The sequence below is a fragment of the Pogona vitticeps genome, chromosome 15 (genome assembly GCF_051106095.1).
Source record: "Pogona vitticeps strain Pit_001003342236 chromosome 15, PviZW2.1, whole genome shotgun sequence".
In the NCBI taxonomy this organism is placed as follows: Eukaryota; Metazoa; Chordata; class Lepidosauria; order Squamata; family Agamidae; genus Pogona; species Pogona vitticeps.
The window spans coordinates 13,040,910-13,109,776 of record NC_135797.1 but is presented as its reverse complement, the minus strand read 5'-3'; the positions used below and the strand labels follow the sequence as shown (position 1 = coordinate 13,109,776).

The 68,867-nt window shown below is 46.8% G+C and overlaps 4 protein-coding genes and 2 long non-coding RNA genes across 10 annotated transcripts in view; 3 read left to right on the top strand and 3 right to left on the bottom strand.

The window, feature by feature from the left end:
• Nucleotides 1–2,086, top strand: part of LOC110088114 (intelectin-1) — an 11,031-nt gene extending 8,945 nt beyond the window's left edge. Inside the window, exons 5-8 of the mRNA XM_020810228.3 lie at nucleotides 1–54; nucleotides 320–440; nucleotides 919–1,022; nucleotides 1,788–2,086. The exon at nucleotides 1–54 is cut by the window's left edge and continues 105 nt beyond it. Of these exons, the coding sequence (XP_020665887.3) occupies nucleotides 1–54; nucleotides 320–440; nucleotides 919–1,022; nucleotides 1,788–1,940 (432 nt within the window). The 3' untranslated portion in view covers nucleotides 1,941–2,086. The remainder of the gene's footprint in view (nucleotides 55–319; nucleotides 441–918; nucleotides 1,023–1,787) is intronic.
• Nucleotides 1–25,023, bottom strand: part of LOC144584948 (uncharacterized) — a 94,144-nt gene extending 69,121 nt beyond the window's left edge. The window contains exon 1 of the long non-coding RNA XR_013539445.1: nucleotides 22,782–25,023. This is a non-coding gene — a long non-coding RNA (uncharacterized LOC144584948). The remainder of the gene's footprint in view (nucleotides 1–22,781) is intronic.
• LOC110088113 (intelectin-like protein) lies at nucleotides 3,949–13,661 on the top strand. 3 transcript variants are annotated; one of them, XM_020810223.3, is made up of 8 exons: nucleotides 3,949–4,060; nucleotides 5,571–5,635; nucleotides 6,808–6,972; nucleotides 8,267–8,514; nucleotides 9,737–9,895; nucleotides 11,794–11,914; nucleotides 13,111–13,214; nucleotides 13,305–13,661. In XM_020810223.3, the coding sequence occupies exons 2-8, from the start codon at nucleotides 5,575–5,577 to the stop codon at nucleotides 13,455–13,457; spliced, it is 1,011 nt and encodes a 336-aa protein (XP_020665882.3). In that variant the 5' UTR covers nucleotides 3,949–4,060; nucleotides 5,571–5,574; the 3' UTR covers nucleotides 13,458–13,661. The 3 variants fall into 3 exon arrangements, with proteins under 3 accessions (XP_020665882.3, XP_020665883.3, XP_072839952.2); XM_020810224.3 differs by lacking the exon at nucleotides 3,949–4,060 and having other exon boundaries at nucleotides 5,464–5,635; XM_072983851.2 differs by lacking the exon at nucleotides 3,949–4,060 and having other exon boundaries at nucleotides 5,497–5,635; nucleotides 8,245–8,514.
• Nucleotides 25,024–26,237: 1,214 nt separating the features above from the next.
• TXNIP (thioredoxin interacting protein) lies at nucleotides 26,238–32,410 on the top strand. Its single transcript, XM_020810237.3, has 8 exons — nucleotides 26,238–26,840; nucleotides 28,118–28,190; nucleotides 28,294–28,441; nucleotides 28,900–29,002; nucleotides 29,309–29,565; nucleotides 29,944–30,103; nucleotides 30,218–30,369; nucleotides 30,581–32,410. The coding sequence occupies exons 1-8, from the start codon at nucleotides 26,591–26,593 to the stop codon at nucleotides 30,617–30,619; spliced, it is 1,182 nt and encodes a 393-aa protein (XP_020665896.2). The 5' UTR covers nucleotides 26,238–26,590; the 3' UTR covers nucleotides 30,620–32,410.
• Nucleotides 32,411–53,700: 21,290 nt separating this feature from the next.
• Nucleotides 53,701–60,905, bottom strand: LOC140702864 (uncharacterized). Of its 2 annotated transcripts, XR_012082132.2 has the most exons (4): nucleotides 60,305–60,905; nucleotides 55,894–58,277; nucleotides 55,643–55,751; nucleotides 53,701–54,613 (listed from the first exon to the last, which is right to left on the bottom strand). It is a non-coding gene; the product is annotated as an uncharacterized LOC140702864 (long non-coding RNA). The 2 variants fall into 2 exon arrangements; XR_013539284.1 differs by lacking the exon at nucleotides 53,701–54,613 and having other exon boundaries at nucleotides 54,721–55,751.
• Nucleotides 60,906–62,248: 1,343 nt separating this feature from the next.
• On the bottom strand, nucleotides 62,249–68,597 carry POLR3GL (RNA polymerase III subunit GL). 2 transcript variants are annotated; one of them, XM_020810245.3, is made up of 8 exons: nucleotides 68,505–68,597; nucleotides 67,271–67,460; nucleotides 66,925–67,054; nucleotides 66,499–66,567; nucleotides 66,183–66,239; nucleotides 65,254–65,327; nucleotides 64,681–64,794; nucleotides 62,249–64,093 (listed from the first exon to the last, which is right to left on the bottom strand). In XM_020810245.3, the coding sequence occupies exons 2-8, from the start codon at nucleotides 67,394–67,396 to the stop codon at nucleotides 64,007–64,009; spliced, it is 657 nt and encodes a 218-aa protein (XP_020665904.1). In that variant the 5' UTR covers nucleotides 67,397–67,460; nucleotides 68,505–68,597; the 3' UTR covers nucleotides 62,249–64,006. The 2 variants fall into 2 exon arrangements, with proteins under 2 accessions (XP_020665904.1, XP_020665905.1); XM_020810246.3 differs by lacking the exon at nucleotides 68,505–68,597 and adding an exon at nucleotides 67,669–67,787.
• Nucleotides 68,598–68,867: the final 270 nt, after the last annotated feature.

Here is a 68,867-nt window from a genome sequence, read left to right as displayed (position 1 = left end):
ACGGAAACAGGATTCCTAATGGCAGAAGGTGGCAACCTGCTCCGGCTCTATGAGGTAATGGTGGCTGCCTGGTGAGTCGCTGTTTCTTCTAGGCTGCTGACTCAGTGTTTGGTGACAGTGACACCAGCAGAACATAGTGCTCCAATCAGCGGGAATGTGATCACACGATGCCTCACATTGCTTCACACTGGGCCCTGATTAAATAATAATTACAGAAAAATGCAATATTCTTTCCTAGATGGTCTGACTTTTGTGGTGGTGGTGGTGGGGGTTGGGATGCCACAAAACCAAACGAATTGTGGCTTGCTTCTCTTTTCAGAAATACCCAGTGAAATATGGTATTGGCAGCTGCCCAGCGGACAACGGGCCAGTGATACCCATCGTCTTTGATGCTGGTAATGCCCAGAAGGTAGCGGCGTATCATGCTCCAAACGGACAGCGTAAGTCTTTCTTCTTGTCCTTCAGTCCTGGAGCTCCTGATCTGGCAACATTCAGTGTCACCAGGATTGTGACCAGGATGCAGGTCCTAAGAGAAGGGGCACTAGCAGGGCTCAAGGGTGAGTCGAGAGAGTCCTGCCAATTACAGGACATCCTCTGCCAGTCTAAATCCTGCTTGCCCCCTCATTTGCCCTGTTATCATCATCGGTCATTCATACTCTGTTTTGTATTTCTGAAACTCAGTAGTTCAAGCTACACCCTGCCTGCTCTTGGTCCTCTCTTAGGGATGCCATGTAGATGGAAAGGGGACAGGAAGAAACCTTGCAGGACAGCACGGATCAAAAGCAAAGGATGCTAGAATAAACAGACAGCCTTTTCTTCTTAGGGGTGCACTACTTCTAGATACAGCATCAGCATCCTGTCTAAAGATTCTATTCCCCCCAATATTTTTTTTTACGGTTTTGTCCTTGCTCTTTCCAGGAGAGTCTGTCCCTGGTTTTGTTCAGTTTCGAGTGTTTAATTACGAGAAAGCCGCTGTGGCCCTGTGCTCTGGAATTAAAGCCACAGGATGTCACACAGAACACGTGAGTCTCCTGCTGTTCCCTTGAACTCATTGCTGTCAGCTGTCCTTCCTGGCCTGCTTTTTTGTTTATTTCTCCCTCCCCGTGTTTCTGAAAGAGTTTTACCCTTGGCATGCACATGCTTGCATTTAACTTCTCAAAAAAATCTTTCGCATATTCCCTGGCCTTTCCTTCACCCTCCCAACATTTCTCATGCTTGGCTCTTCTCTGTAAAATCCCTGAGTGGCTAGCACCTCTCCACAGAGGCATAGTGGGATTCGAACTCCCAGCTCCTGTCTCTGCAGACAGGTGCTCCAAACCATTAACCTTTGCCAAGCTGTTGATTATATACAATTCTCCATATATCTGTGAAGATTCTCAGTCATCCAGGTTATCTGGAAGATGAGTCATGGCAACTGGACTTCTTTCTTGTTAGGTCGAAATGTTTCGCTACTTGTCCAAGTACCTACTTCAGTCTGAAGACTGAAGAAGCTACTTGGACGAGTAGCAGAACAAAGTCCAGTTGCCAAGACTCAACTTCCAGATAATTCTCCATATAATTTTACAGTTATAGACCCGCTACAGTGCTTGATCTTTTCATTCTTGTCTTTATATGTTTGTATTTTTCTTTTCTACCAGATCGATAAACATTCACATCAGTCTTTCCTCAATTTCTGTGATGTTCAATTCTGTAATTTGCCAAGAACATCTCATTCTGTAGGTTTGGCTTGTTGGTTCCTCCGCATTTCTATCATATATTTCCCCCTTTTCTCCTTTTTCTCCCCCTAGTACTGCATTGGTGGAGGAGGGTTTTTCCCAGAAGGAAATCCTCGGCAGTGTGGTGACTTCACTGGCTTCGACTGGAGCGGTTATGGGACCCACCAAGGCTGGAGTGCTTCCAGAGAACTAACTGAGTCCGCAGTCCTGATTTTTTACCAGTGATCAGAACAGAGGCCGTTTGCAGAAGCAGAAGCATCAGGACTCCAAATTGTTTACAGGTTTTTAAAATTAAATAGGGATATTAAACTTTTCCTTGAGATGCACAAACTTGTGATGGTCATGTAAATAAAAACAGTGAGCGAGCACTATGGTCTGTGTGGAGTTGCTTCTTCTTTATATGATAACAGAGTGACTGTTGGACTGCTCTGGGCTGACATGAGGTTTTGTTTACTGCACACTGCCTCTGTGTCCTGGTTGAACCAGCAGTCATTCATGTTGAAATGTTTAATTATCTGAAAGTGTCTAAATGAGACAGCCAAATTGGCAATATTTTCTCCTTGTGTCACAGAGCCCACCTGTCCCCCTCTGCCCTTTCACTGCTGCTGATTCATCCGCTGTCAGCCATCACAGCAGGCAGGAAATCTGGGCACATGAATTAATCCCAATGTTTGGTAGCACATAGAAAATTGTTAGGCACACACTCATGTCACACAAAATGCTTGACCCTATGAATAGCAATCTACATTTCTAGCAATGGTTTCTTGTTAAGGGAGGACAGATAAATTAGGTCAGACAGGGGATTAGTTTGCAAATCTAATTGTTCTGGCACATATTTCTCAGGAGATCTTGGTGTGGGATGGAAAACAAGCTAATTGGCAGAAATCCATTTTCCTCTTAATGTCTAGTTTGACCCTAAAGAACAGGAGATTCCAGATTCCCTTAGGACACTGGGGTTTTGTTATGCTTGTTTGCTTGGATCCTTTTGTGACTGCCCACTGGTGCTAGTATGTCCCACTCTGGCACTATGGTTTGGTGGGATTGCAGTCAATGAGATGCCAGAACCAATGGGCACCATTTATTTGACACCATTTTTGTCTGAGTGAATAATTATAGCTGACGGGGGCGGGGTGTATGATGGCGGGGGTGGTGGTCTGGATTGCAACTGGGGAAGAAAGGAAGAAAAGAGAGAGAGAATAGTGATAAGAAAGTGTGCAGAAAGGATGGATGTGTGGAATTATTTATGTGTGGAAGCTCTTATATCCAACCATTAGGGTTGCCCAGTCTGCCTTTACTCCTGGAAAATTTCAAGGACACAACTAGAGGAGAGGACGGCAGGGAGCTGTCATGTTATGGAGTGGAACCTGATGTGCAGACACCAGGGATGTTGGCAAGTGTTTGGGTCCAAATCCTGATGCTGAGTCCCCTTCTTTAGTACCAAGTCCTGAGTCCCAAGTCCCTAGGAAAAATAAGCTTTTATCACCGGGGGTGGGTGGGTTCTGAGTCACAAGTCCAGTCTGAATCATTGAAAAAAAAAACTGAATCGAGTGCTTGGTGAAACTTAAGTCTTGGTATGACTCGAGTCCCCAGACCTGTCCTATACAACCTCTTAAACAAATCCTACACATGCAGCACATTGGCAGATACATTTGTGCACTGAGCCCCAGAGCCTGTTAGAGGTAGGGGGAAGAGGGGTGCACAGGCATTAACACCACTGCAACCAACATTTCTCTTTCTTCTGTGCCACTTGCTCTGAAATCTATATCTCCTTACCTGGAGCCCTGGGGACGCCTAGTTGCTCTAAGAACTTCAGCCCAGAATCTCAGATCTGACTACTCTTCCTGCCTTTCCTCTCATGAGCTAAATGGATCTTGGCCCCACCAACTTTATCTGCAGAACCCTCAGAAGTAGGCATGTATATATGGAACACAGAAAAAAAGAGAGATGAGGAGAGCTGTAGCTTCTCCCATTTTTTACACCTGACCAGCATGCTGCCCTAGATTTCATTCAGAGGTATCTGGTGCTCAGGGGAGAATATTTTCCTACCACTGGTGTAAATACTGGTTTTCTATCCCACCTGGACAATCATATACAGTATCAGAAGTGTGTGTGTGCAATCATGAATGCGCTCTTCAGCCTGCCATGTCAATGTGTCTCAGTAGCCCCTGGACAGTGCAGTGATCTCATGCTGGCTTGCTCTGTTACCCATCACCCCACAGCCCCAAGGTCAGTTTAACCATTAATGAAGGGAAAAGATCCAAGACCAGTTGACCAAGGCTTTCTTCCTGCTGGTTCTGTTACCATTTCTAGTTGAGACCAAGAGTAAGGTGCGCTGTGAAGAGCAGGTAAGTTGTGAAATCTTGTATCTTTCCCTCAGCCATCTGTGCTGCATGAAGTAAGATGGCTGTCTTGGGTTGACTAGACTTGGGATTCCAGAGTAGAGGACCATCTCCCAAGCTCTGAACGAGGAGCGCCAAGAGGTTCCTTGCTCCACAATATCTAGCGAAAACAGCAAAAATCTGCAAGTCCTGCTGAATGGATGGCACATGTCATGGAAGCTCGCCATCTTTCTTGCAGCTTCTCAAATTCTAACCTTTCGATCTGGGCCAGTTCCTGCTTAGTGGGAATGCTGGGCAAAAAAGTGGCAAGACGCTTTTCTCCTTCATGGGATGCAGTTTACCTATTGGTCCCGTTGTCATACTTCTGTAACTTATTAAGTTTTTCCTGAGGTTCAAGTCAAAATCTGGCTTCCTGTTATTATGTGTCCTGTACTCTGTGAAGATTGAGAACAAATCTTGCCCCTTCTCTGTATGACAACCTTTCAGTGTTTGAAAAGTGCTATCGTATCTCCCCTCATTCTTCTCTTCTCAAAGCTGAACATGGCCAGTTCTGACTCTTGAACAGGAGGAACTACAAAGAGATGTTATTGTTTTAATCAATCAACGCAATGATTGATAAACCAAACAATAAAACTAGAGTTATCCTCCAATGCACATGGATCTACTCATAGTCATTATGAAGGTGACTCCATGTCAACTTGATTCTTTCTAACCAAAGAGACCAAGAGCAGGTGTACTTTGGAAAACATGGAAGAACAAAGTGAGCCTCAGCAGTAACCAATAGAAGAACAAAGTGAGAAAACAGGGGAAATGGACAAGAAGAGAGAAAATAGCTAGATCCACCTGTCTGTCTATCACACACACCCCACTTGAGCCAAGGTAGCTGTTAACATGCACTGGTTCAATTTTCAACAGCAAAAGCAAAGACTTTTGACTGAAGAATGAAATGGATGGCTCCCTGGGGCCACACACTGGAGTATTTTGGTAGTGCTATTCGGATGCTTTCTTCTTGTGCTAATTTCAGTTTCTCTCCTCTATTTGCTGCAACAGATTAACACAGTAACCCCTTAATATGATCGTTCAGGTATACTTTCTGATTCTGAGGCACATACAGTATTTTAAAAATGGTTTTAGAGATAGCCCTCCTTCACAGAATTTTGCCAAGGTGCGGGTGGCAGGTTTCCAAGAGAGGTTTCCATTTCAGCTGGATGACACAATCAGAATAAGGCCCGCTGTCCGTTGTCTAACAACACAGCCCCTTGCCTATCTGTTCTTACATTTAATGCCACTTTCGCCAAACTGAAGTGTGTACAGGATTGCCATGGAACTGTCTCATTCTCTAGGATTTACAAATGACTCAATCTTGGCCAAAGTCCATTTCAGATGCATTTCAGTACACAGAGGATGAAAACTTCGCCCTTTGCTACAGCTTGCTTCACAGGCATCTCTCAGTCTGAGTGGCTGGATGAGTTCTGGACTGTGATTGATATAACAGCACTTTCGTCTTTCATCTTAGCACAATGAAGAAGTTCCTAATCTTCCTGCTGTGGGTCTCTGTGTTTCCAAAAGGCCAGAAAAGTGGTAAGTGTCAACGTTCTTGGCAAAAATAACTACTATGACTCTTGCACTCAGAGTAGAGTAACAGGCTGAATGAGGCCAGTTCACCAAAATCAAGGCCTGCCAATTAGATTTTACCACCTCAGATGAAGCACAAGGTTGTACTGTTGTTATAGGTCACAAAGATCTTTGTAACAATCCTATGAATTCATCGCTTCCAAGAGGTGCGATTGATTAACAGCCCTGCTCAGTTCTTGCATACTCAAGGCCATGGTTCCTTTCTGGAATTCATCCATTGTGTATTCTGCCTTACTCTTTTCCTACTGCCTTCAACCTTTCTTAGCAGTACTGCCTTTTCCAGTGAGTTGTGTCTTTTCATGATATGTCCAAAGTATGATAGCCTCCGTTTAGTTATTTTACCTTGCAGTGGGAGTTCAGGTTTGCTCTGGACTCAAGAAATGGATTTGTCTTTCTGCCAGTCCTTAATATCTGTAGAGCTTTCCTCCTTTTACATATTATCTTTTTCATTGCCCAGATTTCATATGCATAGACAACAATCAGGAATGTGATTGTTGTATGAATGGTCTTGGCCTGAGTCTACAGTAACACACACTTAGACTTGAATATCTTTTCTAATTCCTTCATAATAACCATTACAAGTTTCAGTCTTCTTCTGATAGCTTGGCTGAAGTGTGTGTTTAGATTGAACGAAGGTGGAGAAAATATTTTGATTCTTGTTCCTCAGTGTTAAAGCTATGTAGCTCTTCGGTTGTCTTAATTTTTTGCTTTCTTAATGTTCAGCTCTAACCCTTCTTTTGCACTGTCTTCTTTCCCTGTTGTTTTTTTGCCACTCATCTGATACAATCTGCATATCTTAAATTATTGCTGTTAAAATTATTGCTGCCTGTTTTAAATCTGCACGAGGCAGCAGCTCCAGCTGGCACTTAAACTATGTGATATTCCTCCTCCGCTGTTTAGTGAGGTGACATCCCTGCACCTACAAAAATAGCTAAAATGCTAGAGTTGTGTTGCAAAAGAAGTGATGTTTGCTCTCATCAAATTACAATTGTTGTGTAACTCAGTTGTACAGTAGTTATTGCAAAAGAAAGAAAAAAGGAATGGATTATCAGTAATTTATAATTTGTAACTAGACCCAATAAGCAAGAGTAAACCCTCAATAAATTTCTTCTGTGCAGACAGCGATTACTGTGTCACTTCCCTGAAGCAAGATATTCTCAACTTGATGGTCAAATGGGAAGATAATGCCTGCCTTAAGAATCAGCAAGGCTTGCCCTCAAACCTTCTCCAAACATTGCCCCGAAGTTGCAAGGAAATCAAAACAGCACTGGAAGGAGCATCGGGTGAGTAGCAGAGAAAAAGAATGTGTTCAGTCCAGTACTTTTTAGAACAGCAGGCAAGAAGACACAAGGGCCTGAATGCAGTGGCCACATCACAAGGATGAGCTTTTTTATCTAGCACAAGGACTCCATTGGATTTTGAACTCATTTAATAGAGCTGAGCTTTTAAACCAGCACTTAGCAGGTCTCAAAAGCAGCAGGCAGACTGTTTCATGGATTCAGAGGCATGCAGTAAAACTCAGCAAGCACCGTGTGGTGCAGGAAAGACCCGTCTCTGGCAAACTGCAAGCCAAAACCAGCACTAAATAAAAACAGATGCATAGATTTTAAAGGCGATGGGGACACATTCAGGGGACACCAGATTACAATTTGCAGCTTTTGCAACCATTCTAATATTGATTATTGCTTCCCCAAGCATCCAAATGTCACTTCTACGAGCGCTATGTTTAATTTTTATGACCACTGTGACTGGTGCTGGAAGTTGACATGTCTATGCCATCCAGTACAGCACCATGAGAAAAGAGTCGGGGGGGGGGGAGAGAGAAGAAACAAAACAGTGGAGGTTTGAGGTGAGTAACCAGCAAATATGCTAAGGAGAGGAGGTGTAAGGGAGAAGTGAGGAGACAGAAGAAGTCATAGGGGAGCAACTGGCAAGAGGATAAAAGATAGAAGGTGTGAGAGAGAAAGGAGACAACAGCAGACAACAATTATATGGGAGATTTTGGGTTGTTTTTTTTTCAACTGGGAAGAGTAGCCCACGACCAGAGTTCCACTTTTAACAACACTTACTCTCTGGGATCCACTCTCTGAGCTTCTGAATGAAGGGACACATAGTAGAGGGCTTCCACAGATGCCCTTAAATCAGAGTCCAGAAATCTTCCATTATCCACAAAAATCCTAAGAACATCAGGATTCTAAAATTTTCTGTATCATGAGTGCGTGTGGAGGAAGGGGTTAGAGCACTGCTCTGGACTCTTAAGACATACAGATTTTCCTTCCCACTGAGGTGTTAAGCTCGCTGGATAAACACGGGCAAATCACACACACAGACACACAGAAGCTGTTCTACCTGACATGGCTGTTCTGAGGATAAAGTGGGGAAGAAGGTGCTGGGTGTGCCATTCTGGGCTCACAGGAGGAAAGGTGGGATATCAGTGCAACTAAAATGCAAATAATAAATGGATATTTAACCTTACGATTGACACACAAACCAAGACAAGCCACCGTTTTGCTGGTTTGTGTTCATCTCTACACAAGAGTTTTGATTCTACACAGCCTTCTGGGCTTCTCTCCAAAGATGGATTGTACTACCTGGCCACCGAAGATGGTGAAATATACCAAACCTTCTGTGACATGACCACCAACGGAGGTGGCTGGACTTTGGTGGCTAGCATCCATGAGAACAACATTTATGGGAAATGCACCCAGGGAGACCGCTGGTCCAGCCAACAGGGTGGTGAGAAAAACTACCCCAGGGGAGATGGCAACTGGTCCAACAACGCCACCTTCGGATCAGCCATAGCCTCAACAAGCGATGATTACAAGGTGCGGTCTTCCTTTCCATAATATATAAGAAGGACTTTCCTGACTGGGAAATATGCTTATCATAGACTATATGCGGCTCCTACAGCCAGGGCCAGCCCTTCACATGGATGAGGCAGTCACCTCAGGCTGCAGAGCAGTGAACTCTGCAAATTCATCAGACCCTAGAAAGGGGCTCTTGGGGTTCTCCCATAGCTTCTGTGTGCAAAAAAGAAATGGACTAACTCAGTGAATGAACCAAGCCCTTTGCACAGGGGGAACTCTACAACTCACTACGGGAGGCATATCTGTTGGTCAGCTGCATGAGCTGTTTGTTCACTCCATGTAAAATAAAGGGTGGTCATGAAACAAGATGTTGGGAGGGCATGCTCCACTCCTGGCCTCAGGCAGCAAAGTTTGTGGTTGCTCTGCTAACAGACCATGCTCACAGGATGGTGGGAACTGTAGACCAGCACAACTGGAAGGCAGCGAGCGGATTGGGGAAGGCCACTCTAAAATCATAGTTTAATACAAGCCTTGCAGTTTTGTTTTCCTCTTTAGTGAGATTAGAATGACTCCCTTCCATTTGTCCCCACTAACCATTTCTGTTGTTTATCTAAAACGGAATGAACGGCAATAAACTTAAACTATGGTTTATCTGACAAGTCAGCTTCGAACCATGGTTTCTGATCCTGACTCTTTTTGATAATCTATATTTAGGACAAACTTTAATTTCAATTTTGGATCAAATAACAAAAATTTGGTTTGTTCAAAATGAAAGCAGATGTTCCCAACCTTTTCCCCCCCCAGCTGTAATGAAGGAAAAGATTATACTGTAGTGGGAGCAGATTTGACTGAATAACACTGAAGTAGGATTAACACTGCATCTGAACTAGGCTGTCTATTCACCACTTTTGATCAAATATCTAATGAATCCTCATTGCTCTTATTAAACGAGACACACAGCAAAGTATTTCTTGCTTGCTGTAACAAGTACTGTATATACATAAATTCCACCTTTCCTCAAATGTGTGTGGCCTACAACCCAAAACAAAGCCACATGGCAACAAAGTAAAGTCACATGGCAACAAAGTAAAACCACATTATAATTAGAAACAATTGCAAAAACAGGTTACAAATGCAGTAACAAAACCAACTGACACAAAGAATCATCATGAAAAGTGAAAGCAATAGAAACACTGCCTAGGAGCAGCAGACGTTTTCTTCAGATGCCCTTGTTTTGCAGAACCCTGGCTATTACGACCTTGAAGCCCAGGATCTGGCAATATGGCATGTTCCCAACGACACCCCCATGAAAGAGTGGGTGGCCACTGCCTTCCTGAGGTATCACACGGAAACGGGATTCTTGGCTGAGGAAGGGGGCAACCTCCTGAGACTCTTCCAGGTAAACAGGGCTGACTGCAATTCCATACAGTATTTCTGCATGAAGACTCCAGAGCTTGGCAGAGCTTGGATGTAACTAGTTATCAACAACATTGTTAGCTGCACTGAATTACAGTAGGACCTCTCTATCTGCAGGATCAGTATCTGTAAATTAGTTTATTAACTGACTGAAAATACTAAATAAAAAGCTCAGATATACATATTCATATGTATTTCCAGGGTATATTTAGCAGAACTGGCACTAAAAGGAGCCAGAAACCACGCAATGTACAGCGTCTGCTATTTCTGCATTTTTCGGCATCCGTGGGGGAATTTGGAACCAATCCCCCATGGATTGGGGGGGGGATCCTACTGTATCATCTTTTCATTTTGTGTTGAGCGCTTAATGAAGTTCAGTTTCAAGAGAAACAAAATTACTTTATCAATATAATGAACAATATTTCTACCTTTGCACAATAATTTAAAAAGACATGCTGTACATTGTTAGAGGCATTTTGACAGGAATTTTTCAATTTTTAGGCCATTTCTATATCAATTATCAGCATTTTTAAAAAAGAGGAAGAGTAATGGAAAATAAACCATCTATGCAACAAGTTATTTTTTTAAAAACCCCTGTTATAAAGAACAACACAATGCTTTTTTAAAAACTCTATGATGAGCCATGGGACAGGATTAGCTTGAGAAAATAACTTTCTCAGCTTTGCTATGAAGGCTGTGACCTGTTGGGAGCATCTGTGCCGTTGGCTGAGTGTTGAGGAACAAGGACATTCGGTACGAAAAACAAAGCCATGAATATAAGATGATTTCGAGCCATCTCTATGAAAATTGGAGCAAATTCCATCCTGATATCATCGGGGAGAAACAAGAGATATAAAGTTAGGGGAAAGCCTTCAAGGGCTGCAGTGGTTAGCAGCAGCTTTACAAGAAGGGTAGCTTTAGTAGAAGAAACACTTTTTTCAAGCTAATCACTAGGTCCAAGTGAGATACGAGACAGGAGATACAGGTAAGGTTTCCCAAATCTCCCCCCCCCCTTAAAGTAATTACAGAGTGATGATGCTGGGGAGTGGTGTGGGGTGATGCTCTCATGTTCTGATCTAAATTAAGTCTCCCTCCTAAGCAGAGGGAGGAACCACAGAAGGAAAAGTACAGGCATCTGTATGGTATTTGTGATTTTCCCCTCCTGCAAGGAAATTTTACATTTTGAGATCTCTGTCTGTTTGTGTACGTCCGTGCTTATGGGTAAAACAGCATATTGCATAATCCTGCACAATTCTGACTGATCTCAAAGAACTGCTGTAGGGATGAAGTGGGAGGTGCAAATCTTTGAAGGAACAAAAAACAAAAAAGAAAATAAGTATATGAATGAATGAATGAAGCAAGACTGACAGTGCAGTGTTCCCACTTCAATATATTTTTTATAAAGGCAAACCCTTGTGATTGCATTTAATTTTAAATTTTTTTCTTAACCCTAACTTTAATGATCGAAGTACTAGTCAGCTTCTGTACAGCAACATCAGCTTGCCGGTGAGAAACGGTACCATAAAAAATTTATAATGATTATCCTACAAGATTTCTGTTTTTAAGAGTTAATCATACACAGTGTATGTATTTAATTTGTATTTAATAACTCCTATTAGTATGCGGTTTTGTCACTAATTTTGATCTGATCTGTTGTGAGTAATGAAGGAACCAATCAATGCTTTATTTTCTTTCTTGGAAGCAAGGGATCAGATAATCATATCAAGTTTGTCTTGAGAAAAAATAAAGGTTGAATTCTGTAACTAATATTCCTTGGCTTCTAATTCTCCAGAGTACATTTACAGCAGTTACTTCCTGAAGCTTTAATAGCTGCTCTTGATCTCTTTTTCTCTGTTCTTCTCATGCTTGTCTTTACCAAAGAAATACCCGGTGGAGTTTGGAATCGGGAGCTGCCCAGATGACAACGGCCCAGTGGTACCAATCATCTATGATGCTGGGAATGAGGAGAAGACAGCTTTCCTGTTTGCACCAGAGTCTAAAGGTATATTCTTAGTTCGCGTGGCCAAATTTTCTGTGTCATGGCAAAATTCTCTGGATTGCTTAAGCAGCATTGATGGAATATGTTTATGAACCAAAGTAAAATTCTTGCAGGGAGCCCATAAGGAGAAACTCATGGCTAAAAAGCTTTGAATGACAGGTGACAGTGTATCTGTTGCTGCTAAATGCAAGTGACCCACTTTCCAGTTTTTCGTTGAATAATTAAATACTGATGGCAATTGATTGTGGATAGATGGAAGCGAAGAAAGGGAGATTTTTAAGGCCAATAAGGAGTGACAGGTTAGTACACGTAATGTATAGCATAGAGGAAGCAGTAGAATATGTTGTCATCTACTAAAGCCTGACAGTGGGAGAGTCAGGATTTTTTCAAAAGTTTTTCTCACAGTGAACCTAGCTAAACTATTATGAATGAGAAGGATCTTGGAGTTTTTGTAGCTCACAAACTGAATATGAGCCAACAGCACAACGTAGCTGCAAAAAAGGCCAATGTGATTTTAGAATGCATTAACAGAAGTACCATGAGGCACTAATCCCCCTCTGTTCAGCACTAGCTGGGCCTCATCTAGAGTCCTGTGTCCAGTTCTGGACACTGCAGTTGAAGGATGCCAACAAACAGAAACAAGTCCAGGGGAGGGCAACTAGGGGGCTGGAAACCAAGCCCTACAAGGAAAGACTGAAAGAACTGGGCATGGTTAGACTTGAGAAAAGAAGACTGAGGGGAGATCAGATAACAGTCCCCAAATACTTGAAAGGTAGTCATACCAAGATGGGGCAGGATCTGTTCTTGATCATCCCTGAGTGCAAGACACATAATAATGGACTCAAGCTACAGGAAGCCAGATTTAGGCTGAATATCAGGAAGAATTTCTTAACAGTTAAAGCAATAGAACAATGGAACCCTTGACCCTGGGAGGTGACGAGAGCTCCAGTGCTGAAGGCAATCAAGAGGAAATTGGACAGCCATCTGTCAGATCTGCTTTGATTTGACTTCCTGCATTGAGCAGGAGGTTGGACCTGATGGCCTTATAGGCCCCTTCCAACTCAATTATTCTATGATTTCATGAATTGAAATCAAATTGAATGACGAGGTGTAGTGATGGAATCACTAGGTTCTTTGTGATAATGTCATGCTTTCCTTCCCCCCTCCCGCCCTCCCTTCCTGTCTGTTTAATTCTCCAGATCAGATTGAACCTGGCTTCATTCAGTTCCGGGTGTTTAATAACGAGAAAGCTGCCATGGCTCTCTGTGCAGGGGTTAAAGTCACTGGTTGTGACACAGAACACGTGAGTAGCTAGCCCAAAGGCCTGGTGCTAAGATGTCCCTGCGGATTCTGCATTCCAAAACTCAATTAATAACTCGTTACTTTCCCCTAGGTCTGTGTTGGTGGAGGAGGGCACTTCCCAGAACAAACCCCACGGCAGTGTGGGGACTATACTGCCTTTGACTGGAATGGTTACGGGACACACAGCGGCCGGAGTGTTGCCAAACAGTTATTGGAGTCGGCAATGCTGCTTTTTTATCACTGAATGTTCAGCTACCATTAACTGAACCCTGGAAACCCAGAATAATTTTTGATCCTGTTTCAGAAGCTCACAGTGTGAATGAAAGAATATCAATGTTGATCTATTTCAGCACTATTTATTTTATTTAACATTTATAAGCATTCAGCAGTACACTTCCAAAAACAGCATATAGAATTAATTAAATTTGTTTTAATGGCCCTTTTAAAATCGATTTCTTTTTCAAACCACCTACAAAACAAAGTTTTAAGGGCCGTGTCTGGTCTTTTAAAAACATGAAATGCACCAGTAGTAAAATGAAAGGATTAATGAAGAAACAAACGTAAAACCAAGAGACCAATGTTTTCATGTTTACATTATAGTACACAAATGAAAACTTTAAAAAATATCCCTGCAAAATTAGAAAGCACTCTGGAAAAAATACGAAGGACAGTGGACAAGTTAAACAAGATGGGGAGGGAAGAGAGAGTAAAGGGGGCAGAGACTGGGCAGAGATGGGCAAAAGGGGAGATCAATATATACTGGGAATGAAATGTTTCAGTGCCCTTTACGACTTCTTTGCTACAATTAACCCACCAGGACCAGCTTTCAGACTTATTTCTGCTATGTAGATAGAGGACAGCCTTCTCAACAGAACTTTATGCAGTACCATAAGTGATTAAATTTCTTTCCAGGACATCAAAATATGGATCTGAAAGAACAGTGGGATTTCTTCCCAGTCGCACTCAAAACAAACCCAGTTCCTGAGCTGTGCTGTTTTAGATCATCCCTGAGTGCAGGACATGCAACAATGGGCTCTAGTTATGGGAAGCAAGAATTTGGTTGAACATCAGGGAAAAGTTCCTAACTGTTAGATCAGTACAACAATGGAACCAATGACCTCGGGCGGTGGGGAGTCTTCCAACACTGAAGGCATTCAAGAGAAATTTAGACAACCACCATTTAGATCTGCTTTGATTCGGATTCCTGCATTGAGCAGAGGGTTGAACTTGATGGCCTTATAGAACCCTTCCAAGTTCATGATTTTATTAATCAATGAATCTGGGAGTCTGATTCTCTGCTGAACCTTTTTGACAGGGGATAGACTCAATGATCCATAGGAACCCTTCCAGCTGTGCAGTTCCAAGATGACTGTGATGTTTTTCACTTCCCATGTGACAATGGAATCATATTCCCCATCACCCACTGCTGAACCACATTCCTAGGTTTGCACAGCCTGTGATTTATTTTCTCACAGAACTTCAGCATCATCTCACTAGCTCTGTGGCAGTGACGAATGCCAGCCATTAGACAAATTCAAAAATTGGCAGCTTAGCATTTTGGATATGTCAAAATATGTCCCCATGTTTGAAAGACAAATCAGACCTTCTCCCCCGCAATGTGTGGGAAGAAGACGCTCCCAGAAAGCAACTAGGCAACACAGAGAAATGGGAAAGGTAATGGAGGTGACAGAAATGTGGAGAGTTTTAAACATATTGGGGTTTCCCCTGTAAATGTGTTATGAGTGATTAATTTTTCTACTATGCCCAGCACTCCCTTACACTCAGGAATTAATCCAGGATAGCTAACGACTAAAATGAAAGACACTGGAGCTTACGTTTACAGACTTGAAGGACACTGCACTCTTATTCTGCGTAGGTCCTTGTTCCCCCCAGTAGAGTGGCTATGATTATTCAAGAATACACTGGTTGTGATTATTTAGCAATGGGGGTGGAGCATTCTCTGCATGCTCAGAAAGCCTTTAAAAAAATCAAAGGCTCAGCAATACCTTTTTTTTTTTTTGGCAGTTATTTCCCAGGCAGCAAAACTAAGCTGTAGCCTCAGGAGAATGTCCCACAGCTACACGGTGAGAGGTATGGGCCCAAATTACCTATGTATTAGCCTGTCTACCATGTCAACTCAAATGCCTTCAAGATGAAATGTCCTGTAAATGTCCCAATTCTGCCATGCACTCCTCTCTGCATTTCGGTGGTACACAAGTCTCCCAAGGTCTCCAGAAGTACACATTATAGTCACTTAGGTAAAGGTTCTACTTGACATTTAATCCAGTCGTGTCCAACTCTAGGGCATGGTGCTCATCCCCGTCTCCAAGCCGTAGAGCCAGCATTTGTCTGTCAACAGTTTCTGTGATCACATGGCGGCCAGTGCGACTAGACACGGAACACCGTTACCTTGCCACCGTGGTGGTACCTATTTATCTACTTGCATTTATGTGCTTTTAAACTGCTAGGTTGGCAAGAGCTGGGACAAGTGACAGGAGCTCACTATGTCACGTGGATTCAATCTTACAACTGCTAGTCTTCTGACCTTGCAGCACAGAGGCTTCTGCGGTTTAACCGGCAGCACCACCATGTCCCTGTCACTTACAAACAAACAAACAATCCGCCTGGCCCTTTCACCGGCAATTTTTAAGACATCACTAAAAATCTTGTTGTTCCGGCAGGCTTTTCCAATTATTTTAACTGTGGAGACTGCTGCACCTATTAGCCTCTAAGCTGATCTAACTACTGCTTACATTTAAATGTCCATATGTATTTTAAAATGCACCGTCAATTTTGTGCTTATTTTGAATTTTGGGTTATGTTGTGTTATAATTCTTACTGTTATTTTCATGTTGTAAACCACCCAGAGTTGCCTATCGCCAGACTGGTGGGATAAAAATCAAATCAAATGAATGAATGAATGAGTAAGAAAGAATACTTAACAGCCAGAGAAGTGTTGGCGTACATACATTACAGTATCTTTATAGGTAGCCCGTGATCAGGCAAAACTATGGACAAGGACCACTAGAGGGCAGGCGCCATCAATAAAAGTCCTATGCCCTGTTGTGACTTGGCAGAATGTGATGTGACTTAAAAATGAGAATGGTGGCTTTGGGAGGGTCTTTGTTTTCCCTCTAGAGAGAAGCAGAGGGTGAATTAAGCCCACATATTAGCAGCAATGACAGAGGTGGGAGTTCATTCAGTGCATCAGCTTAACTATAAATACTTCTGAGAAATAGAAATCAAAGAAATTAGCAAAGCTAACTCTAGCCCATTCAAAAGCTTTCTCGGTATGGTTTCCTGTCAGTTGCAGATCTTATATGCTGCTTTCAGTCATGCAGGCCTCCAAAACGTATTCACCTTTCAGACCTATTGGAACAAATTTGCTCTCAGGTTCTTCAGGAGTGTAGACATTGAGCACCCAGCCCGGAACAAACCTGTCCTTGACACGTGCCCATGCAAAAACTTCAGGTGTGCCACAGCGTGCTTTGTGGCAAGGCTTCCCTCTGTCCCAGCGGGTGTCACAAGACGGCACTGCCAGAGATTTTTGCTTTCAGCAAGGGGAGTTGGACTTGATGGCCTCCGAGGTCCCTTCCAACTCAAATCATTCTATGATTCTATGATCCCACTAATGGCACTAGTATTGCTTCTAGTTTTTACACAGATGCTTGTTTAACCTACAAACAAACCTATTTGTTTTTTGTTTTGTTTTATATGCCGCCTTTCCCCCAATAAGGGGACTCCAGGCAGCTAATTTATTTATTTGCTATAATACTGGAGGTGGATAAATTGGAAGGTGCTATGCCAGAGGGTCCACAGCCAGCACTGACAATATCCTGCACATCCTGCATCAAAGAAAGAACAGCATCTCCATTTCCACTCTCTGTGGTGCTCTTCCGCCTTTGAATCTAAAGCAATCATCAGTGCCATTATCATCGAAGAAAAGAAATAGTTTTTCCTTGTGTAAGAACATAAGAATCTTTTCTCACCGTGTCTATTCTATGTGGTAGAAAGCAAGCTTTTCACACACACACCTTACCAGTATGATAGAAATCTGCAAAAGATCCCTAATTCATATGCAAAATAAATTCATCCCAACCGAGCTGGGTACTCAATTTACCACCTTTGGAAGAATGAAAGGCTGAGTCAATCTTCAGCCAGCTACCTGAACCCATCAGGATCGAAAACAGGCCGTGAGCAGAGGCTTGACTGCAGGACTGCAGTTTGACCACTGTGCCACGGGACTCATCTATTGGGATACACCATCTTACCAGAACGTTAAGCTAGCAATTTGAACATGTTTTGTTGCTCATCAGTCTGGAATATATTTGGAGATGATAGAGGAAGTGCACAATGTAATATAGTTCTCCCACGTTCAAGTCACATGGTCATACTGAATTGCTAACCATCACCGCTAGAAGGCAGACTCTCTCTATAAAATCGTTTTTGCCAGTGAAATACAGAATTGACCTGAGCTATTTTTAACACTGATCACAGCATATGGAAGTGTGCATTCAAGCCTATCAAACTGTCATGGATGAATCATGAGGAGGTGGAAGAAACTTGAAAGGCCATCCAGATCAATCCCTCTGCACACAGAAAATTAATATCTAAAGCATCCCAAATGACAAGTGGTCATTTCAGCTCCATTAAACACCCTTCATCATGGCACATTTCACCAGCTCCAATAATCAGCAAGGCAGATGTGGTTCTCACCAGACCAACAGAAACTGTGCCCTCTCAAATGACATGAACGGATCAGAACTGTAAAAATTTATAGAAGTGTGACCCAGTGTAGCCATTGAAGTGGATTCAACATGAAATCACAACGCTTTCTGCCTCCCTACAAACCTGAGGGGGCACGACGTTTTAGGAATAGCTTTCTAGAAAGCCAGTCACATGCCATGTGGGGAGCAAATACTGGAAACACACATGAATTCTGGTAATTTTAAAATACAAGAGCTAAACATGAGACATCAAGCCACTAACACAGATAGTGTTAAAAAGCAATATACTTTTTGATCTTCCACTATCTATTCCATAATCTCTTTTCTGGCTAGCTGGAGGCAAAAAATCCAGAGTTTTGCTTCCAAAATTAATGAAGCTACAGGCCTGAGCAAGTGGGGTTAGTACCTACATACAACCACCGGTTGTTAAATGGTGCCAATGCTAACTGGATCATTTCTCAGCACCCCACCCCCTAGATCCATTAGTGAAATGTCCTGAACTTTTACCAGGAAATGCCACTTCATTTCATAGAGCCCTAACATAAGTTTGTGTATAGAATGATGTTACTAGTTCAGCAATCAAAAGAAAGAATGAAAAAGGTAAATATAAACAACTGTTTGCAAGTGATAGATTAAAATGTAGCACTTGTAAGCTGCAACAAATAAACTGAATTAAATCTGTATCTGATCAGGTAAAACTAAGAGAGCAGAAGAAGCCCCCGTGTCTTCTTTCTGCTTGGCAGAGACAACCAGATTCCCAACCTGTTAGCGTGATCACCGGTCTGGACGAAGTTATTACTTAGCAAACCAGCAACTGGGTTCACCTGACCTTCATCCAGGAAGGTGTCAGGAGCAGAAACCCAACACACTCCAAGTGCTGTTGGACTCCAGCTCCCATAAGCCACCAGGCAGCATGCCCAATGGCCATCCCTGATGGGACAGGTTTGCTCACAAGATCTAGAGATCTATAGGCTCCTCATCCCTTCTGCGAGGAATTGAGGGAAAGAATCACAACAATGAAGATTTTTGGGGGGGGGGGGAATCATGGATCCCTATATATAAAAAGAGAGGTTTGAAGATGCTCTGTGGTTAATGACAGAAAGGCAAGGAGAACCAGGGATGGTGGCAAGTCTTTGGTAACAAGTCCCAATTCCAAGTCTTTGGTAACAAGTCCCTAGTTCTAAGCCCCAAATCTGAATCCCTATTAAAAATAAGATTCCCCCCCCCACAAAAAAAGGCAGGGGGTAGATTGATTCTGAGTCACAAGTCAAGTCCAAGTCATAGAGGAAAAAGAAAACTCCAGTCTGATTCGAGTCACCAGAACAATTTAAGTCCCACTTGACAGTGAGTCCCACCACTAGAGTCCCCATCCCTGCTGAGAACATGCTTTTGGCTACTTTAGAGGTTTTAGGGAAGAAAAAAGGGCAAAAATCTTTGCCTTCTACTATGCCCTTTTGAAAAACTGAGAGCAACTAGAAATCTAACCTCAAAAGACAAGATGTAATTCTCCGACTGACGAGTTGCCTACACCCTATCCCCGATTAGTGGGGAAAGTTCAGCGTAAGAGGCAGGCCAAGCCCTTCCTTTGACAGGTCCAATGGGAGTGGTTTAGCATGTGAAGGAGAAAACCTTATAGGGCTATAAATCCATATCTTGTGTAAACAGACCGGACGGGTGTTTGTTAGCAGGAGGAAAACAGCAGCAGTAACAATGAACTTCATTGGTTGTCTCTGTCCAGCAGCCAAGAGTGGGAGCATGGAAAAACAACCAAGGTACAAGAAGTGCTAGGGAGGAGCGAGTACTGTATTGACTTCCCTGCCTTCTGAGAAGCCCTAGATTGTTGTTCAAGCATCATGGGAAAGCTGTGTTCCTCTGGGTAACATGTACAGTACACACACACACACCAGCTTTACTACCCTTGCTTTTATGACCCCTCCAATGTTACCTCCACTAGCAGATAAAAATCCAGATTTCTTTGGCCTTTATGATTGGTAGAGGAGAATGGGAGAAGAAAGGCAAGGGCAGAGAAAGAGACCAAGTTGACGGAGCATGAGAAGAGAAGTGGATGGAACTGATGCTTGAGAATTGCCCGTTTTAAGGTTGACCCTCAAAGGGAAAGTACGGTAGGACTCCCTTATCCATGAGATCAGTATCCACGGACTCACTTATGTACTGACTGACCATATTAAGTTTAAAAAACAAAACAGAAATACATATTTATACATACAGTATGACCCCCATCTCCATGAGGAATCTGTTCCAAGCCCTCCCGCGGATGCTGAAAAACATGGATTATAGTGAATGCTATTTGAATAGTGAATGCTATACGTACATAGCATGGTCTCTGGCTTCCTCTAGTGGCCAGTTCTGGTAACTTCATATTTAGAAAGATTTATTTCTAGGATTTTTTCTTTTAATATCTTCAGACTGTAGATAAGTGAATCAGTGGATACTGATCCCACAGATACAAGGATCCTCATCCTACTGTATTTCCATGGAGCATTTACCAGAGGTGGTCACTAGAGGGAGACCATGCTATGTATAATATTGGCTCTTTCCATGTTTTTCTGCATTCATGGGGAGAGGCTTGGACCCAGTCCCCAATAGATACTGTAGCCAAGTTAATTATGTGGTCATAGCCCTGATTATACTAAGATAAAATACATAAAATAAATACATAGTATAGTATAAAATCTTGCTTTAGCGTTTTGCGAATAACTGTGTTATTATTTGAATCTCTCCAGACAACAGAAACTTCAGACAGCCTGTGGGAGGTAGACCAGTACATGTACTCATGATTGAACTGAGATATCAATCTAATGGAGGAAAGGTTTATTCCTTCTTTAGCCGCCACCCCCGGCCATACAGGAACATCTAATCTACCAGTGTGGGCAGAAGCAGATAAAAACTTTAATTTATCACCTAATACCATCCAGAAAATCGCCAGCCTCACTTATGAAGAGCCCCTTTCCTGTGTCTCTCCGACAATCCTTGCCCATCTGTCAGGACTCAATTAAAATGAATGTGGCCCTACTGACTCAAACCCCCACAGATGAAATCACCTCAAATACTCTCAAAAGAAATACCAGCGAGGAACTGGCAAAGCCCAAAATAAAAAAAGGACACCAAAGTTCCAAATAATCAAAGGACAAATAACTCTGCAAAATTCACAACACAATCAAACAGCAAGTTCAACAAGACAAAAGGCAAGAAGGGTTCCAAACACCCCACCAAAAAAGGTTGGGAAATGCAGTTTAAACCTAAATGTTAGGTGCCTTGCAACATGACCTACCAAATGGAAACAATCAAGTCATTCAGCAGCAAGGAAAAGGAAAGACAGATGAAGCGTTTGCAGAAGAAGGAAACCAACCACATACTCTGGAAAAAGGGACGGAAGACAAAATGCCAGTAACAGAGAAGGGGGAAGCTTCTGCACCCAAAAAAGAGTCAAGTTATTGAACAGTCCTCAAAGATGCCATTGTCATATATACACCCTTCATTTAATAGTCACATGGAGTCGTCGTCAGGAAAGATGGTCAACAATGTAGTAGCAGATGACATTGGAAGGCAAATCCCAGTGCTGATACGAAATAGATATACAATAGCCAGGAAGGGAAGGAGAACACATAGATCTTCACAATGCAAACCATTATGTCAATATCCGAGCAAATGTGAAGTCAGACCGGCATCCTGTGGAGTTTAACCAGTCTAAGTACAAAGACCCAAACCAAACCCGCTCGGACTATAGAAGCACCGAGGACAGATGTACAGTACCTGGAACTTCACCTACTGACCAAACAGACGCTTTGTAGAGCCCGCAAGCAATTCAAATCCCCACCTCATAAAACCTAGCTGGACATCCGAGCCAACCCACTTGCTCGGTGCTGCAGTTTCACATCTACAGGCTACATCAGGGACACAAAAGACAGCCCCAACCTCAAGGGACGGTTACTGCAGTCCTACTGCACTGTTCAACTCATGATGGGTCACCGTACAACCATAATGGGGGAACCTATGGGCCAAAATCCTATTGCTGAGCGTAGTAAATCGCACTAGAGGCCACTGGGATGTGGTGTTTCAGCTCTTCCATAAGTCCCGTTCATTCAAATGGGTCTACTCTAACTGGGACTTATTTTAAAACAGCAAGTCACAATGACAGTAGGCCTATTTGAATCCATGAAACCTATGGAGGAGCTGACTCACTAAATTCCTGTTGAATCAATGGGCCTACCCGAGAGCAATTTACAACACTAAGTAAGAGGAGCTTGGCCATTAAGTCACAAGTGCATTCTTTCTGGAAACCATATTCACATGAGTATTCACATCAAGTTGCCTGTTGCATGAGTCACAGTTATAAGTGTTTGGACACTAAATAACTGCATACACAGATATTTTCAAGCTTCTTTTTTGCTTCTTTTTCAGATAAGCTGACAGAATCTTTGGGCACAAACCTCAGTAGTGAATCGCCACAAATTAAGAAGTCAGCATGGTCATTTGCTATTACGCATCGGCCATGTGATTCAACACACAACTGCAAATATCTACACTGACTCCTGAACTTTTCAGTGGGGTTCCAGCCATTGTCTTTTACCAAACTCTTCATCACACTTCATCAGAGCTATTTGCATATAAGGAAGGTCTTCTCCACCTACTGCACTGATGCTCTGTATTCAATGATACTATTCTTTAATAAGCGATACTGATTGTGGATAAAGAAGGAACGGTTGCAGTTATTTTATCGACCATGATTCAGATAGAAACCATGCCAAACCAGTTTACAAGTCACATCAAAACACATGAATGAACTCTTCAAAAATATATATTTGCACATCAAAACTTACCAGGTGGTGACAGGTGGTCCAGGAGGAAGAGGGAGGGGAGTTTAGCTTGGCTCCCAGAGTTTGCACTTCTAGAGTTGTCCAAATGTTCTGCCTCCAGGGACCTCTTGTGGCGATCAGTGCTGAAGGCCTGCATCATCAGCCTTGCCAAAAATGGATGCATAGCAGCCCATTCTCGAGGCTAGGCCTCTCCTGTCACCGCCACATGTGAAGCATGCGTAGGAAATGCTCCTGCAAAGGAGCTTTGTGGCATGACGGCCTTTTCTTCCCCAGGGAAAAATATCTGCTATTTCTGATTGCTACTGTTTCCACGTGAATTCTGACGTTCCCCATCACACCGTTCTAAAACCTATGCTCCTGATTAATTCACATGATGCACTAAAGGTGCATTAGGTATCCACCTTGCAAGGGCATGCATGCTATTGTCCTTTCCTTGCTCTGTAGCCAAATTGGGGCCAAAGAGAGTCAAAGGTTAAAAGCCTCCTGGCAGAAAACAGAGTACTTGAGATGGATACCGTCTCTGGAACGTGTCTTGGACTGCAAAATACCGCTGGCGGCAGGCCAGCCTGTGCCCGGCGAAAACTTCTTTGACATTTGCAGAATGCAGTTTGACGTCTGGAAGGAAGAGGAGCAAAAAGCAGCAATTGGGGATGTGGAACGAGCCAGCTGAGACCAGCCGGGGTTTGACTCACTGGAAGTCAAGATGGCACAACACCTTTCAATTCCGGAGGAAATGGGAAGCTTCCTTTTGTTTATTTGTTGGTTTGTTTTGTAAAGGCTGGGCATTATAAAATTATAAAAGAAAAAAATGGTCAGAGACTTCTGGCGGAGGAAAGAGCCATTCTTCATTCAAAGGAAGTGAATCAAGCATATGGAATAATAATAATAATAATGGAATGGTTCTAATTATTTCTGTATCTTTATTCTGTTGGCATGAACACTGAATGCCATCTCAACCTGTTTCCCCAGTTCTAATGGACTTTTAAAAAATTTCATAGAATCACAGAATAACGGAGTTGGAAGGGGCCTCGAAGGCCATCCAGTCCAACCCCCCCTGGCTCCAGGCAGGAATCCAAGTCAAAGCAGAGCTGACAGATGGCTGTCCAATTTTCTCTTGAATGCCTCCAGCATTGGAGCCCTCACCACCTCCTGAGGTCCTCAGTTCCATTGTCGTAGTGATCTAACAGTTAAGAAGTTTTTCCTGATCTTCAGCCTAAATCCGGCTTCATGTAGCTTGAGCTCATTATTACGTGTCCAGTACTCTGGGGATGATCAAGAACAGATCCCAACATGTACAGGGAAGTTGACAAAAATGCTGCATTATCTCTGATGTATACTTTCTCTAGAAGCCATGCAATTGACAATAATTCTTCTGGCCTCGCCGCTCACATGTTTTTCTTTTTTCGATACCAGATTTATCTAATAACCTCTGATTTATAGCTTATGCTGTAATAGATTTCTCCAGTCTTTCTCGGTGCCTCAGAACTTTTAGTTGCTCTTTTTCGTGTCTGATTGCAAACACCTTGACTTCCAAAAACTGGAAGGGCAGAAGGCGGAATAAAAAGGAGAGACAAAATACAGTCATTTTAGCAACAACCCACGCCTCAATTAAGGTGCTTCACGGTTTTTGTGGTGAACACCAACCCTGTGTGTTTTAAGACACAAGGATGTGTTTGTGCATCATCCTTATCACACACATACCATTCATGGGTTTTCAAAGGCATGTTACAAATATAATCATCTTTTAAGGAGCAGTAAGCAAGGATTTAATATCCAAGGAATTAAAAACAGCTTTTAATAAGAGATGGTGCACAGCATGTTGATGTAATAAGCAACCTATCTATTTTATTAACTCGTCTTCTACTCCTCTGCGACTCTCTTTTAGCTGGATTTTCACTCCTGAGGCACGTTAAAAATTGGTTATAATCGGATGTACGTTAGTGCTGACTCTGGCTTATAGACTTCCAAGCTGTGTGCACCATGCTTTTTTTCTTCTTATGTCTTTTATCCGGATGTTTTTACAGGTTTTTCACTTAACACGTGTGAATAATGTCCATGGCTTCCAAAGTCGTTGTGAAACACATTAGAGAGGAAGCCTTCTTGAAATATACATTTCGAAGAGAGGAGGAAGGGGGGGGGAAAGACTGACTTTCCTCGCATCAAATTTGCCTTTTTCCCCCCTCATTATTTTGGGCTTTGACGTGGGTTTGTTGCTATCCGAGCCACGGTTTGTGCGGACTCTTGAGGAAAGAGGAACTGCCCCTGGGACCGCACCAGACCATCGTGCCTACACCCAGAAGGAGCCAAAGACCATCTGCCGGCCATTAAGAGCCTCGTGGCGCAGTGGCTAAAACGCTGTACTGCAGCTAAAACTGTGCTCACGACCTGGGGTTCAAATCCCAGGTAGCCGGCTCAAGGTTGACTCAGCCTTCCATCCTTCCGAGGTCGGTAAAATGAGTACCCAGCTTGCTGGGGGGGGCAATGTGTACCCTTTATAATTAAAATTGTAAACCGCCCGGAGAGTGCTTGTAGCGCTATGGGGCGGTATATAAATCCAATAAATAAATAAAATAAATAAAGCCCCGACGCATCCCCCGAGAATTTCCAATTACTGTATTGCCTTTAATGCAGATATTTAGGGAGGGCAAAAAGTTATACCAACGACTCCCTTTCCTGTTTTTTTGAGGCGTTTTGTACACTTCTCGCCTCAGCCCCGGTTTTGAACATTTTGAGGTTTAGTTCACACGCCATTTTAACATTCTTTTTAAAGCAGCAGTGACTCTTTTTTTTTCTTTTAGAACGTAGGGAAGAAGAACTCTGAGGTAAATTTTCTTTTTTTTCTCTCTCCTCAGGGCTTCAGGGGAACTTTAACACACGGTCCTCAAACTTCACCAAACTAAATAGGGACAAATAGAGATGCGTGTCTCATCAGCAAGGAGTTCCCCTCATGTAATCTGACAGGCCAGAAAGGCAATATATATATATATATTTATGGATATATGAGCAGTAAGCCAGCGTCAGCCAAAAAATATTCCCCAACTGTTTACCTGGCTGGATTCCCCTCAGCGCGCTCTCATCTTTGAAATCCCGCCCTCCGCGCCCCATTGGTTTGCGTGTCTCACAGCTCTCCCGTCTCCGCCTTCCTATTGGTGGATTTTCCCGTCACTCCTCGCGGCTGCCACCACAGCCGCTTTCCCCCCCCTCCCCCCACACACACTCTTTCAAGCTCTCTCAGAGCCGGCATACCCGCGACATCCCCTGTCCACGCGCCGCCGGCTGGCTCCGGATTGGCCGCCGGGATTGTAAACACGGCGAGCGGGCCAATGGGAGCGCTGTTCACGAGGGCAGCACGAGGGGACACGAGCCGGCCGCCTGGAGCAGGCTGAGATCAACAGCGGAGGGGAGGGGGGGAAGCGGGCGCGGGCCGGTATAAAAAGGGCGCATCCGGGTGGAGACCGCATTCGCCAAGCGGCCACCGAGAGAGAAGGAGGTGGATTCTGACGCTCTGGCATTGCTTATTACCGTTAACGCTTGACTGGTTTTGGACAGGGCTTGTCAGGAGAGCTGTCTCCAAAAAAAAAAAAAAAAAAAGGGAAATTTAGGGATTTTTGTATTTTTTTAAAAAATCCTAAATAGAGCTTAAAAATCATAATTCGCTCAATTGAGGTTGGCAGGAAGGATTGTCATCCTTTGAGGGACCTCCTCGGACCTTCCATTTTGGGGCGACTTCCTTGACCCGCTTGGGTTTTGTTTTTTTGGTTCAAAATTTACCCAGCACACCCACCTCAGCACACCTTTCCCACGAGGCCACCATGGTGGTGTTCAAGAAGATCAAGACCTTGGAGTTGGTCTTCAGCGAGGAGGGCAAAATCTACGGCAGCGGCGAGAAAGTGGCCGGCCGGGTGGTGGTGGAGGTGGCCGAGGTCACTCGCATCACCCAGGTCAGCATCTTGGCCCGCGGGGTGGCCAAAGTGTGGTGGAGCAAAGGCCCTCAGCAATGCAAGCAAGAGATGGAGTACCTGCGATACAATGACGTCCTCACCTTGGATGACCACCCCGTCGGTGAGCGTCTTTCAGCGGCACTTTGGCTTGAATTTTTGGCTGCTTTGTGTGGATTTAGGGTATTTGGAAAAAGTCCCTTCCTAGGCTAAGCCCCCAAAGAACGCTTAGGATCCAGGTTGGATCTCGTTCAGTGGCAGGAGCTTATTCAGTTTGGGTTTATTTGTGGGGCCAAGACCAGTTGTGGTCATCTCTACCACATGGGTCTGACCTCCAGTGAAGCAAGTTTGAAGACAATAGGAAAGCAGGGTCCTATTCTGAGTGGCATTTCGGCATTGTCTTTCTTGGTGTCGCTGGGCATCGGGAAAGGAAGCGACAGAAGACGCTTGGGAACGGTGCAGGAGCTAAGTTTGTTCCAGCAAAAAGAACAAAGAGAAAAGGGGTCATTCAGTGGGGTTTTCTGGATATTAACATCTGATGGAATAGTATTTAGCAAAAGCTGGTCTAAAGGTCTTACTTTTCCAAGATCCTCTGTGGTCTTGGAAAGTTGCATGCAGACAGAAGTAAGCTGGAATGTCCCCATTCTAAAGTTATGGTTCCCGGATCCTATGCATGCTTACTTGAACTTGAGACCTGCCGATGCACTGAAAAGGGTCTTAATTCCCAAGTCAGGGCTTCCAGGAACGGCATGCTGCCTCTGTGGTGCGAAGATTGGCATCACGGAGGCGCCAGCTAGAAAGCAATGGGTAATTTCAGTGTCTGGGAACCTAAGGTGGAGAACCACTAATGATCCAGGAGGGTGGTATGCCCGCTTTGAATGAATATCCGTCGCGAGGAGTAGTAATCTTGCTAAGCAAATTTCAAAGGAAGGCTGCAAGTACACGGTGTCCCAGCAGATCCTTTGCATGGACGGTGTGTGTGTGTGTGTGTGTGGAACCTGGCCAGCTGGGAAGTCTCTGGCAACCGATGTAGTAACCGATAGTGGTTTCCTCACAGGAGGCTCCCCACCCCAGTGTGGTGAGTGCTAGGCTGAGATCGGAGCAAGTGACAAGTGATGGGATTTCAGGAGATGTGAAATGCCTGAAATTTCTTAAGATTGCAGACTTCCGCCGCTTGCCCTTTTGAGTTTTAATGAGGCAGGTGTGGAGAAAGGAGGAGGAGGCAGGGACCTTCATGTCCCACCGAAATGGTCCGTGTCCAGGGTGGATAAGAAATTCAGAGGCTGAAATGGTTTTGCCTTTTGCTTGTTGCTGGACCTCAATGTTCTTAAGGTTTAAGTCTGACCTAGATCTCTCTCTCTCTCTCTCTCTCTCTTTTTTTTTTTCCTGCTCTCTTTCTAGATGGAGATGGTTCTATGATCCTGAGACCAGGGAACACCTATGAATTCAAATTTGGATTTGAGCTGCCTCAAGGGTAGGTGTCAGTCAAACATGGGTATCAAAACCCAGCATGTCAACAGATGTTTGAGGGTTGCGTTTCTGGCTTCTTGCATCTAATAAACGTTGTCTTCTTCCAGCCCCCTTGGTACCACCTTCAAGGGCAAATATGGCTGCGTGGATTACTGGGTGAAGGCGTTCTTGGATCGCCCATCTTTCCCAACCCAAGCGATCAAGAAGCGCTTTGAGGTCATGGATCAAATTGACGTCAACACACCAGACTTGATGGTAATTACCGCTTTGATCTCTCCGGGTCAGTGGGCAGTCAGCACCTTAGACAGGTTTACTGTTGCTAATTGGCCCTGTTTCAGCATTGTCTTCATGGGTTTTGTGCCTGAATTACAAGACTTTTAAGTCCTTGACATGTTCCTCTTTCTTTTTAATTGGTAGCTGTTAACACTTATTCAGTGTTCTGACAGAGACTTCTGTTTCTCTTCACCTTTCATGTGAAATTGTGTCTAAGGGTTTCCCGTCATTCCTTGAACCAGAACGCGTGTAGCTAAATGGAACTGTGGATTAAGCTCTAAATGAGGGGTAGCAGAATGAAAGTCGGGCCAGGGACAGAGGCAGAGTCCTGAGAAAAGAGGATGATGTGTGTCATGTTCTCTAGAGCCAAGTTGATGTGTGCCTTCTTGAGTTTTTCGTTTCTGTTATGTAACCATATCTGTTTCTGTGATTCTTTACAGTCTCCCATCTCTGCCAAGAAGGAGAAGAAAGTGTCATGTATGTTCATTCCTGATGGCCACGTTTCTGTCAGTGCCAGAATTGACCGGAAAGGATTCTGTGACGGTAAGCCTTGACTTCTTTCCCTTTCAGAAGTGAGGGAGTTGGTTGGGAGCAGCGAAACATATGTGTACATGCTATTTTAAAAAAACTACTACTAGTATCTTTATCTGCTTCAGAAATGACTAGTTCCTTCTTAATTAACCCTGAAATACCAAGTGCAGCTCAAGGGCTGTAGATGGAGAAGATAAAATAAACTGTGTGTGTTTTCAAGGAATTAATCCAGCGCTTGTAAACAAGTGAATGCATTTGTGCTTATTCAGTAAGTTTCGACATTCTTTAACTGAGCGTGGGGCCCCACCTCTCTTCCAGGTGATGACATCTGTATCAATGCCGACTTTGAGAACACCTGCTCCCGGATCGTCGTGCCCAAGGCGGCCATTGTGGCTAAGCACACGTACCTGGCCAACGGAGAGACCAAAGTCTTCACACAGAAGCTCTCCTGCGTCAGAGGCAACCACATCATCTCCGGCATGTCCGAGTCATGGCGAGGCAAAACCCTCCGGGTCAAGAAGATCAAACCCTCCATTCTGGGCTGCAACATCCTCCGTGTAGAGTACTTCCTGCAGGTGAGGATTCTTGATAGAAAAGGCAGCCCTCCGTCTTGGTTATGCTTCTGTGGATAATTTGGGGGGTGGAGGAGAAATTATGCATGCAAAACCCAAAATTCTAAGCTCGTTGAGGTGGATGCACCTTGTTAGATACAGGCAGTGGTGCTCTCCTTTAAGGACAATTTTAACTAGGTGTTTCCAGAACCAGATTTCAATCTTGTAGGTTACCCTGAAACATAGAAAAGGACCTTTCCTTCGTAGCTAAAGGAACAGAGTTCCTGGAAACACATTTGAGATTCAGATTTATCCAGGGGAGATCGTAGCGGAAACAGGCATGTGGGGCGCTCCTTCCTTTCGCCCTCCTTTTTAACGCGCCTCCCTGGTTTCGCCTTGCAGATCTACGTCAGCGTCCCCGGTTCCAAGAAGATCATCCTGGAGCTGCCCTTGGTGATCGGCAGCAAGTCCTCCGGCATCGGCAGCCGCAGCTCTAGCATGGCCAGCCAGACGAGTTCCGAGATGAGCTGGGTGGACCTCAACATCCCCGACGCTCCAGAAGGTGAGCAGAGCCTTCTCGTTGTGCGCCAAAACATATCGTGTGTCTCCCGGAAACTCTGGGAAGGCTCCTGTTTGTACTCACTTTAACTGACCTGGATTTGTGTTTTGCCCACAGCACCTCCCTGCTACCTGGACGTTGTCCCCGAGGACCACCGGCTGGAGAGCCCCACCACTCCGCTGCTGGATGAGCTGGACAATTCCTTTGACAGCCCGATTTTCATGTACGCTCCAGAGTTCAAATTCATGCCACCACCGACCTACACAGAGGTGAGACTTCCTGAGCCCAGACCTTGTTGTTGGCTAAAACGGGGTCCTGAGTGTCAGCCTCCTCTTGCCTCCTTCTTGACCTTTGGGGGAAGGGGTTGCGGTGTCTTCTTAAGATCTTATTGACGCTTGCTCGCTGTTTACCAGGGACGAGAACGGATCTGATTTAAGACCTTTATTCACGCATGCCCCTCTGTTTTCCTTCCTTCTCCAGGTGGATCCTTGCAGTGCCTTGAACAACAACGTCCAGTGAGCACGAAGCCAAAGGAGCAACATCACACACGTTGCCTTATCTCTAGCTTTTTTTTTCCCCCTGGACTTTCTTAACAATTGCACTCGGTTGAGATTGCGCACCTGGCGGAAAATCTCTGATAGAAAGGAGACGGTCTCGCAGTGTCAGGGCGTCTCATGGAAAACCCGCTAGCAAGGAGCTAGTGGGAATGGCTGTTTTGGGCCCTCTGTCTACCTGCTCGACACAGGTGGAGAGGCAGAAGCCCCCCCCCCCCCGATGGGGCCTGGGCTTTGCTCCCTTGAGCCTTTCAGGACTTTGCAGCCACAAATAAGAGAAGCGCGGAGGTGGCGTTTTGAACAAGGGACTGTGGCTAGAGAGAGGTGTTAGCGCTCTTGCAAGAAGCATTCTGGGGGTGTGTCCCCCCCTTTTTTAAAAGTGGATAAGGGTTGGTGAAAAGCCAGTCGATCAATGGCTTGGAAGAAAATACTACTGAGTAACAAAATGTGATCATCACAGTGTGATGGGTTGCGGGCATCCTGGGTGTCTGATCAAACAGTGTCTCCAGAGTTGTGACTTAGATAACAAGCAGAAGTTGTGTGAAGTTTTGAGTAGGAAAACACAAGTGTCTCAGTATGTTGTATTTGTCGTCTTCCGAGTAAAGGTGTTGTGTGTGTTTTTTGGGGGGTTTCATTCTTAAAAGGCTGACACCTTTACTTCGGGGACATAAAAAGAAAGCATGAGGAAAGTCGATATAAAGATACTCGTAGAGGTTAGCTTGTAGGCGGTGGGTGGGTTTTTCTCACCCGCCCTTGGAAGAGAAAGAGGTCAGGTGGAAATAGAAGAGGATGACCAGATGGTAAAGGAATAGGTGTCAATAAACACTCCGTCCAAAGGGGGAACTTTTACCCCAGTTTTTCAGTAAGCAATGGGCTTGTTCCTCTGTTTTGACACTGCTCAGAAGCATAGCTTTTAAAAATTTCTACAAAGTGTTATAGCTGATGTTTGATTCCTGTATTGTTTATTTGTCTACTTATATTCTCCTAAATCTTTAAACAAGCAAAGTTTTTTTTATATAAGGGAGAAAAAAAATCAATGTTTATTTATCTTGGATCTTTAGTGTTATATGGCAAAACCAGTGTTGATTATCTTGAAGGATTGGGTCGGCGGCGGTCATTGGCTGCCTTCCATGGGGCAGGATCTGGTGCCTTAATTGTGTGTGGCGGGGTGGGGGGCAGTCTGCCTTCCCTTTGCTTCCTTGGTGTCGGGAGCTCAGAGAAGACCAAATATTTCTAATCCGATGGTGCCAAAAAAACCCGCTTTGTGCTTCCCCAACAAAGCGGACGCATGCTAAAAATATAAAACAAAGACCCAAGACTTCCCACCGGCATGTCGAACCAACATGGGAAGCATCCTGTTTCAAAGCTGCCAATTTTCCCGCAACACACATCCAGTCTTTTCAAAAACAACCAATTTGAATAATCCCTGGTAGCTGACTTAGAAAAATGCACTTCTCCCCCCCCCCCCAAAAAAAGAGAGAGAGATAAATTGTAATGTCACTACATATTCAAAGTGTTCATTGATTCCAGATTTCGTTGCCACGAATACCTTGTGGATCACAAGATCCTAAGTGACTGCTGGACAGAAATTTGGGTGCACTGACTCTCTCCTCTTTTTTTTTTGTTCTTCTGTGGTTTTTATTTTACTGTTCGCTTTTTTGTATTGGTTTGTAACTTTATTATATTTTGTACTGTTCTGACTCTACAGAAGCCCCTTTTTGGGACAACGTTTCTAATAAATGTTCAAAAATGTAAATTTCTTGGAATTCTTTTGTCTGTTTATACTGGGCAGTGGCTACAGGGTTGGGGGTAGTGACATGGCTGAGAGCTGCCGTTATCGCCCCTCTAAAAGTGCCACCACTTAAAATAGGTCGGCAGAACTACATACGGTTGGCAGAACAGAGGCGTGAGTAGGGTGGAAAATGGGGGCTAGAGGGGGGTGGAAGGAAGAGACCCTGAAAAAGACTAAGCTGTCCAATTGTCATTATTTTGAAGCAGCCTCTCTATACATCCATACAGGAGAGACTTAATAAGCCAAGTATTCCTATCTCCTTCCATAGGAAGAGGTTTTCATGATGAGGATTTCTACAGATTATAAGGAGCCAGTGTCACATTTGGATGTTCGATGAGGAGTTGAGAGGGTGGAAGCGGGGTAGTAATAAAAATAATAAATAGATCATCCTCTTACAACGACAGAGCAGGAAGGGACCCCTCTGGATCATGGAGTCCAGCCCCTATCAAGGAGGGGGGGGAGATTCGAACTCTCAACCAAAGAGCGATCCAGGTGTTCGCTATTTCAGCTGCGCAGACAACCTTGATCTGGTTTTGCTGCCTCTCTGACCCTGACAAGCAGGTTTCTAAGGATAAGAGAGTGTGAGCATAACTGGGTCTGCTGATTAGCTTCCTACTAGAGAAGGGTAAATGAAAACATACTCCTTCGAGCGTCTTGACGCCCATACGGTCTCCCTAAAAGCCCGACCCAACTTTATAGAGCCTCCTTGGTCGTGGTGGGGGACCAGAAGCCTTTGTTTTCCACAGCTGGCATTTATCCCATTAAAGGGTAGTTCCAGAATGAAACCAGACAATTGCTTCCAGTCGTATCAAAAGTTCGTCTGGATATCCATAGTTACTTTTTTGCACCGTGGTGATTTTTATCCACCTCGAAACCAGGCTCTGCGCTCCTATCTCGGCGGTGATAGCATGGATTAATCCCTGTCCTCGGCCTCTGGCTGCAGGTCGGACTGACCCTCGGAACGAAAATTTGAGCCATTTGCTATTCCCACCTTAAGTGCAGGATTTGGTTCCCCCCTCCCCCCCAAAAAAATAAAGTTTACACACTAGGATATTGAGGCTATTATATCTCTTCTCAGATGTCCTTTGCTAAGCTAACCAGAGGCCTGGGTGGCTGTGTCTTTTTCTTTTTTAAAAAAGAGAAATTCCTGCAGACGTCAATTATTAAGGCCATTACTAAAAATAGACAACCATTGTTCATTCTAAGGAACAATCAGGTGGTATGAAAATAGCATGGGGAAAAAAAGGCTAAAAATGTAATGCCACGCAATAGGGGAAACCAGCAAAATCATTAAAAGGTCTTGAAATTAATCGGGGTGGGTGGGTGGGGAGGGTAAGACAGCTTGATGCTGGCTGGATAGCTCATGGGGCTAAGGCATCTGGCTGCAGAGGGAGAGGTTGGGAGTTCGAATTCCCCCCACTGTGCCTCCCTTAGGTGGTCTTAGGCAAAGCTGCTCAGCCACCCAGGGCTCTCGTCCCAGAAGAAGGGGAGGCGAAAACACTTCTGAAAACCCTGGAAAGGGTCGCCAATAAGTCACACCTGACTCGACGGCGCACAATTATTATGAAGGGAGTTTTGCGATTTCTTTCGGAAGGGTGGAACCATCAACCGTTCCAAAGACCTGCGGTGCAGCTTATTAGCAACCCAGCCACCTATTTCAGGGCTCTTGACATGCAAAGCCCTGCTGTGTTCCTCTTTTTTAAGGAGAAAGTTGGGATTAAGGAAAAAAATTAAATAAATGAATAAAAAAAAACACAGCTTCCCACCTGGGTACTCACAAATGACTTAACGCTTTTGGGGGGGATGTAATTAATTGATCTGCACCCCATCCACCCTTTTCCTTACACACACACACACCCCTCTTGCCTATTCATCCACCTACACAGATTTACAGTCCTTAGAACCAGCCTGCGTGGATGTCATTATAATCTTAGAACGGCAGAACTGGAAGGGGGCCCTAGAGGTCATCAAGCCGAGCCCCTATCCTGGAGGCACCGGGGGGGGGATTCAAACTCCCAACCTCTGGCTCCCCCATCAGATGCCTAAACCACTGAGCGACACTCTACCTAACCCCTTTGTGCCCTTAGCCAGAGTACGTGAGGTTCTGGGTTAGACAGAATACTTCATCCAGCAAGGGGTTCACAAAGAATTGTTTGTAAACCAGCTTGGGATTATTTTTTTTTTCCAAAAGATAAAAAATTATTTTCCATCAATTCTAAATAAACAAGAGTTGTGTGAAAGCAAGGCGGATGCTGACATCGCTGAGACCGAAATTCGCCCAGGGAGATACGACCTCGTAGAGCTTTCTGGATACCCCTGGACTGCCAGAAAGACAAACGAGCATGTCCTGGACCAAATCCAGCCTGAACTCTCTCTCTGGAGGCAAAAACATTAACATTGAGGCTGTCCGACTTTTGGGCACTTCATGAGAAGGCCGGATTCTCCGGAAAAGACCATCGTGACGAGAAAGGGGGAAGGCAGTAGGAAAAGAGGAAGACCCCCAATACGAGATGGACGGACTCACTCAACAGGCCTGGGTTTGCAAGAGCTGAGCAGGGCTGCTGAGGACGTAACAACAGAATGTTGGCAACAGCAATTAAATGATTCACCCGGTGGAGTCCATAGAAGCACAAAAGTCAATAAAAAAAATCAGAGGGTATGATCTCTGGCAGTCTCAGCCTGGCAACCGAGTTACGGGCGCGCTGCCAGCCGGGGTGGTAGCGAAGAGAAGGCAAACAAGCTAATCGCAGAACTCGCCCTGATAAGGCCGGCGCAATCTCACCGCCGGAGCCGAGGGTTGTGGCGGGCGATCAAACGGGAGACGGAAGGACCTGAGAACGTGCCAGATGGATCGTCCACCCGCATGGGATGTCCAGATAAGGGGAACGTGGCAAAAACAGACACGTCCGTACACAGAGCAGCAAAAACAGGCCAGGTTTCGTGACAGATCTTCCTCCGAGCCGAATCTCCCTTCATTCGTAGCCGAGGGACAACTCTGATACGGTATATGGGCGAAAACCAAAAAGAAATTAAAACGTTCCAGTCATTAGGCTGTTTTGGACCAGAAGCATCCTCTCGGCCATCGGCTAGACCTCCGTTGGCACGTCCGGGCTGCATGGATTGAACTTCTCCACAGTCACAGAAAACGTGTCCAGTCTCCAAGTGGCCTCATTTCACTTGACTAGTCTATGAAGTCGATTAAGCTCCTAAATCTATGAAGTGACTTCCGGACGGTCCAGTCTGGTCCTGACGGGAGACACGCTTTGGCGTTCCTCCATTTAGCAAAGCAGTTTCTGTCTTTCCTCTCCACAGGTTCGGCTTGGCCTCTTCTGGTACCGTATTTAGACCCTGAGAGGCATGGAGAAAACATTCCCTCGGTTTGAAGTCGGAGCCCATCGCGTGGATGATGGGTCTGGTGCTGTGCTGCCTTCTTTCATTCATTATTTGCCGGCACCTCCCGGCGTACCTCTGGAGACACAACGCCAGCCACATAACAGACTTTTTTTCCATTGGGTGGGGTGGGGTGGGGATTCAGGCCACCCGTAATAATCCCGCACGATTCGTTAAGAGCACCATATCTGCCCATTTGGCAGGCCCTGATACGAGCCGAGCAGGATCCTTGGATTCCCTTGAGCTACCTTAAGGTTCAGCCAGCATCTTGCAAGGCAGCAGACTCTCGGAGAGGAGCGGAGAGATGCAGAGATGCTTCTTTATCTCACACGCCAAATGCAGGCACCTCTCAGAGGGCTAACGGGGAACCTTGCTGAGTGTGAGAAAATAAGCCGCATCACAACACACATCTCAAGGAACCAAACACACACACACACACACTCCCCAGACGCAGGATGCGGCCACACTGGCAGGAAGAACAGCATTTAAATCGATGTAGGTTTCATCGTGAAACCGATTTGTATATGACTTTTTCTTTCACTCCCCCCAACCAGTTTGCAGGGGCTTTTTGAAGTCCTTCTCTTCTCAAATCCAAAGCGGTTTCGTGGGAATGAGCTGACTTCAACAGGGTAGACATCAAAACCGGTTTCAATCACCAGAAAGAAATCTATTTCCATTCCGCGCATGGGAATGTGGCCACTGTTTTACATACCATGCAACTTGAACCTGATTTTTTTTAAAAAAAGTCTGAACAAAAAAAATTAATTCCGATTGCCAGATTAGCTTAGCGATTTAGACCTCTGGCTGGTTGGGAGTTTGAATCCCTCGCTGTGCCTCCTGGAACAAGGGGTTCGACGGAATGATCCAGAGGGTCCCTTCCGGCTCTGCAGTTCAAAGAGGATGATCCTTCCAATACTCACCTCTTCAAGCTCTTGTGGTTTATTTTATTTTTACACGATGATGACATCCTTAGCTTGTCGTAAACCCCCCAGAATAGGGCATTGCACAAATGGGGCAGTATATAAGCTAAAGAAATAAACGAAGAATAATAAGGGTGACTTCAGCCCCAGCCGCGTCCTATCCACGGGGTCTTTAGCCAGGAGATCGGGGTTTGTGGGTTGGAGGGAGGGATCGGTGCCCCATCCCAAACACGGGGGAATCACGGCCGTATCCTAACAAAGCCCTTCTAGGTCCAAATGCCGGGCGCCCAGGCGGAGCGAGGCCATCAGGGCGAAGGGCCGAGTGAAGCCCATTTTTCTTATTTTGGAAACCCAAACTGGGGGGGGGGGTGAGGGTGGGGGTTCAGCGACCTGATGGTTTTTAAGGACCGCATCCTGCCGGCACGTGGGGAACTGAGAAGAAACCAGACAGGCCTTCTCGAGACGCTGACCTTTGTACAACATGCCTCGGATGCTCGATGCCAGGGCTGAAATAAGCCACCCAAGCTGCCCGGCCAAAAACGCCGATCCCCTTTTTAATCTGCGGGACAGGTGGGAAGGGATGCCGGGGCCAACGGGGGGGGGGGAGGTGAAAAGGAGAACGGGAGCCCTGGATGATGGCGGTGGTGGGTGGAAGGAACCGGGAAGAGAACATTAATTTGGGGGCCATCCTAACGATGCCAAACAGGCCCTCTGGATGGGGGTGGGTGGCATAGTGGGCAAATCAAAATGGCATCCCGGGGGTGTGTGTGTGACAGTGTTTTGGGTCTTGGCAGGTTGCGACCTCCAAACTGTAGAGCTCAGCACCCATCCGGAGGGACCAATCCAGACATTCGGCTTTGACCGGCAGCAGCTCTCTCTTCCATGCCTGTTGAGCGGGGAATAAAGGCAGAGACCGCCATGAAAGCCCCTTGTCTAGAACAGGAATCACAGCTGTTCAGTCACCGTTTCGGCCCCAGCGTGAGTCTAAAAGGACTACACACCCCATCACCCCCCCGGCCAGGTCGGGCGAGGCCAAAGGACAGCCCAGAATCACCTGCTTGGCCACCGTGTCCGTACTGCGCCAATGCTTCTGTGCTGTTAACCTGTAACACATAAATAGAGCTCCTGTAGTCAGGGGCAGTCTACCTCTTCCTTCTAAATGGTAGGGCAGGACTCTTGATTTTACGCCTGCTTGGTGGACCTCCGAGAAAGTAGGGAAGTAATCTGTTGGTGCTTAGAGGTGCTCTCTCCCTGATTAATTCACCCGCTCCAGGACTAGTGAGTCTCACCTTACAACTGGAGCTGGGAAGATCTGGGTTCGAGTTCCCCTTGAGCCTACCAGTGCACCCGGTGACCTGGGGGGGCCATCATTTCACACAGCCTGGCCTACCTCAGGAGGGTTGTTGGGCTGCTCTCCCCTTTTAAGGAGGAAAGCCATTGTCTCCAACGGCTCGGTGTGACTCCCAGTTTGGCGATCATTGATCTTTTTTTAGTGCGCTCTCTCAATCTGATCTCCGGCAGGTGGAAATTTTTCTGCTTCAAAACCTCACCACCACCACCCAAAAAAAGGTTATATCATTTTTGCTTCATGGGGCAATGAGAACCCTCGCCTCATTTATTCCTTCGTGGCTCAATAAAAGCATGAAGGATCCTAAGATTTTGAAATAAATCAGGCTTAAAGCCCTTACCAACCTTTGTTTTTCTTATGGTTTCGGTTATACACGGCCTTGCTTTCGTTATACTGTACGTGGATTAGGTGGCAGAATTTTGGATTTTCGGTTTCGATTCCTAGAGTTGCGCCACGGAAATGCAGAGGATTCATAGAGGAGGAGCGCTTCAAGTTCTCCAGAGAAGCCCACCACCCTTTTCCTCTCACTCACTGGCACTGACGGTCTCAAGAACACCCTCTGAGATATTTTTCGGGGGAAAGAATGGACACGCGTCATTACTTATAGATCAACAGCAAAACGGAAAGACACGACTGCTTTCAGCAACAGACGGCTTCCAGCCACAGAGCTTCATCCGTCACCGTGCCTCCCTGGAGGGAAGCCGGCCTTTCTGGTCTCTTGGGCAAGCGGGACACCGTCTCGGGGCGCCCACGGAAGAAATGGAATGAGAAACCACTCCTACAGACTCCCTACTTAGAAAACCCTAGAATCAACAGGAGGACAGCCAATGATTACTCTTATCAACCATCAGACCCTGCCGGATCGTTGGCAGAGATGATCAACCGGATACGGCCAAGGTGGAGGAAGTGAAGGCCTTGACAGGTAGGGATGAGAGCAAGACACCCCTTCCCGGGGAGGGTCCCTGGGTCTCTTTGGCCTCTCAGACCCGGGAGCTCGGTGGGGCTGAACTCGGTCACCCGTCATACAATCTGGCTGTATTGCATTTCACCCCAAAAGAACCATCGTCGTCCTGAGCCAGCCAGCCTGGGAGGGAGGAGTCTTAAGTAAGCAGCTGCTATGAAATTACATAAGATTCTTATTCCTGCCCCGTAACTCTAGAGGAGATATATATACACGGAAGGCGAAGCAAGGGCAGCACCACTAGGCTGTACTCTCTCCCCGAGTCTCCCCCTGCAATTAGCCTCTGCTCCTGTATTTACTTTCAGTGATTTTCCCCAGCACAATATCGCTTCATTTTATAGGAATAAAATTATACATATCTACCCTCAGCAAGACGGACATCTGATTGCTTTGCTTTCTATGAGCCATTAGGGTAAAACACTTTGAGCCTAGGCAGGAATTCTGTTGCAGAGTTTTGAATTTCTGGCTAAATTTATCTAGCTGCGGGGATTCGACACATAGAATAGCTTCAAGTCCCACAGAGGAGTCCACCCCTGTTCTCATCCAGCTGGCCCTTACCGTCTCAGTAACTCACCCTGAGACATTAGTCAGAGAAAGGATGAAAAGTTTCATCACTTTCAATTTGAGCAGATCAAACAGCAAACCGACCAACGTGACTGCTTGCAGCAAAAGACTTCAACAGACTCAAGAGAGGGAAAGAGTCACAGAGCAGAGTGGGCGGGGCTCTCTTGGAATTCAGAGACAGGAGGGAATGATTGGTTAGTGCTGGATAGATTGACAGTCACCCCAGCCCATAAAGGTATCTCCCAGTCATGCCTACTTGATTCAGCATGCGAGGTTGTAAAAGTTCCAGTAAGGGATGAGATGGGGATATGTATCAATAAGCAGAAGCAAATCTTTTTTTTTCTTCCTTGTTTTTCTGGGAATAATAAAACATATCAAAGCCTAAAATGGGTGTCTCCAGCCGAAATGTGTTATAGACCTGGATCCCATACCCAGCAGATTCCTGGGGGTTAAGACACTTTTCTCTTTCCCTCAAAACTGGGCTATGTTGAATGGAAGAAAATTTCCACCAAAAAACAGTCATGAGACCCCATTGCAGGATGCTCTGGTGGCCTCACACCCTCATTAAGGCTGGAAACCACTTCCATTCATGACTGGGAGAGGGGTAACGTTTTGTGGGCCTCATTGGACGCCAGGGGTGCACAAATACTGCTGAAAATCAGAGGTCAACAATGATGCATTTCGGTCCATTTTCAGCGGCTGATGCGTCTCGCCCCAGTGTTTCCAGCAAAATTCAGCCCTGGTAGACCTTCCTTTTTTCCTCGTCCCGCGTGCGTGCTGGGGAGAACAAATGCTTCGGGCCTTTTTCTCCGCTCCGGTAGCTGGCACCAATAAAAATACCCAGGAAAACTCAAGGTCAGGTACAGCCAGGTAGGTAGCTTGTTATTATTACCTTCATGTGACTCATGTTCTCACTCGTGATGACTAAAATAAAAATATCGCCAATGTAAACAAGGAGAGCGAGCAAATTGATGGGAAATGTTCCAGTCAAAGATCCATGTGAAAAAAATACTTTGGTTAGCAACAACTTTCTGCCCTAACCCGCCCCCGCTACCTTCCTTTGCTAGGAGACACGAGCAAATGTTTTCCAAGCTGCTTTGCCGTGAACTGGAAGCTTCTGCTCACTTCTGAGCCTATATTTAATGCCCGTGCAAAGCTTCAGTAAGAAAGAGTTATTATGAGCAATTGCAGAGTGCCTTTGACTGAGTTCCAGTCGTGGCATAAGCGGGAAAAGAAGTAAAAACTTCCCATGCAAACAATCCACAGTTCTTGTAAGGAAAGAGATGGGCCGAGTTTGTTGTTTCTCAAATCATGGATTTGCATCTATACAGTATTTATTTTGCCTAATTTGTGCCCATGATATTCCAAATAATTTGGTTCTGTCTCGGCAACTCTGAGACATTTATAGGAGAAAGAATTAAAAACATATATTTACTCTCAGTTGCTTGAAATTACAGACCTGTGTGTGCTGCTTTCTTTATTGCACACATACTTAGCAACCAACCAAACAGATCAACAGCAAACAGACAGCGCTGCCAGAAAGAGAGGGAAAGAGCCCTCAACAGAAAGGCGGGTCTCTCTCTGAATTCAAAGACTGGAAGCAACCGTGGGTTAGGGCTGGGTAGATATACAATCATCTTAGCCCAGAAAAGCTCCTCTGAACCCTACAAACTACAGCCAACATGCAAGGTTGCAAACCAAATTCCACCAGATTGCTCCTCTTTCCCTCCTGCCTTCCACCCACAGCACCTATGGACTTATTCCAGGCTATTCCAGATCTTTAACAGGAACCCTTAGGGCTTCTACAACCATATCATTTCAAGCTTATCTTCTCAACCCTAAGGTCTAGACTCTTGACTTTCCAATAGGAGAAAAAAATCACCCTGGGTTTCTGCTTTCACCTCTAAGATCTGGCTTTTAGGTACGATGTGCCCCTTTTGGGGAGTTTCACTGATTCTTGCATGCAAAACAAAATTAAAATATAATGCAGCAGTGTTGATGCCCCCAGTCCTTCCCGAAGAGTAACCCATTCTCCCCCTCCCTTCCCCAGTTTCGGGAGGGATATTTTTGAAGCCTGATCACTCAGCACTACACACACAGCTTTTCTCACAATCCCGGGGCAGCTGTTTACGCATACCAGCTGTCCTTGGAGGAATTTTTATTCTATACACACAGAGAGAAACATAGCCACAAATCCTTTCCTCGAAGTTGTTTACCACCCCAGAGGCAGAAAGAAGGGCGATCGAGAAGAGGCCGAGGCCGAGGCCGAGGGGCCCCTATCGCAGTCCTTCTCACCACCCTACAAGGAGATGGAGCGAAAGGACTTCATCATCCGAGATGCCAAAGACAGGAAAGCAAAAATAAAAACCAGGCGTTAGCAAAAGCCTGGCCCTGCTGCATCAGCATCAAGTGCTGAAGGGCAGAGAGGGGATGGATTTGAACTCGGGGCTCATCAAGGCGCACCCTCACCTTGTTCTCTTAAAAGAGGACAGCTTAGCCCCAGAGGGGGAAAAACACAGAAGCCCAAGGCAGATAAATATGAAAACAGGAAGCTCAGGGAAGATCAAATGTAGGAGGAATGTTTGGGTGTTATTTCTTCCCACCTTACTTGATTTAATAATCAGAATAACAGATCACCTTAACTGACCTTGTTTACTTCTTCTCTTGATTCGTATCGGAGCGTTGCACAATTTAAAATTAGGGATGTCTCTGAAATATAGGTCAAATTAAAAACAAATTAAAATGTTAAGATAATTAGTTTGTTTTAGACCAGAAGCGGGCTACTTCTATAGCATCCTCTGCCCCTTTGCTAGGTCTTAATTTGCACACGTTGCACGCATGAATTGAAGTGCTGCATGGATTGAATTTCTCCACAGTCACAGAAAACTTATCCTGTATCCAACTAGCCCCATCTTACTCAATTGTTCATTGATTTTCCTCCTTCTCTTCAAGGTCTATTCAGTTTGCTAGCACAAGCTCTATTCCGTAGCCCCTGTTTCTATTTGGGTTTCAGGCCAGGTGGGGAGTTCGAATCCCCACGATGCCTCCTTGATGAGGGCTGGACTGGATGACCTCTAGGATCCCTTCCAGCTATTCAGTTCGATGATGTCATTAAACTCCAAAATTAAGTTCCATGATGCTGACTACAATCCCGATCATCTGAAAATGGGCTTTTAATACATCTATCTCTCTCTCTTGTCCTTTCATGGCACCTTCTATCTATTTTTCCAAGACAGAAGAACTGCAAACATTCTCCAGACTGTTATCCCGGTTAAAACTTCATCCAACCCCCCACTTTGTTGTTGTAGTTGTTGTTGTTGTTGTGGTTGTGTTTTCCTTTTCACTGTGGGCAGACATGTCATCTGAGAATTTGCCTGTGGAAGAAATAATATAAATTGATCCATTCTTATCTAAACCTCCGGCGAATCGGGAGGAGATGAGAGGATCCATCCTGGAACAGAAGTCGAAATGTCAGTCGGAACCCGAGCGAAGGAAGAAAACCTCGAAAGCGAGCTTTTGAGTGTCACTGGTCTCTGCACCAGGCAGAGGGTCCCTGTGAAATGCATCCCGTCGGACCCCCATATACCAAGCCACCTGAGACTGTGTGTTTGAAAAGCGAGGAGAGAAAGAATGTCATTTTAATCTCTTCTCTCCCTCAGGAACCGAGACAGAAATTGCTTTGTGCTCTACTTATCGAACTCTGTTTTTCCACTTCTTTCATTTTGCTTTCCTCCCTTCTTCTTCTTTTAAAAAAGGGTGTTTCTCCGCCTGCTTATTTTCCAGTGAATGTAGGGCAGATCACGCGCTTGGTTATTGACATTAAATAGCGCCCGACTTAACAACGGTGCAGGCGAGAGCGGCCCACCTGGAAAAGACCACGTAAAGGTGGAAGTTAAGAGGACTTTTTGTGCGTGGACCTGTTGTGCCGATAAGCATGCATCTTAAATTGCCAGGGCCCTTGGGCTTGAGGGGTTTGAGCTGAGTTTATCACAGTTCCCTTCCTGCATGCACACCGTCCTGGACATTAAGTCTGCTGAATATGAAGAATACTCTCCAATAAAAAAAAAATTCCTAAGATTTCACTTCTGAGCAAACACGCATCTCGAATAAAAAACAGAGGCCCAAACTGGAAAGACGAATGCCTGCACTGGTTATTTCCTCTTTTTCGTGAGCCAATAAAAGCATTATCCAGCCTGGTTTTTTTTTCATGCTTATTTCCTTAATGAATAATAACAAAAACTAGTAGCAGCAAGGAGAAACCCTCCCTCCTCTATTTTCATCTACTCTGCCATTACAAAACATGTTTATATCTTTCTATTGATGCAGCGCTATTCTAGGTAAGTGAGACAGTGAGACACCTTGGCGGTGCTAGGTTGATGCATTGCTGTAGCGCTATGTCACTCAAATTAATTAAACCAAAGTATATTTATATTTTTAAAGGAAAGGCCTGCTGAATAACAGCCACAGGAAAAGGTGGAGAAGCGGACAGGAAGGGGAGCGTCATTAATTCAAAGGGACAGAAATTGGAGGGACCCTTTGCGGAGGAGAAGAAACGTTAATTAGTGTGAACCAAAGTGAGAGATAACGAGGATCGCACTGAAGGTAAGAACCTTGTAAGTGCAAGCCATGCGGCTCCAACTGTGTCTTTCAGGAAGGTGCCCTGAGCCAGCCAGCAGGAGGGAAAGACAAAAACGCAGGCAGGACGACAGGCAGGCAGACAGTAATCAACAGGTACAGTACTCTCTGCACCGCGATTAATCTTAGCTGTTTACTTGCAGCTTTTTCCCGAGTTCCAAGCCAATTGGGATAAAGGTTGCATTTCCTCCCCACCCTCCTCCATGCCGAAGACTTTCCATCTGCATGGCCTGTTTCCTTCCTCTCCAGAAGCCTCCTGTTTTTTTGGGGGGGAGTTTCCATGGGGCCAAAGCCTTTTTTCCTGGTCATAAGACACCCATCTCTCCAAGATGCTCTCAGAACAAGTTATAGGGCAGGAGGTTTGCCCTGGGGTGGCCGCTCCATCTTCAAAGTTCTCAAAAAAGTCAGGGTTTCGGACTACACTCCCCAGATGCAGTGAGCATAGCTCCGTCCTCGAGAGTTTGAAAAAGTTACAATTTTTGGCACTACAGTTCCCAGCATGCCTCGGGCTGCACCGGGCCATGCAAGGTCATTACCGGAGGCTTGGAGAGCTCTTCCTGCGGACTATTATCTGGCCATGCTGGCTGGGGGATAATGGGTGCTGTAGTCCAAAGGACAACTAAACACTGATTAAAAGCTATCCTAATTAGAGGAAACCCACCCACCCCCAATATTTAAAGGTGCCCTCCTCTTGAAGAAGTGTCTGGTTTAAGTTGCACTTCGAGATCAAGAGACATCGTAATTATTTCCTGATTTATTGCACTGAAATCCTCTTTTAACGATGTTAGCCACGTCTCAAGGAAAAAAGCCAGGCTGCAAACCTTTCCAATAAATGCGTACAGTCTGGCGAACTGCCTAAACCAGAATTTTAGTCCACCAGAGTCTGGATCGCTCAGGGTTTTTTAAAGTCTTTGGCTGTGGAGGGAGAGGTTCGGAGTTCGAATCCCCCCTCCCAGTGCCTCCTTGACAGGAGCTGGACTGGATGACCGCGAGGGTCCCCGCCCTGCTCCAGAGTTCTCTCAGATGATGATAAACTCCGTCTTGCACAGGTTTCTGGAAGGATGATGGGGTGAGGAGGTGGGGTGGGAAGGAAGGGAGAGGAGGGAGAGAAGCCAAGCCTGTGCAACCCGGAATTTTTAGTTTTCATGAAACTGGCACTCCCCGGTTCGGCGTGCATGCGGTTTGTGAGGAAGGGTGATCTCATGGGGGGGCCGCCCACATCGAGGGGAAGTGGCCCCCATTGGCTGAAAAGGAGGGCAGGCGCCTGGCGATTGGTGGAGGGCCTTGTGCATGTGAACATCCATGCGCCGGCAGCATGCATGCTCCTCTGAGTCAGGAAGCCGGAATAAAAGCCATGCGCATCTCTCTTATTTTTTTTCATCAGCCCCTCCCTGCTTCGTTTTATGACTCTGGGGGCCGTGACGGATGCTCATCCAGCAGAAAATTATGTGTTTCTATATATAGAAACATATCTATATATTTATTTCTAAGGCATGGCCGAGCCAGGCTGTTGCAAGGGAAAAACAGCCAAAGAGTCCTGTGGGACCCGAAGGGCGAGCGCATTTGTGACCGACCAGCCAGGGCGGGGATAAAATTCAGTTTGCCTTTCAAGCCCCACTGGTCTCTTTTGAAGCTTCCAAAGGGCAGAGCAGGTTTGAGACAGCAATGCGAAAAGAAAAGAAAAATCCAGTCGGCTTGCAGGCCACCCACCCTCCCAAAACACTTGATAATTTCATTTCCCTGGGCCCACAATATTTCGCTGCCTGAGTAAAGGCCGGGAGGTCACCGTGAAGAGAAGCTGCACCCCCACATATTTCCCCAGTAATTTAAGTTTGGGGTGCAAATTAGAAAGCCAGGGGTACCTTACCAACCGCCCATGATAAAGTGCTGCCTGAGGAAACTGCTCCCTTCCTGCCTCACTGTGACACTGGTTAGGCTGTGCTTAAGCGGCACTCGGTACATGCTCAAAGGCACTCTTGCCTAGCTCCTTTGCTTTGCCGTTGGCTGGGACACACACACATGCCATCCCTCCTTGCAATTCCTGTCGCTTCCAAAATCAGATATTCCAGAAAAGGTCATGATCCAGAACAACCGAAAGGCCAGGTCCAATTCGGAGCAAAGCCCATCTCCGTCATTTTTTTCTGCCTCTGTCCCTCCTGGACCGGGCAGCTGGGGTGGCAGAGCTTCCACACCTCTTTGCGGTCAACTTTGGGGGTTACAGGGGTAGACTGCCACAGAGCCTGGAGGCTCTTCTCTTGAGAGGTTGAGAGCAACCGATTGTGTGCCAAGAGGGCTTCCCGGCGGGCGGTAGGCTTACATGTGAATCGACGAAGCTGGGCCCGTGGGCCGGGGCCCACCCGCACTTCTCAGCCTCAGACACCTCACAACGGTAAAACCGGGGAAGCGCTCAACCTCCGGCATAAATTGTCTCTTTTTTCCTGCTTGCTAACCTGGAAACCTCCGTGCATCACGTCTCGCCGACAGCACTTTATAGCAAAAGCAGGAAAAAATAGACCGGGTGGTGGTTCCCCGAAATTACACTCAGAGATCCTGGAAGGAAGAGGCTCAAATGCCACACCCTTGCGTGAAACAGCCGGACTCTGACCGCCCCTTCGCCCTGCCGAGGAACTCTGTGAAACCCCCAAACCTTGCCTGTGTGCAATTCTCTTGAAGAATTAAACTTCCTCAAAAGTCTGGAGAACTTGGGAAAGAAAAACCCGATGGTCCAAGAGATGGAGAAAGAGAAGTGAGCTGGCATTTATTTTTAGCCCTTGAGATTCGTCCTTTCGTCATACTTATGCCAGGTCAGTTTTGAAAATGTTGCTTTTCTTCAGAAAGAAGGAGAGGAAATGCGAATCATAGGCTATTAAAATCTCTGGCAACAAAGAGAAAAATAAAGGGAGAGGGCTATCTCTACCCTTAAATATATATTAATAATAAATTATTAACTATTAATAAATATTTTTTTAAATTCCCTGACTTTCTCCTAAGAGAGGAACCAAGGCTGCTTACCTTGTTAAAAACACAATATTGAAGCCTTTAAAAAAGAGGAATGAATCACACCTTAAAGAAGAATGTATAACCCGATATTAAAAACATTAGGTTAAAAACATTACGGAAAAGGGATTTAGAAGCAATAAAATATAAACTGCCCCATTTATGGTCTCCTACCTAAACAGCCAGTTGCTCTGGAAAAACCTGAGTTTTTTTTTAAGTGAAACTGAGAACGCAACACGGAAGGGGGGCAGACCTAAGAGCAACACAGAGAGCCGGGACAAGATCATACACAGAGCCCTGTGAGGTAGCCCAGTTTATCAAGGATGTAGCTCATTCTGTTCCGGTTAATTTTCTTTTCTTTTCAATTTTTGTTCAGCTGGCAGGGAAAAACTTTTCCTTTTTATTTCTGCACTGAGCCTTTTAGGAAGCAACAGCCGCCGGGGCGTCTCGGCCTCAAGAAGAGCCCTGTGGGACCCCGAAGCTGACATCCTTTGCCAGCATTTAATATCGGCGTTTTAGGAACCCGAAGAACCCATTTCTAGAACGGGTTCTTCCAGCAGGCAGAAAAACCCGGTGGCTTCCGTTAGCCGGGCTGCTCCTGGGTGACTCAGAGGAAGGCCCAACCCAGCACAGGCTGTTCCCAAAGACTCAGAGGCGAGCAGGATCAGGCACAGAAAGCGTGCTCGGCATGTGGGGGAAGGCCCCTGGCCAATCAGGCGCCGCATGATCCCTAAAGCCGGCCAATCAGCCGAGGATGCTCCTGAGCATCCTCTGGTGAGCCAAAGGGAAACTCCCACGGACTTGCAAGGAAGGAAAAAAATCTGAAAGCAAGGGACATTGGTGGCTTTCCCTCGGAAAGCATGGGTGTCGGTGGCACCTGTCCGTGGCAGAGAGAAACGTGGCTTGCTTTGCACCCTAAATTAAAAAAATGTTTTAAGCTGGGTCTTCGGGAACGAAGCAAAAAAACTCAGATTTTTTAAAATCTCCTAGCCACAAGCAAAACTCCGCAGAGAAGGGACATTTGCGACCTTTTACACAACCAGCTGTTGGTTTGGGTCTCTGGCTGTGGAGCTGGAGGTTGGGAGTTTGAATCCCCCGCTGGGCCTCCCGGATAGGAGCTGGACTGGATGATCCAGAGGGTCCCTTCCGGCTCGGCTGTTTTAATGTGTGATTATGATATGTGTTTTTCTGGCTGGGGAGCCAGAGTCTGGGAGTTCGAATTCCCCATTTTACAATCGTAAAATGGCTAAAAGACAAAATCCAGAATGCATGACCCTCTCACAACCCCCACTGTGGTGGAACTGAAAATTCACACCCAACCCCCCTGAATCAGCGATAAAATAGTTGCGGCAATTACAATGCTCGCAGAAGGCCACAGCCGACATTATCAGCTCAAGGCTGGGAGGAACGTGTTCAAACCTTTTTAAAAACCAGATTCGTGGACCTGGCTTGGGGGGGGGGGCGTCTCGAGAGTGCATTTAAAAATCTACGTCAAAGGATTTTGGCTTTCAGAGTGCTCTGCCGTGTTGCTCTGGACCTTGTTTCGTGCGGCCTCCGTTCGTTCCTTTTAAAAACATTTGTACACTTACGGTGCGTAGCTGTTTTGTAGTGACCGCGTGCGAAAAGCCCAAAACAGCAAATAGACAAATATCTGAAAAAAAGAACTGTACCAGCATTATATGAAAACGGTCCATAAAAATCAGTTCTAAAACATTTTTTAAAAGAACAGATCACAAGGAGAGCGTTCGACCCGTTCCACAGCTGGAACAAAATTCCGAAAGTGCAAGGGGAGAAGCTACAGGTTTATTTATTTATTTAATGTATAGAGTGTCCATTATTCACCCCACCCACTTTCGACACCCAGAACTGAGATACCACCCCGGGCCCTTCTGGATTTCAGCTTGCATGTGCTGACGCAAGCCGGCCGTGGGATAAAATATCCCTCCTTCTCAGATAACCACAAACTGAAGATCTTCCCAAAGGAGGAAAAGGCTATAGGATTAAGTGAGACACCAAAGGAAAGAGGAGAAACAGCATGTGCCCACTTCCTGGCACTGAGGTGTATGCAAATCCTCGGGTGATTCAAGCAGCTGCAGGGAACAGCACATTTTGGAAGAGATTTAACACCTAGATTTACCTGAAAGCGGGGGGGGGGGGAGAGAGGAAGAAAATTTGTGCAAACCTACACCCTCTTACGAGGACCAGAACTGACAGGTCTCCTGGCGTACCTTGTTCAAAACCAGCAAACAAAATCCTGTCCCATAAAAGTCTAGGCCAGAGAAGGTGGAAGGCTGCAGGAAACGAGGAAGGCCAAGGGGGAGATGGATTAACACCCTAACAGAAGCCACAGGATCGGGTTTGCACCTGCAGGGTCCCCCACACACTTATTTTGGATTTCCTGATGTAACTCCAATTTGGGTTTCCTGGAAGTCTCCAGGTGGTCCCAGGGCGAACCCCAGAGGCTAAGACGATCCTCAAAGGATCGGCACGACAAAACCCATCCTCCCCGCAAGCCAGCCCGTTTGGTCCGAGAATCCAGCGGGGCTTTTCTATTATCCCCTCCTGCCCAGCCGTCCACCTGTCGCACCTCCATAATCCCATTACCACGTCGCACACTCACGGCGGACGCACAGCAAATGCTCTTAGCTGGAAAGACGTCACCTGGCGAAAGTCACCGAGTTATTTACCCGGTCACCAAAGTCCAAGAGAAACAAGCATGATAAGATTACCGGCCGGAGATATCCACTCGCTCGATAAGGCTACCTTGGCGATACGGGGCGGTAATATTTTGCCTCTCATAGTCCTATATTCTCCATCCCGGGGGGCACAAAAGGCTGTTTTGGCTTTGCTGTGATTCTGTGGCTTATTCTCGAGCTTGCTCAGTGAGTTGGAGGAAGGGCTTGGTCATGCTGCGATCAAAATATTGTCATTTCCAGCCGTGTCATCGGTAGTCTGCTGCCAGGTTTAAGACTCCCGCTGGAGTTCAACCATAAATCTATCCTCCATCTTTTTGTTACAGAGTTAAGAATTTCTAGTAAAATGCCTTTCTCCCCGCTCCTGAGTAGAAGTACAGAAGAGAATAGCTACTAGTTCCCCAGACAGTTCACCCCTTTCTCATTAAAGTGGCACTTAAAGGCTCAGTAACTCAGTCTGAGGCATTTGTAGATGAATGCATTTTTCAAAAAGACCAACCCGCTTATTTGCTGTCCTAGAATTACAGGCCTGTGTATGCTGTTCTCTTTTACTGCACACATACTTAGCCACCGACCGAACAGATCAACAGCAAAGAAACAACGGCCACCCACTGACTCAAGAGAGGGAAGAAACATTCAGTGGAGAGGTGGGGCTCTGAATTAAAAGGCTGCAAGGAAGGATTGGTTAGCGATGGACAGACAGACAGTCCGCCCAGGCCAGAAATGTCCCTTCCATTCACACAGACATCAGGATCGGTAGATTTGGGTAGTGTGGGCGGCATATAAATTAATTAATTAATTAATTAAATAAATAAATAAATAAATAAATATGTCAAGACTCTCCAGATGTCGCTGGAAAACAACACCCATCACCCTTCACTATTGGCTAGCTAGGCTCCGGCTGATGGGATTCGCAGTCCCTCAAAACCTGGAGGGCCGCAGGTGGCCCACCTCTCTTCTACATCATCCTAAAACGAGTTATCATCCAAACTCCATTATTCAGGGTCCAGAGAATCTTGCTGCGTTTGTGGGCAAGCAAAGCTGGATTTTAAGGTTAAAAGAACTACAGCCGGCCCCAGTTTATTTTTGCAGTTAAAAGCAGAGCCTTTTGGGACTACAGATCCATGCTGGTGGGGGATACTGGGATTTATAGTCCGCCCCCCCAAAGAAATTCCCAAGTTTGGTTTTAAAACTAATAAAAATGAAGAGGGCCTATCTTGAGGCTGGCTTATACCGCAAACAGAGGGATTTTTTGTGCTTCCAGGCTCCTTCCGCTCTGGAGCCCGGAGGCAGGAAAGGCCCTCTGGGCGCATTAAGAGTGCCGGGGAAACGCCACCAAATCCGAGCCGACCAAAGGGTGCGTTGCTGAACGAAGGGGTTTTTGTGTGTCTCGACATGCAAGATGGAGGTCGGCAGGGACCCCCGGAGAGCCCGTTTTGTCCCCACGGACAGCCCAGCACCACACATGCATCGAGAGCGAAGTCGGAAAAGCAGGAGATCGGGATCAGAGAGAAGCCCACAGTGGCACACAGCGGGAGCGATGGGTTCTGGTGTGCGCCGGCAGAAACGTCCAGCGTGGGAACACGCCGAGCGCTCCCTCCTACGGGGCTCGGGAAGCAGGAGAAGTGGAGCAAAGGTGGCCGGGGTGTGTGTGTGAGGAGTCGCGCACAGCTTGTGGCTTCTGTCCCAGCCCAGACATCTAAGAACCTTGTGCTGTTTTGGGAAGGCTGGTGGCATTAGGCCAGCTGGCCCTTCCTCCACCATCTGCCTCCTGCCACGGGGATGAGCATCACCCTCGGACGCTCCCTGATAGGCTGCCGGGCCGGGCCCACATGCTCCTCCACGCCGAGGGCTCATGTGCGCCTTTGGCCCGCTGACAAGGCTGTGGGTTTTCTGGCCCTGCCTCGGTGTGTATTTTTTGCTTCGGGTTCCTCCTCCCCCTGGCCCCTGTTCCGATGCCTCCTCCGAGTATTTCCTCTCGGGAAGCGAGGAGTCAACAACAAAGAATTCGGAGGGGAGGCAGAAGGAGAAATGGAGCAGGGAAGGGGGGGGTATTTAATTTTTGCTCAAATTAAAAACCTAAGGCAGTTTCCCCACCATCCAGGGTAGACATTCAAAAGAGAAAACATTTTTAAAGCATTCTAAAGTGTTTGAGATTTCTGGGCTGCAGACCAGAGGTTGGGAGTTCGAATTCCCCCACGGGCCCTCCTTGACAAGGTGATGTAGACCGGATGATCTACAGGATCCCTTCTAGCTCTGCAATTCTAAGAGAATGAGGATGAGGTGGTTCCGTGTTGACCATCAGTAAGTGGCTCATGAGGAGAGTCCAGGAGATAAACCTCCAAAATTTGGGGTTGAACCGTCGCCCTTCTCTCGTCTTGATCCCCCCAGGGCGATCCCGACATGAAAATAGGGCCGTCTGGTTTCAAAGATTTGATTCCAAGATATAAAAGCTCTGGGCTAGTTCTTGATGATGTCGAGGGGAAGAATCTTTCTCTCGTCACCGAGATCTCCTTGCTTTACAACCGGCAAACTCAAGCCGGTGGGTTCCTTTAGGAAGCTGATCCACCTCATACTGATTCTTCCTCCTTTCCCGCTTCCTTCTGCCTTTCAAGGCGTTTTAGCTTTTGCCTGAAAATATTTTAAAAAATGTCTGCCTGCCTGCCCATGAATGTGATCGGATGGGGGGGAGAAAGGAGACGCTGAGAGCCGGTGGGAAGTGGCGCAAAAGAGAGAAGCAGAGGCTGAAATCTCTCTGGAAAAACAGAAGTTGGTCACCGCTGTTTGCTGAGATCAGCAGCCGGTCCATTTAAGAGCAAAGCAAGAAAACACATCTTTGTGGCAAAAGGAAAAAAAAAAGCTGATTTGCACAATTCATGGCCGTTTTAAGCTCGGGCAGCTGCAAGACCTTCTCTGAAAGGGTGAGAGATACGCCCTGGTCTGGAGTGGACCAGTTCCAAGCCCTTGCCCGTGGATACTGAAAACCGTGGATAATAGTGAACCCTACATATAGCATGGTAAAAGGGGGGTGGAGGACCCAGAAAATGTATTTTTACGATGTATTACCAGAACTGGCCACTTGAGTTGGCTCAGTGGGTTGGCGTGAGAGCAAGAAATCAGTACATAGGATGGTCTTTGTCTCCCTCTAGGGGCCAATCCTGGTAAATAGTGAAAATACACATTGCTAGGCTTTTTCCTTTCAATATTTTTAATATTTTCAGATCAGTGAAACTGTGTATACTGATCCTGTAGCTACGGGGGTGTCCTCCTGTACACCCTTTCTGGGTACTGCAATACTAGGTACACTGAATGCTCAGGAATCAGTATCTGGGATGCCCCGGGAAGGGTAAATGTAAGTTAGCATCGACTTGAGGGCAAAAAAGAGCTTAGAACAGCAGCCGGTGGCGCTTGTTATCATGCTTTACAACAGAACACTGAATGACAGGAGGATGAAATTGCAGCCGGCACTGATAAGATAAGCTTTGCAAGATGCCAGCTGCCAGATGAAAGCAAGAGTCGCTTTTCAAGAGCCCCAATTCCCCTCCATGGTCCATGTTATCTCGTGAATACCATCTTCCACCTTCTTTCTCCTGCAACCTGTGGTTGTTAGAAGTAAAACAACCACTGTCCAGCTCTTGATCTCCTGGCCCCTCCCTCTCCTCCTTCTCTCACGTAAGCCCCGCCTTCAGGGTTGGGCCAATAGGTAGGTGGCCCAAAAAAATACTGGAGTTGGAAATAACAACATGTCAACATTGAAAAATTGATATTTTAGTGGGGCAACAGAGATAATAGTTCAAGAATGGATATTTTGGTGGCAGACCAAGCCTGCTTTAAAAAAACAACAGCACATGACCAAGTTCCTTTTTTCATTTCCAAAGCAGCTAGTCCTCAGCAAGACTCTCTGATCACCATTCCTCTGTAGGGGTAGAGGGCTGCATTGTTTCGGATTCAAGCATCTAGTCTCGCTCTTGATGGGTTCTGATTATTGTTATCTCAAGTCGGATGGGGCAACCAGTGGAGCTGAGGCAGAACCCATTGAGTCAGGCTGGAGAAATAGGGTGTTTGGGTGGGGTTTTTACGACATTGCAGGCTGCCTTTAATAGCTTTGGCTTGGAAGAGCCTTTCTGGGCTGGAGTGACTGCCAATCTATCCAGTACAAACAAATCGTCCCCTCTTTGTCTCTTGGTTGAAAGAGAGCCCCACCTCTCTGCTCTGCGTTCTTTTTCCTCACTCTCTGTTGAAAGTTGTTGGTTATTTGCTGTTGATCTGTTTGGCTGGTTGCAAGAAAAGAGCATCCATCTTGTAATTCCAAGCAGTGGTACGTGTTTAAAAAGTTTGCTATGTTTTTCTCCTACAAATGTCTCAGGGCGAGTTACTGAGACTGTCAATGCCAGTTCGTGAGAAAGGAGGGGGCTCTCTGGTCTAGGGAACTTGTAGCTAGTCTCTTCTGTGAGTCTTCATAGCAAAAAAAGGGAGAAATTGAACAGAAATTCAACACTCTGCAAAACAGAGGCCAACACTGTGTCCGGCAGTTGCAAATCAAAAAGGAACGGCTCCCAGCCAAGAGGATCAGCCGGAGAACTTCCTGTGGCCCATTTCTAGGCGACCTCCTTCCCAGCACGTAACAGCTGCCCCTCTCTCCAGTTTGAACCGGAGCACCTGCCATTAAAGCAATAAACAAGGGCCATTTTTAGTGTCCGTCCGACACGTAGGCCCTTTGGGAGAGTTGCTCAAGGCCTGCAGGCGATCTCTCTGCTTCCTTCCAGTGTGATCCTCCCGTTTTGCCGCGCAGCAGGAACGCCTTGCGCAAGAAAGCGCGTTTTTTCCCTGTGTCCTGGTTGTTTCTTGAAAGACAGCAGGGTGGGGGGCGCAGCCTTTGGCCGACCATGTCACCAGGATCAGGGAACACACACACACACACACACCGGGAACATGGTTTCAGAAGTATCACCCGAACATTACAAAGCGCGAGGATTAAAGAAACTGACCCAGGGAGGAGCATGGCGGCCTGTCTGCTAGATGGCGAATGTGGATTCGTACCAAGCCATCTTAGGCCAGTTGATCCCACGGCAGGAAAATCAACGCCACCGTTCTTGTGCGCTTCAGCCTGGCTTCTATGTGCAGCTCCGCTTACGGGCTCCTGGACCGCACCGGTTTCCACCTGAACTTTATAACCAAGAGCCTGGTGTGGTCACACCCTCAGGCACCAGGCTCTGGGTTATAAAGTGCATGTGTCGTGTGATGGCCAGCGGCGTGTGCTAAATAAGCAAATTGTAAGACATCACGTCTACTCAGAAGTAAGTTCCACTGAATTCAAAAGGGACTTACTCTCGGGTAGGCACGTGCAAAAACTGCACCCTCTCTGAATTATTTGAACCCAAATTTACTGGTTGACTGGTCTGAAGCGAAAGAAAGAAAGAAAGAAAGAAAGAAAGAAAGAAAGAAAGAAAGAAAGAAAGAAAGAAAGAAAGAAAGAAAGAAAGAAAGAAAGAAAGAAAGAAAGAAACCCATCTTTTGCAACAGAAGAATTCAAAGCAAGCTGCCATCTGGCCGCAGTGACCTCTTTTCGGCATTTAAAACATTCGCGGTGCAGAAATGCTTCCCCCCAGAGGGCCGACAGGCAAAAACAGTTTATCCTTCCGAAGGCCCATAGTTTCCATAACGTTATATAATCGTCCTGTACCCTACCTTGTGGGATTTCTCAGAATCTCACCAGGACAACACCCAGCTGTTTGTCTTTCCTGGGCAGAGGGCCGGATCCTGCTGCTGACAGCGTTGCATCCCTTCAATAGATAATCTGGTGACCAAAAGAGGGGGAAGAGACAGTGAAAGTTCAAGGATATGTCATGAAAATGCATTTACACACACACACACACACACACACACACACACACACACACACACACACACACACACACACACACGTTTTTATCCCCTACCTTTCTGTTTGTTGAGGCTGCAAACAAGGCAAGTTTCCGGGTTCCACATAACGCTTCATCAGGCCAAGAGGGCATAACGTGTGGGGCTGAACGCGGGGGGGGGGAGGGGGCTGGAATCCTTTCGCACAGCCCCACAGGTGCAAGGCGAAGCTGTGGAGGCAGGGCGGAAAAATTGCACTAAGGTGTGGACGTGTGACTCTTTGAGCATTTCCACGTGAATACACGATCAAGGGCACCATGAAACGGCACCATGCCGGTTGCCTGGGCATAACCGTCAGCAAGCTTTCGCCGGCATGACTTTCCATGATGCTCCACGGAACAGGATTTCGGCTGCAGATTCAGATCCTGTAATGACCCAGATTCATGAAACTATAGACACTGTGGACAAACCTTCCCTAGAATTTGCACAAGCTCACCTTTTGTTGGGGGTCGCTGGGTGACTCTGCTTCCTGGGCCAGCCTCAAGGGGTTTGTTCACGCCCACGTTCTGCGCAAGACGATTAATCCACAAGACAATTGGTTTTTGTGATCTCTGTTGCGCTTCGCAAGACAATGTTTTCTATGTACGATTTTTGCAAGACGATTTTTCCCCGTCGGAACGCGTTAAAGAGATTTCAGTGCATTCCAATGGGGAACCGAGTTCCGCAAGACGATGTTTTCTATGGACAATTTTCTCAAGACAACAACTTTTCCATTGGAACACATTAAATAGATTTCAGTGCATTCCAATGGAGAACGACGTTTTGCGAGACTATGTTTTCGCAAGACAGCATTTTTGGCAGAACAAATTAACATCGTCTTGCGAGGCACCACTGTACATTGTTTTATATATAATATTATATGACTCCCAACCTCTGGCTTCCCAGCTAGAGACCTCCACCACTGAGCTATCCAGCCAGCTGGTAAAAGCCGGCCCGGATGCACATCTGTAGATATTAGAAATGATCAAACATGCCAATTTCCTTGCTTAGCAGAGAGGAGAGCTAGAGAAAGTAAAGCAATCTTGATGGCAGTTTTCAAACAACTCTGTGGTGATGAAAAGCACCACTGGGCTGGGCTGCCTAATGGTTGGAGATCAAGGAGATTCTCTCCTTGAAGTGTGTGTCCAAGCTGGCTGGGGGGGGGGGGGGGAAGGCTGCTTCTGCAGTGTTGGAAAGAAGAAGCGAATCAGCGAACGGCCGGGGCCAAGGTTTCGCTCTGCCGAGAGAGGGAAGCAAATATTTTGGTCTGTTCCTTAAAACAGCGGTTGAGCAAAAAAGGACAGCATTGAGCAACGGGTTCACCAGAAGGGCTCGGCGAAAAACGAGGAGCAAGAGACAAAACAAGCCGGTGATGCACAGAGGAACAAGCAACAGTCCGAAAGAACAAAACAGGAACATCTTATTTACTCGTCGATGATGGAGCTGAAGGCCCTAGACATTGCAAAACAAATACAAAATCACACAACAAGGAGTTAGCAACGTTTATTTTCTGGTGTACCCAGTAACATTTCCTAGTTACTTTCCAACGTTACTTTTTAAAAGGATATTTGGACGTGTTTGGAAAACATCCTCGAGAGGAATTCTTGAACTCCTATCCCGTCGAATCTTTTGTATTTTTCCACCGTCCACGCGCAAGCCTCCGAATTAGCCGCCGAAGGTAACCAGAGGAGAATTCCCCGCCTTTTGGAGACGGCCAGCGGGACATTAATCCAGGAATATTAAATATCATCTGGCGGCTTCAGAGAAAGGAATAATGTGTAAAAATAACACACGCGGCTGGAACAGGTTACCCAGATTTAGACAGAGCCGTGGAGCCAAATCAGGGGCCGGAGCATCATTTTTCTGGACAAACAAGGGGTGTGTTTGTGTGCGTTTGTGTTGGCCGACAACTTCTTAGCCTTCGGTTCTGCAGCTAAACATGTCACCGCCACCTGGTTTGGGAAGGCAAACGGGTCTGTTTGTTTTTAAATTAATATTTTGTTATTAGTCGTTTAAAAAAGGCAAACAGGTGATGGGTGTTTTTTTCTCCACAAAAGCCTTTCCTGCCTGTTTGTTCAGATCCGCAGGCGGCCTTTAACAGACAGAAGCCTCGGTTTCTCTTTCTCAGTTCGGCTGTGCTTGTTTACCCCTCCACTCTCCCCCACGGCCTCTGCGCTGGAATTTGCAGGGGGGGGGGAACCAAAGGGAATTAAACGCGTTCCAGTCGCGCAGCTCAAAAAACATGAACCGCAGCTGACCATATATGAACATCGCTGCCGCGCTCACTTCAGGAAACGGGGCCTGGAACGGCTGCTACGCCCCGTCTTCTCCGCAGCACGACCTGGTTGAAATCATGAGGCAGTGAGTTCCGAGGGTCAATGGTCATCGAAAGTCAACTGCATCTTTTAGAGGTGATGAGCATTGTCTGAAACAGATTAAGCAAAGCAGGCGTTCGTTACCTTGCATTAAACTGAAAACAGAAAACCCTTCCCAAAATATCCGCGTTCTGTTGTCCTGCTCTTTTGCCCTCTTGCTTCAAAACAATGAAATAAAATATAATTCCCCGGCCTCTATGCTCTCACCGGATGTTTACTTCAGCAGCCCCTGCAAACTTCGTGGGCCTGTTATTTTTAAATTGCAGGTCGGCTTTGCTTTGCTTGGGGAACGTGATTCATAATTTCAAGCCAGTTAAGACGGCCCGGTTGCCCGTCTGGCAGCAACCTCCTCAAAAACAGAAATCCAGCTGAGGGAACAGGGCGTTCGCTCCCTGCAAACCTGCTGGGTCAGCGGCTCCGGTGGGCGAGGAAGGGATCTGCGGAACTGGCCGAACGGGGAAGCCAGCCCGGCCTGTCCGTTTCGAGAACGGCCTGAACCAAACCCGCTTGCATTTCCTGTGCAGAAGAGCGTGCGTTCACAGTCCAAATTTCTCGGCTTCCTCCATCACGTTATTCCCCCCAACGCTTATTGGAAGCAACTCGTTACAAGTCATGCAGGGACCTTAACTAGTTACTTCGGGACGCACCGTGGAACTAGTTGTTGCAAAGTTACTTTCTAGGTATAATAAGTAATCATATAAAGGGTTCAGAGATTTGCCCCCGGAAAGCTCACACGATGGCAGTTAGTCTTTAAGATGCTGCAAGGTTTGCATTTGCAAGAGCTGAGCAGGACGGGGGCGTTTTGGAGAGGGCTCCTCCGCATGACCCCATAACACCCACAACCCTCTGATTTTGAGAGCAGGAAACCCACCGTCCCTGAGAGCGACCCATCATCCACACAATGGGGTTGGCAGACCTCCAGAGAGGAAGGATTCTACAGTGGTGCCTCGCTAGACAGTTACCCCGCATGACAGGTTTTTTTCGCTAGACATTGGCTTTTTGCCATCGCTATAGAGATTCGCAAAACAGTGGTTCCTATGGGGGAATTTCGCTGGACAATGTTTGGCTCCTGCTTCGCAAACCGATTTTCGCTAGACGACTATTTTGACAGCTCCCTCTGCGCTCGCAAAACGGGTGTTTTCGGGACCTAAGCTTCACAAGACTGCGATTTAAACAGCTGATCGGCGGTTCGCAAAGCGGCTTTCCTATGGCTGATCTTCACTAGACGACAATTCTTCCCCATTGGAATGCATTAAACAGGTTTCAATCCATTCCAATGGGGAAATGCTTTTCGCTAGACAATGATTACGCTAAACAACGATTTCAGTGGAATGGATTATCATCATCTAGCGAGGCACCATTATATTCTATTCTCTGGATGGTTACGCCACAGCCCGGGGGAGCCCTTGGCCCGCCTGTGAAGTGCTGTGTGGGTTCATCCATAATCCTGGCTCTCACTCGCTCACTCTCTCCACTCCACCGGCCTCGGAAGAACCTCCGAGCGCCTGTTCTCTGCTGATAAGTCAGGCGGCGCATGACAGCGAGGGCTGGCCGCCGCAGGAGGGCTTGTCCTCCTCTAGAGCAGGGGCCGAGGCCCTTCAGTGGATGGAAAGGCTCCCTGCCGGGCCCTTTTGGAGGAAAGGAGAGCATGCCGCGCACACTCAGCCGCGCACTGAAAGGCCCGCCATGTCGGGAAAGGGAGAAGATGTTGGGAACCGGGGTGGCTGGGGTTTGGTTTGCTGGGTCCCAGCTGTGCAGGCCCTCGCCGGGGACGCTCCGCCCCGCCCTCGGCTTCCTGCAGTAAACACTGAACTCTCGACCGCGCTGTCCAGGACATTGTGTTACCTTTTGCGTTTCCTGCCTGCAGAAGCGTTTGTTGTGGTGAGCACACAACAGCCCCCACAAAGTCAGAGAGTGTGATACAGAGAGAAAGAGGCCCCTGCTTGCTTTCACAGGAAAGGGAAGTTGAGCTTGGTTTCGGAAACATGTAGGGTTTTCGCTTCCACAGCGACCGTGGGCCCGGGCTGCAGCGTTCTGTGTAGTGCAGTGGTTGGCCAGCTTCTCTGGCAACACTCACCTTCTCATCACGATTTCTGACCCATCTTCCCAGTTTGTAGCTCCTTCCACACTCAGAAAAGGTCTTTTCTCATCCCCCCCTTTTTTGCTTTCCTCTCCCTTTTGGGCTGTTCTTCCTGTAAATATTCTGCCTGCAGCTCCTCTTATCTCACTTTGTAGGATGATTAAAAGCTCCCGTTTCCTCTCTCTCCCCTTGCATTGTCTTCAAAATGTAGCATTCAGCACTATTGGTCTCCAAAACTCTTTGCATTGACAGCAGGGATAGCTTGCAACCCTCCTCCAATCCTTAGGGAATCCATTTCTCTCCCAGCTCCTCTCAAGAACTGCGGCTAAGCTCAGAAGGAAGCAGGAAGCCCTAAAGAGGTGACAGACAACGTTGTCCTCCTGGCTGTTAAGAAAATCATGTTGTTGTTTTGCCCTGAAAGACATGATTCTGCTACAGGAAGCAGAAATCAAGAGCGGTGTTCTTCAGAGCATGTGCAGAGTGTGTGTGTTTTTTTGAGGTCAGAGAGCCCCAGAGCCTGGCCAAAAGGGAAGTGTTAGGTGCCTTTAAGTTACTTCTGAATAATGGTGACCCTAATAGGGTTTTTGAGGTGCATACCTTATTCAGGTAACAGCGCTCTAAAGAGCGCTGCACAAGGCAAGGAGCCCGGGTTGAGAGATTGGTGTGTGTGTGCGCATGCGCTTGGTCCTCTTCTAATCCCTGGAGCAAGGCAGAGAAAGGATGCGACACCCTCCCCACCCCCCACTTGTTTCCAGATTCGGATTGGTACTCTTTTGCCTGGCCCGCCTCGGATCTGGCTCACGGATATCGCCATCTTGGCAGACCCTTTTATTTCCATCCGCTGTCCAGAGAGAGATAGTGCCGTGTGCATCATGTGTGAAGAAAGGATCCAGTCGGCGCGGGGGGGGGGAGAGAACGACAAGCCAGGCATGGAGATAACGAGCAGATCCCTAATCAAGCCGGGACCTCTGCCAGACCAGAGTGGCAGAGACCGATAGGGGCCCACGGATCGGGTTCCTCCTCTCTGGATCCCTCCTTCTCCTTTCTATCAGGAGGGGGGGGCGTCCCACGTTGGTAGGCCCTGCGAAGCAGGAAAACAAGACCAGAGGGAAGCGACATAAGGGGAAAGGATGGGTCCCCGCTGCGCCCGGGTGCAAGCAGGCTGGGTGCTTGGCCAGGCGACGTTCGCCAGAGAGAAAACAGAAGCAAAGAGACGTCGGTCGCCAGGTCAGCTCCCGGGTGACCCCCCACCAAATTCAGCCCCCGAAGGGCAGCCTTCAGATCTTTCTCCGAAACCTACCCTGATCACCTACGCACGAGTAGGACACTGAATACTCAGATTGACGTCTGTCTCCCGGTCAGCCAAGTAGGGCTTGCGTTCCTCCGAAGCCTATCAAAGGCCACAGGTGGCAGCTTGTTTACGACAAATGCCGGCCTTCCTTTCATACCAACTCCGCCCTCCATCATTCTGTCCTCTTGTCTATCAATCATGCTCCCTGGCCACGTTCCAGGGACTTTGACGCTCTGAAGTTTCAAAGCTGGCTGTCTAGTCATTATCATCATCATCATCTTAGAACTGCAGAGCTGGAAAGGGCCCTCTGGGTCATCCAGTCCAGCTCCTGTCCTGGCTGCTGCACGGGGGGAGGGAATTCGAACCCCGAACCTCTGGCTCCACAGCGAGGGACCTCAACCCCTGAGCAATCCCAGTGCCAAAATATTCGGGGTTCTTCCAAAAGCAGAGTTGTTAACAACAGGACATTTTAACAATGAACCGCTAAACACCGCTGCGCAAACCTGACCTTTCCCTTTATCCATCCCAGAAACGGGACTTACTGCGAACATTCTATAGCTTTTTTTTTCCTGCCTTCGGACAGCAAAGGGGTTATTGAAATCGGGGAAACTCTGCCAACGCGGGAGAATCTAAGGGAGCCAAGCAAGGCGCCGAGTAAAAAATACGGACCTTTTTATTGCAGAATCTACACACAAATTGAAAGGAGCAAGATTTTAAAAAAGAGTGAGCTGTTGAAGGTTCAGTATTGGTAGAAGACTATCAATTCTTTACGGCTGCGGTTTCTCTTTCTTAATATCTGCTGTCCCAAGATATTGACAGCAGCCCGAAATTCAACAGGTGAAGCACGCTCCGGGGTGGAACGCAAGGGCAGCCCAGGGCAGCCGGCCTCTCATGGGCTCTCTCAAACAGCTGCCAAGGCCAGCTGCAGGGAGGCGTCTGGAGCAGAGCTTAACCTGTTGAATTTCTCCCTGTGACACAGGAGAGGGTTTTCCTTACTGCTTTGGCTTCCTTCCTGGAAAATGCCGCAGCCCAGCCATTTAAAGATCTACTCTGTGTAACCCCTTTTGGTTATCATTTGAATGCATTAAATTCTTAATGTATATATTAAATGGGAAAGCCATCAAGACAGGTGAAAGAAGTCACCCAAGAGCACTCTGTATATGCCCAGGGGCATTCTCACCCTCTCTCTCGGAAGTCTTCAAACCAAGTAGAAACAACACAGGCAGTGTAGTCGAGTGGCGAATGGGCTAGACTCAGATCTGGGTTCAAATTCCCACAAAACGCACGACATCTTCTCCCACTCTTCCTCTCCTCGCTGGGTTTACGGTGACGACTCAAGACGGGTACGGCATCAGCCACCGAGCTGGGGCCAAACGTCTGAAGCAAAATTGACTACACAAATTCTCACGAACACACAACCCCAAGAGACTCTGAAACAGCAACAGGAATAGAAATATCATGGGATTTAGGAAAAGGGGAACAAAATTCGGAATGTCGTTAACGCTTCAAAAACAGCATCAAAAATGTTTTTTTAAATTACATATTTTTCTCTTGGCGGGGGAGGAGAAGCAAGTCCAGTGCTATTTAAAACACACCAATGGCAAAATGCTGGTTCTGTGTGACGCGTAAGGCAAATTATGTGCAGGATCCGTGCGCCCATCCTGGGTCCATCCTAAGACTTTACCAAGTTCTCTGCCAACTTCTGGGAAATGCTGGTTCTGTCCCCATTTTGCCTCCTTTGACCGAATCCAGAGGTCTGTAGAATTTAAACCCATCTCATTAATATGTCTGGCTGATTCTTCCCCCCCCCCCCCCGAAAAGGCACTCTTTCGCATCTCCTTTGTTTCCAAGAAATGTGAAGAATGTTGGAAGAGACAAAACAGAAAGATGGGGATGCTTTTCAGGACATTAAAATTTCCAAGCCCGTCCTTTTCCACTTCTTGCAGGAATCCCTCGGCGGTAGCTGAGCACCCTGTTGGAAGGCAGACCACAAGGCCTATCATCCACAGCCACCCAGAGCAGGAGCCGGGCAAGGAACAAGGGTGGGGAAGAACCTACGCTTTGAGGCCTTCCGATACGATCCAGTTTTCGGTGTCATTAGGTCAAAAATCCCTTCGCCGTTCCAGAAAGAAAAAGAAAGCCAACTGGCCAGAAGGGCCTCAACGTTTCCAAGAAACGCCCGCTTTCCAGGAAAAAGGCAAAGACGAAAATACGCTGATTTATTCCGTTGGGTCATTCGTTCGTTCCCGGACAGAACAGGAGCGCCACCTACAGGGCAAACCGTCCTAATGCAGGGAGAGGATGGGACTTCCGGTAGTGGAAGGGCGCCTCCTGCGGGATCCTCTAAGAACTGCCCACCGGTGCCAAGAAGAAAAAAAAGGGGGTCCCCGAGGGATGTGTTCCCCCCTTCAGTAGATGGCTTCATCGATGTTATCGTCGCTGTCGGCCCCAAAATCTTCACCGTTGTCAAAATAGGACATGATGTAGTCCGTCTCCTGTCGGGGGGGAAAGACCAATCATAATGATATTAATCGTGAGATTTTTTTTCTTTAAGAAAGACAGCAAACTGGACACTGGGAGCAGATGGGCCGGGAATGATACATCCTTTACTCTTGTCCGGGTCAAGTGGAAAGGATCTGGGGAGATTCACAGTCCATTAAGAAGATTGACGGGGGGAGAAAAAAAGGGGATTTGTTTGAAAAGAGGGGCTGGAAAAGAGCTTTGTAAAGATCCGTGATGGCCAATAAGACCAACCCATTGGTTCCTTCCATCAAATCCAGCCTGAACTCTCTCTGAAGGCGAAGATGATGAAACAGAGGCTGTCCCGTTTTGGCTACCTCGCGAGAAGGCAAGGTTCATCTCTGGAAGAGACCAGGATTTTGGGAAAAGGTGAAAGGCAGCAGGAAAAGAGGAAGACCCCCATGTGAGATGGACGGACTGCCTCCAGGAGCCACGACTTTAGAGCTGACAAGAGCTGAGCGAGACCTTTTGGAGATCGCTCATTTGAAGGCTTGCCACACGTTGGGGGCCACGTGATAGGACACGACAGGAAAATATCTTGGGAGGGGGCGCTTGCCCGTACCTCTTCAAATTCCTCTTCGTCATATTCTTCCTCCTCTTCTTCCTTCCCTTCCTCGCCTTCTTCTTTCTCCTCCTCCTCTTCTGACATCACCTCCTCCTCCTTATTCTCCAAAGTCTACGAGATGGGGCCCAAAGGACAGAAAAACAGCAGAGTGAGAGTGTCAGGATCAGACCTCACCCCCATCTCAGTTCTCCAGAGGTGGGTCATAAATCAAGGGGCATTAAGTCGATTCAGCCTTCGGGCGACCCTTTCCAGGGTTTTCCAGGCAGACCCGATTCAGAAGCAGTTTCCCCTCCTCTTCTTCTGGGGGGTGCCCTGGGACATTGGGCGGGGGGGGGATTCGAATTCCCAACCTCTGGCCCTGTAGCCAGAGACCTCAACCACCAAGCTATAGTTAACATAATCTTAGAATTCGAGAGCTGGAAAGGGACCCCTAGAGATCATCCAGGTCCAGCCCCTATCAAGGAGGCCCGGTGGGAGATTCGAACTCCGAACTCCTCTGTGGAGCCAGACCGGCCCGGGGGGCACTCAGGACACCGTCAACACCCCCCCCCCGAGGAAAACAGGACTTACCTCCAACTTCTTGATGGCTTCCCCCTTGTCCACCGGCAGATGCGATTTGCGTTTGGGGGCCAGGATAGCAGCCCCTGTACGGAGAGGAGACCAGAAGGTTAAAAAAAGGCAAAATGGGTTTTCATTTGGAAGCCCCCCCCCCCAAAATCTGGTGGTGTCTACTCTCCATCAGAAGGACCGATCCGGACAGACCTTCTCTCTGAGGGGGTTGGACGCCTAGAGTAGCCTTGTAGGCCAGATGGGCGGGGTATAAATCAAATCAAATCAAATCAATCAATCAATCAATAGGACCCCAAAAGCAGTGTTTTCTGTCCTCAACCTCCTAGCCAGTTTTCGGGTCTGGACCCGACCAAGGTGAGGGACGGCCATCTTGGCAAGGTATAATTTCTCCCGATGGGGTCCTTCTCAATTCAACCCGGAGAAGACGCGAGGGCCAGTTTTGGCAAACTTCGACTTGAATATATATATTTTCCATATTTTCAGACCGTGGATAAGTGAATCAGCAGATACCGATCCCGCCGATAAAGGGGTCCGACAGTACAGGAAAGAAATGAACTTTCTTGATTGTAAGAGCTCTCTATGGGCGGAGCAGAATCCTTCTATTGGGGAATCCGAGCTGCTCTCCTTCTGGATTCCCTGCTACAGCCGGAGTTTCAGCTAGATGGGCTTCGGAGTCATCTCAAACAACCCTACCCATGTTATGGCTCTATGTTATCTCCTTTGAAAGAGGGGAAGGGCAGAGGAGTGAGGGGGGCAGAGCCATGATGTCTACTGGGCTACAAGGGTGGAGGTTCAAATCCCCCTACGTTCGGCCTGGCCTACCTCACAGGGGGGGGGGGTGTTTGGTTGGGAAGCAAAATGTTGAAAAAAGCAGAGTGGAGTTAAACGATGCACTTTTCATTTTTTTTGTCTTTTCTGGAAGTACTTACTCTGGTTGCGAATCTTTCGCACTCGGATCTTTAATTCACAGGGCAGCCTCCTCCAGTCTGCAGGGAGGGAAAAAAAAGATATTAAACAAGGAAAATTGAATCCATGAAAACATCTGGGTAAATTCAGAAAGGACTCCCGATAATTTAGGGGCATGGGTGTTAAAAATGAAAAGCACAGATTGTTACAGCTGATCATTCAAGGTAAAAGGAATATATACATATATTTCTTAAGAGAGACAGGGATACATACATGGACATAGAGAGCCCCAAAGGGCCCCTTCAGCATTTAATCTAAATTAGATATTCCCAGACTTACCAGGACTCCATTCGATGGCATTATCAACAGGGCCGGACATCTGATATTTGTCGGAATAGCGTTCCACATCTGGAAAAAAAACAAGTTTGTGAAAACTAGCAGGTCCATTTTTCCTGTTTTTGTTTGTTTGTTCAGTCGTTTAGTCGTGTCCGACTCTTCGTGACCCCATGGACCAGAGCACGCCAGGCCCTCCTGGGACGAGTAGATATCGCTGAGAGATGGGGGTAGTTTGCTGTTGATCTGCTTGGCTTTAATCGCCACCCTCTAAGGTTCGCTGTGCACGGGGTGCAAAAAACAACAGCTTCCTTCCCCTTTTAAAAAAACACCTTGCTAAACCTTCCGTGACATCACAAAAGTCCAGCCAATCAGCTGGCAGGGAAGTTCACAGGGAGGGGGGGGCTCCTTCTGTGTTTTTCTTTTTTTTACCTTTCTTTGGGGCCGACGGTTTGATAAAATAGGGCAGGTTCTTCATTGCACCCCTGAGCTCTTGTTTCAGGGCCAACATGTATTCAACTTCTTCTCCTGTCTGCAGTGGAATGGCTTTATATTCCAAGGGCTACAAAGAAAGAAAGAAAAATCTCTTTATATGGCTAATTTTTTTCTGCACAATAGGGTTGCAAGGTAGGCCAGTCTCAAAGCACAGCTAGCCCAAAGCCACCCCCTCAGCATAGCTCAGGCAAGACTCGAATCCGGACCTTCCGAGTCCCAATCTAAGATGAACCTAAAATCACTGTTGATTTTAAAATTAAGCGGGGGGGGGAACCACACTTACAGGGAACAGAGGTGACGGCTGGAGGGTGGGTGGGGGCAGTGCTTCCCCCTTGCTGATGCCGACCGCTTCCACATTGAAGGTCATGTGACTGCCCCGGCCCCTCCCTCTGGCCCCTCTCCCGGCCATGATGGGCTTTCCGGCAGGAGACGAGTGCGAATTTCAGTCCGGCGGCTGCATCTGAAAGCAAAACCTGTCATGGAAAAAAAAAAGAGAGTTGTACCTTTTGTTTCATCTCCATCCATCGAAAAGCAATTCCAGACCATCTTGTATCTCTGCAGACGGAAAGAAGTATGTTTTAAACTTTCTAGTCCTCAAATTTGGGGGGTGGGGGAGAATGCCAGACGAAACCTACAGCCAGAGGCCTCTCCGGCTGAGCTATCCGTTCGGTTCTTTCGCACCTTTTCCAGGAACTCCACGCCGTGAACACTCGCCGCCTTTTGTCCGGCTGCAAGACCACCGACCATCGCCAGAACAGGATCCCAGTTCTAATTCTGTCCCCCGTGTATTCCAAGCTTTCTGCATGTGAAGGGTTTGGTTGATTTCTTCATCTTTATTCATTCCCCTTGGCACTTCTTCGTCCGACGCCCTCTCAAGCCCTGAGCCACAAATCGACCCTTCAAAGAGGCCTCTCGTCTTCTCTGCCCCTGCCTGGGTTAACCGCCCACCGCCCGGGTCACACACGAGAGCCAAGAACACCCAGAAGCACGTGGACTCCCAAAATTGATTTTAAGGGTTTTATTGGCACATTATATTCCTTCCTTCCCTCCTCCAAGGAAGCCCTCCCATCCCGTCTTTCGCTTCCCACTCTTCCGTCTGCCAGATCCCAAGGGCTTAGATTTGGTGGCTCGGGGGGGGGGGTTGTTTCAGGCCTCTGGGTGCGGAGCCATCGGGTTGGGAGTTCGAATCCCCCACTGGGCCTTCTGGGAGAGAAGAGCCAGCCTTGGGTGGCCTTGGCAAGCGAGCGGCACAGGAGTCCCGGGGCGACCCCAGAAGGAGGGAAGGGTCAACCCCTTCTCCCTGGAGACCCCCCCCCAAAAAAGGGTCCCCGCACCCCTTTTCCCAACTCCCCCAGAGATGGGCAAGGCTCCATCATTTCCCCCCCACCCCATTTCCCAGGCCTTTCATTGGGCCACGGGGCCGGACGAAACCAATCAGCTAATGAATTGATTAATTGGCCTCGCGAACTCCCCCCCCCCGCCCGTTCAGGTCTTGGGATTCCCCTGGAAAAACTCACGTGGCGGCGGGAGAGCGGAGATCAAAGGGACGCGCGGACGCCGGACGTTCGGAGCCGGATACACAACGTTCGAAAGGGGAGGAGCCGTTCGCCCCGGCGGCCAATCGAAGAAGAGGGAGGCGTCGCCCAGGGGGCGTGGCTGAAGGACTCTGGGCTAGGAAGGAAACGGTCGGGGGGGGGAGGAACTCGTTCCCTTGCTGACCACCTGTAACGAGTCGCTGGTTGTAACGTGCGTTACTCGAGACCGGTGGCGTTACGTTTCTTCCAAGGTACGGAGCGATTTCTTCAACAGGCTTTTTTTTTTGGTACCTTAATTTGGTGGAAGCTGATTTTTCCCCCCCTCCATTTGGACTACAAAGTCCA

Bases quoted from the DNA above. Each gene is read 5' to 3' on its own strand.
- LOC110088113 (XM_020810223.3), top strand. From the start codon at position 5,575: ATGAAGAAGTTCCTAATCTTCCTGCTGTGGGTCTCTGTGTTTCCAAAA. The intron at 8,515-9,736 runs GTGCGGTCTTCC...CTTGTTTTGCAG, and splicing joins CAACAAGCGATGATTACAAG to AACCCTGGCTATTACGACCT. The intron at 9,896-11,793 runs GTAAACAGGGCT...TCTTTACCAAAG, and splicing joins ACCTCCTGAGACTCTTCCAG to AAATACCCGGTGGAGTTTGG.
- TXNIP (XM_020810237.3), top strand. From the start codon at position 26,591: ATGGTGGTGTTCAAGAAGATCAAGACCTTGGAGTTGGTCTTCAGCGAG. The intron at 28,442-28,899 runs GTAATTACCGCT...GATTCTTTACAG, and splicing joins TCAACACACCAGACTTGATG to TCTCCCATCTCTGCCAAGAA. The intron at 29,003-29,308 runs GTAAGCCTTGAC...CCTCTCTTCCAG, and splicing joins CCGGAAAGGATTCTGTGACG to GTGATGACATCTGTATCAAT.
- POLR3GL (XM_020810245.3), bottom strand. From the start codon at position 67,396: ATGGCCGGGAGAGGGGCCAGAGGGAGGGGCCGGGGCAGTCACATGACC. The intron at 66,240-66,498 runs GTAAGTCTGGGA...CCCTCCCTGCAG, and splicing joins TGCCATCGAATGGAGTCCTG to ACTGGAGGAGGCTGCCCTGT. The intron at 64,795-65,253 runs GTAAGTCCTGTT...CCCATCTCGTAG, and splicing joins AAGCCATCAAGAAGTTGGAG to ACTTTGGAGAATAAGGAGGA.